This window comes from Chenopodium album, chromosome 18 (assembly GCF_948465745.1).
Source record: "Chenopodium album chromosome 18, dcCheAlbu1.1, whole genome shotgun sequence".
In the NCBI taxonomy this organism is placed as follows: Eukaryota; Viridiplantae; Streptophyta; class Magnoliopsida; order Caryophyllales; family Amaranthaceae; genus Chenopodium; species Chenopodium album.
The window spans coordinates 35,800,396-35,861,343 of record NC_137851.1 but is presented as its reverse complement, the minus strand read 5'-3'; the positions used below and the strand labels follow the sequence as shown (position 1 = coordinate 35,861,343).

General features: G+C 35.7%; 1 protein-coding gene and 1 pseudogene across 1 annotated transcript; both read right to left on the bottom strand.

Annotated features, from left to right (window-relative positions):
• Window positions 1-3,545: 3,545 nt before the first annotated feature.
• Window positions 3,546-22,682, bottom strand: LOC145590814 (uncharacterized protein At4g19900-like). The gene is made up of 6 exons (XM_081647206.1): window positions 22,360-22,682; window positions 17,640-18,544; window positions 16,329-16,478; window positions 8,767-8,901; window positions 6,578-6,772; window positions 3,546-3,813 (listed from the first exon to the last, which is right to left on the bottom strand). Exons 1-6 carry the CDS (start codon window positions 22,630-22,632, stop codon window positions 3,627-3,629), a joined length of 1,845 nt encoding a protein of 614 aa, XP_081503332.1. The 5' UTR covers window positions 22,633-22,682; the 3' UTR covers window positions 3,546-3,626.
• Window positions 22,683-39,060: 16,378 nt separating this feature from the next.
• LOC145593281 (small nucleolar RNA R71) lies at window positions 39,061-39,158 on the bottom strand (annotated as a pseudogene).
• Window positions 39,159-60,948: the final 21,790 nt, after the last annotated feature.

The following is a 60,948-nucleotide window of genomic DNA, read 5'->3' as shown; positions in this document are numbered from 1 at the left end:
TCACAATACTCGAGTGACTTATTAATTCCTTTAGGATTAATTCGTCGCGTCGTATCATTAGTTGCTTGGGTGTGACCCGAAGGGTTCAGTCAAGATTAAGCTGTAATATTAATTACTCATTAATATTACTGATCGGAAGCGGCCTCCACCCAGGCATTCCGATCACTTGACCTCACTGTATAATTAGCTTTCTAATAATTTCGAACCCTCTATCGGAATAATACACTTGTTCGAAGGACACCATTCCTATCAATGGCATCACGATAACCGGTTTTGGACGCCGATTACCATGGTCAACTAATGCTAGAAACCAATAACCATCCCGGGTGACCGGTTTTGCACGCCAGTTGTGCTAGTTGCCAGATTTAAAGGGAAAACACCACCTTCTTGCCAATGAGGGAAGGTTCTAGGTCTTTTTTTAAATGGTTGTTGTTGTTGGTTTGTTCGAGATTTTGGTAACACAAAAAAATTTGGTACCTCTTGGTGGTTGTGGGCAGAGATGGTGGATATTGGTGGTTGTGGTCGTGGTGGCATGTGTGGTGGTTGTGGTGGCGTGAGTGGTTGTGGCACTGGTGGTTGCTTTAGTGGTGATTGTTGATTGAGTTTGAGGCTTGAAGCACTTATGGGAGAGACGAAAGCAAAATGAGGATGTGTAAGAGGAATTTAATCCCTTCATCACTTTGGAGAGAGACGAAAGAAAAATGAAGATGAGTAAGGGCAATCCAATATTGTTTTGGTTACAATATTCAATTAGTTTTTGGGCCCGGGTAATGTCCGAGTTTTTGCATGAAATTGATTATTTATATACATTGTAATTTATGACTTAATTTTCTTGTAAATAGGGCAACTAATGCGCGTGATGCACGCGCCATACCTAGCCATATCTAGAATCTCTTTTGGTTGACCTTTGTTCACAAATTTAGTTATTGGCAGTATAATAGAAGAAAATATGTAAACAAATATTTTTAGGGGTATAAATGTCCACGCATTAAAAAAAAAAAAAAAAAAGGTAATTATCATTAACGAGGAATAAGTAATTAAACACTTTATATGGTATATTTGTCCTAACACTATATTCATTTTAAAAACTTGTATATATTAATGAGGGTATATAAGTAATTACGCATTTTAAAGGGTATAATTGACATAACATTATTCATAAGAGTAATCTTGTACTTTATTTTTATATGGTATAGGGATTAAATTTGTTGTTCATATTGTCATTTGCTTTATACTAATATTTTTGTTTTTAAATAATTGCATACAAAATTACATAGCTTGGTCGTAAAATACTTAGTTCTAAAGTTAGAGGTTGCGTGTTCAAATCTTGTGGAGAACTTTTTTTAAAAAAAAAATTTAAGTGCATGACATTCAATGCAAAACAAATGGATGGGAGATCCACATGGCATAATGAATAGTTGTGTGGGTGACGTGGCGTAGTGAGGGGGTCTACGTGACACATGAGCGTTCTTAGGAACGCCTTTTGATATAGAAGTATAGGTTAGTATAGAATATAGATTATATTATCCCTAATTAGAATATTCAAAATATGTGTATATAATTCGTTTTTATGAAAATATTAAATGGATAATTAATCTTATCCAAAATCCAAAGTAATAATTGAGTTTGAGAATATTTTATTTCAACTTATTACATCCATCCTCAAATCTTGTTGTACAAAGTTGTTAATCATCCAATTCCTTTTTTTTCCAAACATCTACAAACCTCAATAGGATTGTCATCATGCCAATCGCTTTCTCAATCCCATTTTTTTAAAGGTCATTTTGACTTCTCCCTTTTGAATCATTCGCATAAACTCCTGATTAACCATATCATGAGAGACACTTGTATCACCAACATCTTAGGTTCGATTGCCATTGAATAGCTTATCAAAGTAAGATCTCCATCCTTCATGTATCTCCTTGTCTCTAACAAGAACTTTTTGGTCTATATCCTTTATACTTGACTTTTTCCAGTATCTTGCATCTTTCGATCTCTAATACAAGCAAGTTAATAAATGAATATTTTCCCTTAGCTTCCTTCATATCAAAGCTTGCATAAAGGTTTCTATTCACCTTTGCTCTCACATCTCGTACATCCTTCTTTGTTTTTCTTCAGTTTTTGTATACTTAATTAAGTTATTAGAATTCTCATCACTCCTGCATTTTCCCAACATTTTATAACATTGCTCTTTATTGGTTGTCGCACTTCTTCATTCCATATAGATTTCACTCAAATGAACCATACATTTTGAAATGACTTTGTACAAGGTGTTACAGAGTGCTGCCAATTGGCTTGAATTGCTAGCATTTGCATTCTCCTCCTTAGGGATAAGACAGATTAAAATATTGTGGTAGCATTTGCATTCCCTTTGTTTTTTTAAATTTCAACACTTCCTTAAATAGAATACCTCACACAATTTCTTTTATCTCTCACCTCACATAATCCCTACTTTACCTCACTCACACATTTAATAATATTCCTCTCACATCCATTATTTTTAACATAAATTATTCATGCAATAATTTTTACATCAATTGCTAATTCCCCAACCAGTTAGACAATTCATTAAACATTAATTTTGTGCTAGTCAAAGTGTTTTTATTTTTTAAAATTTTTTTTAAAAGCTGCTAGTCAAAGTGTTGCAATAAAAAAATAAGGTTATTTTGACTTTTACTACCTGTAAAAAATGAAAAATTTGTTTTTACCACCTCCATAAAAAAAAGTTTTATTTTACCACCACATAAAAAATTAAAGTTGACTTTTACCACCAATCACCGCCAACTAACGGATTCCGTCCATAAATCCGTTAGGTCCATAAATCCGTTAGTGAGGCCTACCATATCCACATGTCACCATTTTATTGGGTTTTGTTTTTTTTTAAATTTTTACCCAATAATACGGTGACATGTGGACATGGTAGACCCCACTAACGGATTTATGGACGGAATCCGTTAGTTGGCGGTGATTGGTGGTAAAAGCCAATTTTCATTTTTTTTATGTTGTGGTAAAATAAAACTTTTTTTTATGGAGGTGGTAAAAGCAATTAAGTCGTTTTTTAAAGGTAGTAAAAATCAAAATTTCCAAAAATAAACACAAAACAAATGAAAAGTTACCAATTATCGGAGAGATGCATTTGAAAATAACACCCATAAATAATGTGTGTGTTTAAAAAAAAAAAAAAAAAAAAAAAAAAAAGGAATAAGAATTTACGAGCTAGTGCAAGGGTAGCCAAAAATTCAAAATGCTACAAGTAAATACTCCTTCCATGACTTTTTTTTCACTATTTATACATTAACATGACTACAGTTTTTTTTTTTTTTTTTTTTTTTTTTTTTTTTTTTAAATATAACAACACACGGTAAAATATGTTGTTTTAGGGTATTGATATAAAGTTTCATTATATAACCTTTTTTGGTATAATTTTCATTCATTTTATTTATTTATTTATTTTTTTTTTTTTACGAGATTTTTCATTCACATTACTTTTGTAAAAATAAGGTCAAATTAATGTATCGACATGTGTGCAAATTTATCTCTTTTGACAATTATGTATCTTTGTGGGCACATGAGATTTGAGGTTTAAAACTCAAAATTGTATTAAGCTCAAAAGGAGCAATGAATTTTCATAGCATATCCAAGCAGTGTATACAAAACTTGTTCATTATCTTTGCTACCATACTATATGGTTCCGGAACTAGACCAGAAGTTAAGCTGTTCCAGAAATGGAAAGTATATGACTCATTGAGGATCTTTCTAAGCAGAGCATGCTGATGAGCCTTTTCATCATCCGTCACTGGAGCAATGAAGTATCTGTAAAGAGGCAAAGTAGTTTCAGAAAGATGCAACAAAGAACACTGCAGATAATCATACATAATCATCAGTATTCGAAGTAAAGATGTAGAAGTAACCAGTGCCGTATCTTACAATTCAGAAGTGTGGGTTCAAAATCATTAAAAAAAATAAGATATAGGTCCTCCGTTTGTTTAAATGCAACGTTTGATTATTTCATGTTTACCAATGCACATTATATAACCTAAATATGTTAGGATCAATTTTGTAAAAATTTTAAATACTTGATATCATAAAAATATTTTTCGAGATGAATCTGACTAATTATCCCACTTGATTATATTATTTATATATATTTTTTCCAACGTATGAATCACAAAAAAAAAAAAAAAAAAAAAAAAAAAAGAAAAAAGAAAAATCAAAGGATTGTATGCATAAATATTGTAAAATTATAAACGTTGCAATTAAAAAAGAACGTCGAAAGTATAAATTAGATTTTAATAGATATTTTCGAATTCCGGATTACAACGTTTTTTTTTTTTTTTATTATTTTTTTTAAAAAAAAAAATTTCAGAAAAATCAGTGGGTTCAATGAATCCACTTGAACCCACTGTGGATCCGCCATTGGAAGTAACAACATCCTAAAATTATTAGCATTAGCATAGCTGCATATGTGTGTAATGAAATGGGATGTTGAAGATAAATATAAAGAATCAATGATCAGACGCTAATATATCCGTCAAGTTCCCTCTAGGTTTTCTCCTTAGGAGGGTTTTTTTTGTTTCCTTTAGGGTTTCTCCCTTGGAAGTAACATCCTAAAATTATTAGCATTAGCATAGCTGCATAAGTGTGTAATGAAATGGGATGTTGAAGATAAATATAAAGAATCAATGATCAGACGCTAATATATCCGTCAAGTTCCCTCTAGATTTTCTCCTTAAGAGGTTTTTTTTTGTTCTCTTTAGGGTTTCTCCCTTGGTAGGGTTTTCTTAGCTTCCATTAGTAGGTTTTTTCAATTTTTTTTAAAGGTTTTCCTTCTCTCTTTTTCCTTTTCTCTCCATCTCTACCATCTCTTTCCTCTTGGTCTCAGTTGTGAATTTTTGTAGGGGCTTCCACTGGTGTTCTTACCGGTGGTAAGCCTCAAATACCTTTTTATTGCTTTTAATCTCACTCTCATCCTAAAGATTATGATTTTTATGTTAATTTTTTTTTTTTTTTTTATGTTTGTATGGCTGGAATTGAGTTTCTAGGGTTTGATAATCTCTATAAGAATACGGAGGATCACATGAGTATTTTCACTCAAACGATTACAAATCAATGGATTTCAAGCCAAATCAATGCGAACGCACAGATTGTATTGCTTCAGATAATGTTTTTTATTTAGGCGATTGATAATCAACTCTACGATGTATGTAGTTTTAAGGTGTGTATTTGTGTTGGAATTTTTTATTTCTTAGGAATTATACGTAAATGTCGTTTGGCTATAATTTATTAATGAAACCCCTTTTCTTCTTGTAAAAAAAGAATCAATGATCGGATAAATCTGATTCAATCCCTCGAGATTTTGAATGGCATGGCTTGACAAACCAAAAAAAATACAAAAAATGGCATGAACAAACTTGGCACAAACTAATAATAATTACTACGTATATGTTAAGATGTGAAAACTGTCCAGCAGGCAGCCACGACATCGGCATAGTCACACGGTTCCTTCCCAGCATAGCAAGAACTTTTGAGCCATCTTCCATGGGCACAATATTACCACCGTTAGGTTGTGTAGAAAACTACAGCTGGGATGTTAACTACAGCTGGGATGTTAAATCCACGGACCACGAAGCAAATATGTAGCCCAATATCTTCTTTATGATTAAATTTCCCTAAATTAATATTTGAGCCTTCAGCTTTAGTAATCATCATTTGGGTTCTAATTTTGTTTTTGGCTCCCTTATAAATAGCAAATTTGTTTGAGGACATAAATAACTTTTAAAGAATATATGAAAATTGAGATTCTTCTCCATCATGCCCTTACAAACCTTTCCTACATCAATAAATTTTAGTTGTTGATAGTAATTATCAACTAGGTGTTTTTATAATGCTTTGAGATGAACCCTGTTTGATACCAATCATTTTATTGCTCTAATCTTGGTGTTTGAATTTTGAAGCTTAGCTTTTATTTTAAAAAAGTTTGTGTTACGCATCAAGTTGCTTAAACAACCTGAAATACAAAACCATTAAAGACTTGAGAACAAAAAAAAATTGGGTCTTATATAAGATTTGTGACATTCCTTAATTATGGATTAGCGTGTGCTTCTTGGCTTAGGTTATAAGTTGATAAAGCTAGTGTCAGAGATTTACTACAATGTCATAAGCAACATCATGCTTAAGATCCATCATGCTTTCAAAGAAGCAAAAGGAACTAATCATCGGGTTACAAGGCAGAGACATACAACTCGTACCTTTTCCAACTTTAATATTTCTGACTTTTGTAGATAAATTTACTTTTATATAAATTGTACAAAGTATAAGCCGCTAAGGTTAGGTCTTGAGAGAATTACCTACTAACATACTTTTAATATTTTTCATTGTGTACATTAAAATTAAATTTGATTTTTTCTTGAAATGCAGGTTTCTAATGCTAGATTGTATACATGAAAACAATCATTTACGGGTTCTACATGCATGCCAGCCTTAATTCTCAACAAATATCCAACTTGAGCATATTGAAAAAATGAAAATTAGATATAATGCGAAGACTATTATGAGAAGTTTTAAGTTTGTAATATACCTCTGAATATCATGTGAACTAATAGGAAAGAAGTTCGATGCTAACTGCACTTGCAGCATCTGCTTTTTCTTCAAATTATCTGCTTTGAGAGAGAAATTTCCAGCCACTCTAGCTAATAAATCAGCACCATTCCATCTCAACAAGGTGTCATCATATGAAGAAAAGAACTCCAACATGCACTGCCTGATAAATAAACTGCAAGCAAACAAGATACAGATTAAACAAAGAAATTTCGAGGGGGGAAGGTGTGTTCCAACACAAGTAAATTAGAAATAGGTGATTGCTCCAAGTTCATCAGAATAATCAGGTATTTTAGGCAATACAGCCATCAGGGCAACGGCAAGACCATCATGGCTGCACATGCACGACAAAAGATATTTGGTCTCACATGAATTATTAACATAATGTTGGGGGTGATGATACCTAGGAGGATGAAATGATGCCAATTATACATCTATCCCTCCTCTCTTCCTTGCACTATCAATACTTTTTAACTCTCTACCACCACCTCTACCAATCTCCATTCCACATATATTGTCTCCTATTACGCCCTTTATATTATTACCCCAATAGGTACAATTCAAAAACAAAACCCCACTCTATATCTTGGAATAATGTAGAAGGATGACCATAACTATGGAGAATTCACCAGTTCCTTTCAGCTGTATACTGTAGACAAAATCACAAAAGATACATCCTTAACCTCACTATCAAAAGAAGAGGAGGTAAAACTACTCAGAGAGATCGAAAGGTTTCAACAAATCTGCTAAAATAGGGACAGTGTAATAAAAGATGACCATAGGTTGCTGCATGTTAAAGCATCACAGTACACAAAAAATTGAAAGTTAGCCATACGGGTCTTTGTTTATGTTGTTACAAAATTTTGACTAGTGACTTGTTACTGATATTTACAATATACTAGTCACACCCAAACTTTTTTCCTAAGACTTTATTCCACTTCAATAATTAAGTTTTTTGTCTTTAAAAAAAACAGGAATGACATCCTTATTAGCACTTTTCCAGTTATCTGCATACTGACATAGTGACATTATAAATAAGAAATCTGCAAAAAATCAATTGAATGGTGTTAGTTGTTCCAACAGCATAGCCATAAATATGTCTGTTGTCTCCAGGTAGGTCTTACCAAACTTAATTAATTCAAAATGTAAGTGAGAGAGATTGAGACATGGAAAAAAAAAAGTAAATACTAGAACAGGGGAATTAGGGTCCTTAGCTTAAGAGCAGATGAAGGAAGAAGAGGAGAACAAGGCCCACATCAAGCAGAGAAAAATGCAGATGAAAATTACATGTCATTCTGCTATCATATACTCTGCCAAACAAGTTATCTTTCATTTATTTTATTTTATTTTTTATTTTATTTTATTTTATTTTATTTTATTTATTTATTTATTTTTTTTTGATGAAAGAAGCTAATAATCAATGAAAAATATCTATAGATTGTTACCTTTTCTAACATACATGGAAACCAAACTCATATAAGAAAGTAGTCGTATACTGGACTGAAAAAACTTGAAACGTGTATATATTTTTATCTAAAGTAAGCTGCAAAATCATCCTCAAGGTCCATATGTCTCTTCCTTCAATAGTTGAAATAAGTGTCTAGAGCAGCAAAGCTTATGCTAATGTAAAAAATAAACCTAAAATAAAAAGGAGAGAGAGGGAGAGGGGGCGAGAGACAGAGACATAAATAAAGCTTGTAGTTGTTGGCTTTTTTTTTTTTAATGCTGATTGATAGTGCACAGATTTATAATTCTTTGGAATGAGATTACAAGATTTACAACAAATGACCTACATGCACAACTTAAGGCATCATATACAACTCGCTCTATTCATAAAACAAGGCCCCTGCACATTTCGATGTTAAATTTTGTACCTTACATCACCAATTCCCTTCAATTTATGCACATAAAAAAAAACATATAGTAGTCATTTAAAAAAACACAAAAAAATGTTTCATGCTCTTATTTTCCACAATATTTTACTGACATGGATATTGAGAAAAATAAAATGTTTGAGTTTGTCCTTAATTAAGAAACTTGGATGTCTTGTAACATGAAATGCAAGTAATACGATTCCTAGTGACAAATAAATTGGATCAAACAAACACCAACAAAGAATTACTGATGGAAGCGCAAACAAAATGTAACAACGTAAATCAATTAGAATACCTGTGCTTATTAAAAGCCATGATAGCACCATTCAGAGGACTCCCAGGAGTCAGCTCTTCCATTCCAACCGAATTCCTAAACCCAGATATTGGCTTGAGTACTACAATGTCACAATCCAGATATATACCCCCATACCTGTAAGCCAGAGAGACATTTAAAGCTGAATATACATGCATGTGAAGCCATCAAGACTTGGATTAGAAAAGACAACAAACTTGCATTGTCTCTCTTTCCGTTATCTTATATATCAACATTGAATCAACAGAATATCAATTTGCCAACAAAAAACAAGATGAGCTATCAAATGCAAATCTTCATAATTTCCAAAAGCTTACAGAAAAGTTATTGAATGATGTTAAGACATTATTTTCTCATGTAAACTGCAGTTGTCTTACACTCTTACAATCCTACTTTTTTAAGAATAAGAATAACCATGCAAAATAGTGGGAAGCAAAGAAAATTAGCAAATTAACACTCTAAGTCTGAAGCTCAAGCTTTTGCAAAAGAAAAAGTAGGTTAACATTGATAAGACTATTAATTTATGTATAATATTACCATGACCAGCATCCCATATCCCAAAAATTAGAGTTTGTCACACCCCTATATTCGGCCCTTCTTCAAAACCAATTATGGCAATGGTGCACCCAACAGCATCACCTGTCTCATCAGTTGTTTGTAATTTTATTGTTATACCAATTTTTTAGAGGAACTAAATTTGTAAATTTAAAATCATCTTTGAATTTTACTTGTTCATTAAGTGTTTGTGCCTTTAATTTTAAAGGAATTCGCCCCAATCTTTCCTTATGCAACATTTCTCCTTGAAAAAAATTGGCACAATTAGAGAAGGCCTTAGCCCTACTCAAAAAGTATGCACATATTAGGGTTATTTTAAATTTGGTCTAAATGAACTCTTTTCCATGAAACATCTTAGTTTTAGCAAACTTAATTTGCAATAATATCTTTGTCAACTCTTCCCTTAGAAAAAAATTAAAAATATATAAAGTACCTACCATTACCCACCTTGAAACTACGATCTCTTAACCCCAAACCACCATCATATATACTGAAATTACCATCTCCTAGCCCAAAACCACTCTCACCAACCCGAGAAAAACCCCCAGCTAGCCTGAAAATAGCCTTACCGACCTGAAAACCAACTACTCAAAAATTCAAACCTATAATTTTTGGGAAAAAATAAAAATCAATAGAAAAACGGCATTGATTTCTCAACAATTACAGCTTTTGATGGACAAATTCGACTGGGAAAACTTATGTTCAAATTCGACCTTATAATTCTAATAGATGACCATTAAAGGTGGTTAAACATTAAGTGGAGATCAAAGGCGAGAAAAGCAATGTGAAGGGATGGCGGCATGGAGAGGGTGGCATGGCAACATGGAGGGGGACAACAATGGCGACATGGAGGGGGGTGGCAACGATGTGGAGGGGGTGGCAAAAAACCTTAAGGGTGGTGATGGAGGAAGTGATGGAGAATGGGTGAGAAGAGTTAGAAGATAATAATGCGATCCAAAGTCCAGACAACATGTTATATCAATCCATATTACTTTCCTTTCCTTCTCTATCACTTTTTTATTCCATTCCCTTTACCGCGTGTGAACCAAACACCTGTTTAAAGTTCTGTTTCTAGAATATTTTTGAGTAACGGAGGAATCCTAGCTATTCAAAGGTTTCTTAATTTTGAGTAACGGATGAGTCCTAGCTATTCAAAGGTTTCTTAATTTTGTATGACTTGAGCGAGATGGAAAAAATAAACTTGGAAGAGCACTTGTGAATCTATGATCCCCATTCTTTACATGACGCTCAATTGTGTTTATCTCTTCTTTCCAAATCTTCAAAACCTTGATCCCAGGTGTGCAAATACTTAATAGGTAGAACAAAGTTGGGTTTGGACTTTGGAAAAGCAAGCTTTTCAAGAGATTGCTTGGCTCAAGAATCCTTTACTTCTAACAGGCAAAAATCATATGCCAGAGAGGACCTACAGTCTTAAGGAATCACTCAAATATTACACCATCTTACAACAATCCATGAAAGATCCTCCAAATATCACAAAAGTGAAACCCAAAAGGCTCAGGGCCGGTTTTGGGCCTGTGCAAGCAGACCTGCTGCACAGGGCCCCAAAACCAAAGGTGCCCAATTTTTTTATTTATTTATTTTATTTTAAGTGTTAAAATCGATACTCACGGCACTTCCTCTCTTGCATAGTTGCATTAAATCATTAATGGCATTCAAGAAATCACGGCACTTTCCTCAAAAAAAGTAACAGCTCCTAGTTTACTCGTAAAAACAAATCTCTATTTAACTTCCTGGTTTTTAACAAAAAGATTTAATTATCCATATTATAATTCATTAACTTCCTTTAATTTCCGAATAAAAAAACCCCTCTAATTACTCTCTGATTGCTGCAATTGCCACAAAAAATCTGAACCTTCCATAATCTTTCTTTTATTTTCTGTAAATTTACATCATAATTGTCAATGCATGGAGCAATTTAAATCCCTTTTTTCCTCATTTCAACAGTTATAATTTTACAACCAATATATATACTCCTACCAAATTTTCAATCATTTCATACAAAAAATATTGATTGAATAATTTGTTGTTGAGGGAAAAAAATTAGATTGATTTGCCACTAAAAATCTGAACCATCAAACTTATATTGTTGTTTGATCTGAAATATTGATACGGAGTATATTTTAATTGTTGGTGAGGATTAATGGACACTTCTATGTTCAACCACTGGAAATCCTAACGACATTATATGTAAAGATGTTTTTTTTTTTTTTTTGATATTATGGTGAAAAAAGATTTTTAATTAGGAAAAATTGACTAGAATAATCCCAACTTTGCCTCATTCGCCCAAAATAATCCCAACTTTCGATTATTTTTTAGTAATCCGAACTTTGATATCAATTTGCTTCCAATAGTCCCAGTCAGTCACCCAACTTGTTATAACAAGTCATGGGACACGTGTCAACTTAAGATTGGGCTAAAAAAATTTATAACAAAAAAAATCAAACCAAAAAAAAAAAGAAAAACCGGCAGCCCCTGCTACCTTCGGCAGCGGCTACCCCTCCCTTTTCCGGCAAGCAGAAGCTTCACCATTCCCTTCCTTGCTTTAATTCACCTTCACCATTAACTGCCCTGATTCCGGCCACCCCTCCCTTTCCCTCCCCGATTTCGGCCATCCCCTCCTTTCTCCTCCTCAAATCCGGTTAAAATAGATGATGAAGTTCTATGTAATTGCAGTGAATATTATACCTTCAATTCGCATCAAAATCGAACAAGAAAACTTGCATAGGAAAAGAGATGAATGAGGCAATTGAGTCGAGAATGGGATTGCCTCAATTATCAGCCAAATAGTTCAAGGGTCGAGAATTGCCTCAATAACCAGCCACATAATTCGTTATTCGAATTTCAATCCAGAACAAGACAAAAGTGCTGCAAGTTTTAAGCGGCTGGTGGCCGGGGTTATTGTGGGTAGGGTCGCCGGGATGGTGGGGTTCGGCGGGGTTGGGGTTAGCTGGCGGGGGAGGGGTGGCTGCGGCTGGCGGATAGGGTGCTGACTGGCTCGGCTGCCAATTTTTTTTTGTTTCAATATTTTTCTTTTTTTTTTTTTGGTTTTTTTTTTAATTTTTAATTTATAATTTATTTTTATACCAATCACGTGGTGACACGTGTGCAAATATTCCTAAGTCACAAATATTTACCTATTTAGCCGATTTCAGGTCACTAGGGATTGTTTAAACTTAATGGAGTATAAAGTTGGGATTATTAAAAAATAATCGAAAGTTGAGATTATTTTGGGAGAATGAGGCAAAGTTGGGATTATTCTAGTCAATTTTTCCTTTTAATTATTAAAATTACATTTTCTCTCAGTTTGTTTTAAAATTAAAAGATTAGGGCCCATTTTATAAATTAGATTAGCGCCTCAAAAATGTTTAAGACGGCCCTGAAAAGGCTTACTCTTATTATCACCTAAACGATACTGAAAATCAAACCAGCAAATAAAATTTCAACTATTTTTTACCTTCCAGAAAAGGGCAAGGATCTTATACACCGCCAGAACATTCGTTGCACCCAACAAAACTCAAACAGTTATCAGGTCAAAACCATTCAAAAGCACACATTGGGCCATTAATTATGCAGTATGTCGTAATTGTTAAGATTCTTGGAACAAATAACCAATTAACCTTTCCCCTTTTGTGGGACCTCTAACATTAAAATAAGACACTAGACTACCAATATCAAAGGATATAAAGGCAGTATAAAGATTTTTACAGGAGGGAAATTTACCAAAGACTTCTAGACCACTCTCTAATCTAAGTAACTCACTAAACAGCAAGTCCACCAACACAACCAGCAATTGTAATATTTCCTGCTTTATACTATGGTTTCCCTAACAGGAAATCCCATGTAAAATAAAAAAATAAAAAAAATAAAAAATAAAAAAAGGAAAGAATCCAATAATTAGACAGTATGTAACTTAGAAAGATGAGAATGATGCAAACTAACAGTGAAGATTGGATGTTTCCTTGCCATTGTTCTACCTAAAAACCAATCCTAACTCCTTTTGACCTTTCCTCATGTCCATAATTCAGTCACATATAATCACTTTTATTTACTTGTGGCTTTAAATGTGACAATACCTTACCCAAGAAAGTATGAGGTTCAAGTCATTTGGGGTCCTCCATAAACATCTTTACTCTTACCCACCATATCATCTGACACATTATATTGAGACAACTTTGTCCCAATTTGTGACCTTTAGCAATTTGCACTTATTTAATTCACTAGGTTAAGTCCCGTGCCATGCACGATTATAATTAAACTTTACAACAAAAATTATAAAGAATGGTTTTTATTGTTGTTATTGTTTTTTTTTTATTTTTTTTTTTTTTTTTTTTTTGAGGGGAATAAAGAATGGTTGTTAATTTAACAATAATTTATCCAAAAATAAAATATTTGTGACAAAATAACTTTTTTTTTTTTTTTTGAGGGGAATAAAGAATGGTTGTTAATTTAACAATAATTTATCCAAAAATAAAATATTTGTGACAAAATAACTTTTTTTTTTTTTTTGAGGGGAATAAAGAATGGTTGTTAATTTAACAATAATTTATCCAAAAATAAAATATTTGTGACAAAATAACTTTTTTTTTTTTTTTTGAGGGAAATAAAGAATGGTTGTTAATTTAACAATAATTTATCCAAAAATAAAATATTTGTGACAAAATAACTTTTTTTTTTTTTTTGAGGGAAATAAAGAATGGTTGTTAATTTAACAATAATTTATCCAAAAATAAAATATTTGTGACAAAATAACTTCTTTTTTTTTTTTTTTGAGGGAAATAAAGAATGGTTGTTAATTTAACAATAATTTATCCAAAAATAAAATATTTGTGACAAAATAACTTTTTTTTTTTTTTTGAGGGGAATAAAGAATGGTTGTTAATTTAACAATAATTTATCCAAAAATAAAATATTTGTGACAAAATAACTTGAATTTTTAATTTATACCAAATGCGTAAAGGTTATTATTTTGAATTTTATAAAAAAATAATTTAGTAATAGAAATTTAGAAGCTATTAGGTTTTATATAAAGCTTAGGTTAGTACCCGTATATGTCTTCAAAAAAAAAAAAAAAGAAAAAAGAAAAAGGTTATCCGTATACGAACTCATATACATTTGTCCTTATATTTTTGTTGACACACTTTAACCGGCATTAAATGAAAATTTAGTTGATTTTATATTACTTTAGGATAATTAGTATTCCGTAATCAACTTTTTTAAAATATATTTATAGTGAGTAGTAGCGGTCTTTATTTTAATTTTAATAATCACATTGCATAAAATGTGTAGAGTAATTATATTGAAGTTTTCAATATATGTTGAGTTAAAATATTTTACACTATTCATGTGTCATCATTTACTTAATTTATTTTACCAATATACAATATAAATATGATTATATATATGTCGTTGGATTTTTCATATTGTCTGCTTTTATACATCAAAAAAATCATAATTTTTAATAATCTCTAATTAAAGATGTTGATAATTAAAGTTGTGTCTCGACAAGTGCAAATCCAACTCCAGCCTGTAAAAACGGAGGGAGTATAATATAATAAAATAATTTTGTTCAGTTGTGTATAATTTTAAGATTCATACAAATTACGCTACCAAAATGATTTTTCTATTTTTAATTAAAATAAATTTTATTGTCGAATGATTAATGTTGGAGGAAAAAATTGATACTCCTTAATATTATAATAATCTTGGACAATGATATATTTCAATACCTTATTTTTAATCTATGTTAGTATATTTGTAACTAAAAGATTAATAGTATATAGAATATATGTTAAAAAAATTAATTGAGTATGATTGGATTAGATATGTTGTCAAAATAGAAGTAAGTATTATTGTAGCTTATAAAATGGAAGTCATTAAAATTTGGCAAAAAAAAAAAAAAAAAAAAAAAGGAAAGTGCAAAAAGGAGGGAAAATTATTAATGCCATCGTGACAAGTGTCATTTTAGGTTCGCCTTTAGTATAGGTTAATTGATTGATTTCATCCTACCTAGTATGATTATACTCTCGTAACTTCTTTTATTTCTGCAACTGCTAAGGTATTGACCAGTAATATGTAATTTTCCTTGTTGATTTCCTTGGTAGTGCTTAAGTGTTAAGTTAATGACTAACTTGTCCAAATACTTGGGATTTTTTTTTTGGGACAAATAAAGAAAATTTTATTGCCAAAATGAGAGGAAAAAAATACAGACCCAAACACCAAAACATAAAAACCATCGGCATGCATCAGGATTATATTTCCTATCTTCTAGGAAGGGTGAAAACAAACCCCTAAAACTACTTCCTAATAATTAAACCTTTAAGCTGCACAATCTGAACTTCTGACTTGTGAGATTGTCGCTTAAGTTAACTAGTTCCTAATAATTAATGTTGCTGAGTCTAAAAAGCTTGTTTTAAATTATTAGTTAGGTAGGCGATATTCCAAGAGGTTAGTTGGTTCATTGCAGGAAACAGAAATTTCCAACACTAGTTTATGTTCATTGGGTAACATTAAGGTGTAAGCATTACATGTTTAGTGCGATGATCAATTGATATTGTAATGCTACAATACTTCTCGATCCTTATTCCAATAGATTACTTAGTTTCTTAGTTTTATTATTAAGTATTATAATATTTAGTAAAATAGTTCGCAAATACATAAAATAGAGGTTTCTAACTTACATAAGATGTAATTTGATAAATCAAATTCTGGGTGAGATCAACCTTAGCTTTCACTACTACATCTTCAGGGGGTTAGAGTTTGGTTATTCTAGCTAAATGAGCGACTTTCTTACCATCATCACAGCCATAACACTAGTTTTCATTAAGTCAGGACTATTAAGAGCAGGCTTCTCTAAAAACAAAATGAGTGGAGCTCTATTATGAGTAACACGAATTTAAAAAAAAATTAGAAAAAAAAAAAAAAAGAAAGAAAGATAACAAAGATATAAACATTAAAGTTATATAGCTTACTTGTACAGTGCAGCAAGTCTAATGAGTTCACTGTAATGAGTAGAATAAAATTTTGTAGTCCTCCATTCATGCCAAACAGAAGCAAATATGCTTGTAGGTGTATCTTTCAGAAGTTCTTCCAAGTTTGGCATAGTTACCGCGATTTTGAAACTACTTTCAAAAAGAAATCATTTAGTAACACGATTAACAATAATAAACAGATAGAGAACAAAAATACTCAAAATTACACCATAAAAACACGAAAGCAATAATTTGATACACCAACCAAGAGCAAGTATACACCAACAATACCATACAGAATATGCAAGACATGGTTGTCGGCTAAGGAGAAAGGTTGGAGGTTTTTATGAAGTGTTCTCGCCTTCAAACCTTGATTTAACACAAGCTAATTTTATGATGTACCAAGAGCATATATAGAGGACATGGGCTTGCAAACAATACTTTTTTTGGGTTTCAAAAAAATTAAAAAAAATAAAAAAAAAATAAATTGGAATACTTAGATTTATTGATTAGTATAATAAAGAGATAAAAGATAGGTGGATCAACATAGAGAGTCATATGAAAGTACTAATGAAAGAAAATAGAGTGATGATTGCATTGGACATCCTCAAACCAGTTATAAACATAAAATAGAATCTAGGAAAACTCAATACCACATAAACTACCAACCAGATCTCTTTAGAAGATCCTTTCATATACCTTTCATGGAAGAAACCCATTCATCTAAAGGATGGTAATTTATGTACAATACCATAGTGATTTCCTCCAATTAATATTCAAAAATAAAGTATAGCATAGAAGTTTTCAAGGCATCAAGACATATTTAACATTTAAAGAACAAAAAGTTGCTAATTTAAACCATGAGATTTTATCACTATGTAGTCTATTATCAAAAGTCAACTTTATGAAAGTATTTTCTAAAATAACAAATAGCTTTATTTTCATGTATTAAGGGATAGTGTTTTTTTTTTTTTTCTTCCTGAAATTAAGGTAATACTTTTGAATTTTCAAGGATGTTGCATCATACCAATACTCGTGCATTTTGTAGTGAATCTCAATAGCAGAATTAATAGAGCTTATCAAACTAGATGCTCATGTTTAGGGAAAACCACAATCAGGGAAAATGTTTCATCAAAGATGTTCCATAAACATGAGAAGGGAAATAGGGTGACGATAGACCAAAAGGTTTCTAGCCATGGGTTTGGGTTAATCAAGTTCAGAAGATCTATGACCATTTATCATTCGTCATAATATTGGTATAGAACGATCTATTACGGAATATAAAAATAGAACAATACTTTGTAAACATACCCATCTTTCAGAAACTCTTTGAAGAAATCAAGTTCAATTGTCTCTGAAAATACAACAATACAGGCATCTGGATGGTGAAAAAGCACACTTTCAAGGCCTCTCTGGTGTCTTACAGTATACATCCAAGGGGGCGAATTCCACACCATAAACACCCTGATAGAACACTTAGATTTTCTGAAAAAGGAATCCATAAAATTTGAAAAGGATAGATTTGGATGCAGTCCGGGAAAATATCCCCATCTTCTGCCACCAGAAAACATGGAGCCTGAAGACTCATTCTCATTAAGTGTTGCAGCTTTATGGGCTTCTCCTTCACCATCTTTACCCAAAGAAGAATCATAATCTTCTGCATTTTTTCTCAAGGATCGGTCATATACTCCTTTCATAGCATGATCACCTAACCCAATTTCATTATTACCCAGAGTTCTAAATTCATATTTCCTTACTTCAAGATTTTTTTCAACACCTAATCTCTCTCCTTTAATACCTCCGTCCAAACTTTCACGATTCATACTACTATGTTCCTTGGCCTGATAGTCAATAGCCTCATCGGACCTAACATCTGAAAATCCAAAGGACTTCTTTATAAGTATGGGAGCTTTCTTTATCGCCTGAAACAACCCTTTTTTCACAATCTTATCTCCTCTTGTAAGTCCAGTAACTCCAAACCCATCTGGATCCTGAAGAAGTGGATTGCTCATTGTATTTAACACTTCCAACCTGGATTTTATCTTATCTTTCCTCAAAAAGTCACTCTTTGCATCAAACCAACCTCCCCAACCATCCCTTAGGGGCGAAGACTTGGACCCTAGTTTTAATAAAAGAGCATCTTCAATGCCATTTGCTTTAATCAACTCCCTTCTAAACTCCTCATCCACAGGCACATCATCTGAACCAAATGCAACCTAGTCAAACAATCCTTCTAATCAACAAAACAAAAACAAAAGAAGAAAAATATATATGAAAATGACATGGACAGCAATTTAAGGGGTGACGCAATAAAAAAAAATAAAATAAAAAAATTAAAAAAAAAAAGAATAAGAATGAAAGTAAATGTTAAGTAATACATACAATTCATTACCAAGTTTGTTAGACGAATTATAATTTAAACAATACAAATCATTCACAAAATAAATAGCTAACCCTAAAAGGCTGCAAGAAGATATTGCCACTCATTTAAATTGCATTCTATATTTTAAAACAAAATAGGAAACATGGTAACAATAATTTCCTTTTAGTTAATACTTTGTGATTTTTTTTTTATTATTATGAATATGGAACAGGGTGAGGAGGTGGGATTATACTTACAACATTAAGAAAATATCAGAAAAATATTTATCAAAGCTATTCTATGTTTAGGAAAAAAAATAATAATAGTATGAGATAGTGCTCTGTTCCCCTCCCACTCTCCTCTCTCCCCTCTATCTCCCTCCTTATCCCCTTTATTTGGAAAACAAACACTAAACATTAAATGATAAAGATTTTAATGAATTGCAATATACTACCTCCGATTTTTTTTAGTTGCAACTTTAGAATATTTTATATCTCTCAAATAATACCCCAAATTTACAACTACAAAAAATCGGAGGTAGTAAATAGTATTATATTTGTCAATGTCAAACTCAATTTCAATTAGCAAATTTGTGTGATGCTTCTATCTTAAAAGGGGATCGACTCAATATGCAATAATTAACTCATTCGTTAATTAAGCTTAATTTATTTGGTCAATTTGTTTGTTAATGTGACTCTGTAATAGTTTTGGTCTCCTAAATTTGTAATCCTGGATCCACCTTGCCTTTCTCTCTTCCGAAATCCCTCTCCATATGTCTCTCATATAAGTGGTCTTTTAGGCCACTTATATAATTCATTAACCTCGTAATTTAGGCCTTTATCTCGCATTATCGTCCCCTTTTCTTGAAGATTTGGCCTTTGGACTTTACTCTCTTCATTTTGTAGTACTTTAGTTAGAATTTCATGATTTTAGATATCCATTTTCTCTCTTATATTGATCCCCTTCCCTTTTGTTGACGAGTTTGCATGAAACCTTGTCTTAGGATGCTCGGGAACCTCATCATCATGATCGAGGAACGTCGCTTGAAGCCCAAATTCCTTTAAAAGTGAAGGAAGAATTGAAGAAGGAGCAAAATCAGAAGGCTAAGAGGAGTCACTTTAGCATTAGGAGTGGTCGAAGATTGCTCAATTGAATCTTTTGAAGCCACCTCCAAAAATCTTGCCAATTCGCAATTAGGACAAGTGAATCTTTTGTAGCAGCCAATTCGCAATGTGGAGTGACCACTCATTTCAAAGGAGTGAATGCTTAAGTTGAGTGGAGATTATGGATCAGCGACACCGAAGACCACTCTTAATGAGCAGGTTGACTAATCTAGTCTAAGGAGCGACCTCTCCAATCCTTGGGTATCAATCACCCGATTTAAAACTCTTTTAAGTTGACTTTTAGGGGATTTCAGGGGGAGTATTTATTCTTTTAAATCATGTAATTACAGCTTTTTATCAAATTCAAGATCACAAATCAGAGATTAGCTTAGTTTTTACAGAGAAGTAGATAGAGAGCAAATTTCCATTGTTAAACCTTCATAATATCAAGCATTTCAATCCAAGTTCTTCATTTGTTTAGTAATTCTTCTTTCCTTCTCTCATTTACTTGCTTTCTCCAGAATAAAGATTTATGTTTATTTTGTGTTTGGTTATTTTAATTACTTATTAATCTTTGTTTAAATCTTAATCATTTTTGTTACTCATGCTTAGCCTTACTATGTTTGTGATTAGTGTCTCCATGCTTCTCATGTCTTTACTTCCTATTTTAGGGTAGGGGAATGAAGGTAATGGTGATGAACTTGTTTGATTTATTAAGCCTAATCTATGATTGATTGCTCAGATTATGAATGTGGATGATTCTCATAGGTGTTTAAGGTCATTCTAGCAAATCAGGATATGCTCTTCGCACGAGAGTGACTTGATTGAGAGTAGTAATTCATCTAGGTTTAGACTAGGTTGATTGTAGGGCAGTAAATTAATCTAGTTGGAGTATTTTCGCGATTGTATGCTTAGAATTGATTTTAATATGTTAGTTCCCCTAATTAAGCCCATAATCATTTAAGCACAATTGATTGTTTGAATTTATCACTATGTCCTAGATTCCCTTCCCATAGTGTTTTTATCACTTGATATTCTCCTCGGTCTAATTAGTTTTCTTGTGTGTGTGTGTTTTCTTTATAATTCAAATTGGTTGTGTGGTGATATAACCCTACTTGCCAATGTATTTGTAATTTGGTAGTTAGGTAATTTGATAGGGCGGTATAATTAATGACATATTCTAGGCTTATCACCATCTCCCTCAATCAAAGTACTTCTACAATTGCGAAAGAACAAGGAGTTAGTGAAATACTTTTGTATCTATTTGGATGCTTTTTAGATAACAAATGCACAAAGACAAGCATCAGGTTGATTTGTTTTATATTTCTCTTCAAAACTATAAACTTAAACTCATTTGTGAGCATATATCACATATTTTTGTCATCTCTTTTCCTCTTTATTTACTAAACTTATTTGTGGGCATACATCACATATTCTTATCATAATTTTTCCTCCTGACCAAAATTTTGACGATGGCCCCATGCCTTATAACTTTTCAAATTACCATATCAATCTCTTAGACTAGGACCTATACAATCAATACACAATTCAAGTGGCATAGGTAATACTAAGTGACAATCATTGAAAGGTTTGTTGTATAGGCCTTGCTCTATGCTAGATTGAGCTAGTTCTAGTTTGCTTTATGCTCAAATTTCCAATCAAATCCATATTCCCTTGTCTATGAGGATAAACTTTTTCTTATTAGACAAACCAATTTCAAGTTACAGCAAAAGAAAAGATACAAGAGAAGGCCCAAGTCCACTGGAAATCAAAGCCAAAACTTTCTAATCTCACAGTACATCAAAGAAGGGCATGTTCGGGAGTGCCCCATGAATACTTCTGCAAATCAGCTCATGGACACGAGCTCATTCTTTTATCACAATGGCAACTTCTTTTACATGTAAAAATCTATTCTTTCGGCGCATAATGAACACACTTTGCACCCTTGTCCATAGTCTAAGTGTTGACTCACTTCCATAATAATAACCCAATAAGACTCCATACTACCAAAATTTCGCCAATTTTCTCCAACCAAAGCACCGAGATGATGGAAAACAAAGATGACCACCCTGCCAAAGCAAATTCTCTTCAAAATCCCACTTTTGAATTCACAAAGTTCTACACTAAGCCTAAAAAATCTTCCATTGCCCCCACACAGCCAAACATACTTGACAAATAATGATGTTGACTTTCGAGAACTCAGAAGAATGACAAAAGATGATTGATCAACTCATATTGGATAATTTTGTGAAATTGCCAAGTTATAAGCCTTTTTACCATCAATACAAATACACAACCAAATAAATGAATAACCCTAATTTCTTAATTTTTAGCAAGAATGATAAAATACCAATTATGAAGAAATTATACACATAAATTAATAAATTGATACAGAACTAACCATGCTTGCATGAGTATCATAAGCAAAGCCACCATCAATACAAATACACAAACAAACAATTGAAAAACCCAATTTCTTAATTTATAGCAAGATTGATAAAATCAACAAATGATGAAAAAATCATTCATACAAATAAATAAATTAAGAAATTGATACAGAACTAACCATGGTTCCCTGAGTATCATAAGCCAACCCACCATCAAATGGCCTCGCATAATCGCTCCACCGATTAATATCATCAACGGATCCTGGGTCTAACGATCGACGAACAACAGAAGAAGCATGATCAAAATAATTACTGGAAGAAGAAGAAATGATAGATCGATCATGGTCAATCTCTTGGATCTCATCTTCTGAGTCAACAATGTCGGATGAAGTTGGATAAAGTGATGAGAGAAGCAGCAGCAATGTTGCTGCTGTTATAGAGTATGTGTTCATCGTCGTCTGGGTTGTATCTGCAACATCTTTGATTTTTCACTTCAAAATTATAGTCATGGACGGAGAAAGTCCATATCAGCGTATAGCGACTATGGGTTAAAGAAAGCAGGGAGGGTAGTAGTGTAATTTACCAAGCTTCATAAAAAAAACAAATTTGTACTTCCTCCGTTTCTTTATAATTGCAACACATATTATCACGGTATTTAAGAAAAGAGAACCTCACATAATATAATATACTTAAAATGGGGTTAATATGTCATTTAGAGTATAATCAAGTAGACCATGTGATTTTAATAAAGGTAATAATACAATTTTCTTCATATAACCTTTCTTTTATGGTGTGTTGCAACCATTGTGGCATTTCCATTTTAGGGAAGTGTTGCAACTATAAAGAAACGGAGGAAGTATAATACTTTCATTTGGTCAGAAACACTTTCTCTCTCCTTCTTTCTCCTCTCTATAGCTACTTTCCTCTGTTCCATCGAAGATGACGACGGTGGTTCCTGCTAGAGCAACAAAAACAGAAGTTTGGTGCGGTGGAGCCGTGCGAAATCGAAGGTAGCTGGTTCGGGTGATTGAAGGTCACAAAACCCTTGTACGATTATGCTTTAAACAATTTTTTTGTTAATTAAGAAATTCATGTGTTTTTCTTCAATATGAGAATGTTGGTTGTTTTTATGATGGATTAGTTTATGAAATTTAGGGTTATCCACCGAATATAGCAAATTAGGGTTTGTATAACTTGTAAATTGTTCGTATAACTTAATATTTAATTGGAATGAGTTTAAGTGGTGGTGTTCGTATAAATTGTTAATAGGTTTGGCGATGGGTCGAGTTGTTGTATTTGAATTATGATTAATTTACTAATTTTGGGTTGCGGTGGTTGGATTATTGAGTATATAAGTATGATTGTTGTACATGTTATTGGCTTTGTTAAATTATCAAAGTATGAGTGTTGTGTACATGAATAAATCTATACTAATATTTAATTACAGGAACTTTTGCAAACAATATACGATGCCACGTGTCCCATTCTTATTGGTACACTTTTATTTTTATTTTTTTCTTTTAATTTTTTATTCTTTCATTTGTTGTATGTCATTTCACTAAAGAGTTACTTTTATTTTGTAATTATCTTCTTCAACTAATGAAGTTAGTTTCTTTTAAAAGTAATTGTTCACTCGCATCTCTTGGTTGGTTCTATCAACTTCTTATATAGAGTAGGATATAGTTAATTCTTATTATGTATCTCTTCATGTATCTTTTTTACGTGAAAAAAATGTAAAATTGAAAATATGAAACAACATCATTATTTTACTACTATATACCACTTTTGTATTCATAAACATTTTAGTTTAATTCCAACTAAAGAGCATTCTCAATGTACAATTGAATCCGTACTAATAAGCATTTTAGCAAAAAATTTAACCCGTGCATATCACAGGCTAAATACTAGTTGTATTTTAAGAGTGAAAAAATTATATATGAAGAGTTAAGGGTTGGTTGAAATGGTTTTTTGTAGTTGGAAAATCTCATTTATGTAGGGTTCATTTTAACTTGGCTGGAGGAAATAATGGCGAGGAAGAAGAAGGGATTATAATTGGTGAGTTATTGTTAGCTGAAATTAAAAGATTGTGTGTGTTGGTTAGTGATGGTAGTGTGGTGTAGTTGATTTATGTTGTAAAATGTTTGTATGTGTGTAGGCGAGGTCCAAACCCGTAATGAGTGGGGTGAATGAGGCGCCTAAAAAGAAAGTTGTTACTAAAGGCAAGAAGAAAGTGAAACCTGATTTTGAGGATGCTGGTTCTGATGATTCTGGTTCTGATGAATTTGGTTCTAATTATGGTGATTCTGAAGATGGTGATTATGAGGTAGAGGAGGATGTGCAGGAGGGGTGAAGATAGTGAGGTAGAACCTGAACTAAACAAAGATGGTTACCTAGATCTCTTGATCAAGTTATTACGGGAAAAAGTTGAAAAAGGGAAGCGCAAGCGAGGTATTAGTGCTGAGAAACAAACAGGAAAGAGGGCCAAGCAAAAGGTATGGCATGTTAGATGCAAATGATAAAAGCTATTTACTGTGTAATATTTGGATGGATAAATTACATGTATAATGTTTTGTGTAGGTCGATAAGATAAAGGGAGAAGAGGTGAAGGATAATTGGGTTGTCGTTAAAACCCAATCAAGAAATACACAAAAGGTACTCTCTCAACCTTTTTTGTGGTGGGATTTGACATGGAAATGTTTGTATGTGGTTGGTCCTTTGTTTAGGTAGTTGGGAAAATCTGCATAAATATGCACATAAAGATATTGACAGTTTTATAAAATAGATTCATTGTAAATTATATATAGTTCAGTTATAAGTTAAGTATGAATATAGTGAATCCTTAATTGGTTGTGAAAGTTTAAAACCCCTTATAAAATATTCACAAGTGTAATGGGAATGTATTAATTAGTATTGTTTGTTTAGCTGGTTTGTTTAGGTAATGAACAAATAAAGTCATGAACATGTTGAAAATGGTGTAAAACAGAAAAAATTGGAAATTTAGTTGGTAATGAAAATAGTGGAGTTATTGCAGTAAGTTAGTCAAAATGAAGAATTCGAGTAACATACAAGGATTATAATCGGTTCATGGTCTTATTTTGTAAGCTTAATCCATTGAAGTTTGTGTCCTTTGAATGTAATGTTGTAGGCCCCTAATTTTCATGGTGTGAAGGCTTTCGCAACAGCGGTGAAGAAGTTTGATGACTCTAGGAAGAAGCTGGTCACAGAAATAGGTTTTGGAGGGTTGTTATTCTTGTTAAGTATACCCCTAACTTCTTTACTCCGGAAATTTGTGTACTGGCTATTGACAAGGGTGATTGGTGATGGTTCATTAACTTTTGGAGATGAGTATGTGCTTCATTTGAGTCATGTTCAGGTTAAGTGTGTACTTGGGATTTCCATGGGGTCGAAGGCATTGCCGTCTACGATTCTTGAGGCTAAGCTGGCATAGCACACTAAATTATTTTAAAAAGTACGGTAAGGGAGAAACCATTTAATTAGCAACTACTTTTGGGGCACTGATTCGAACGGATGAGGAAGATAATGTGTTGCCGCTGTCGGATGACGAGAAGGCTGATTTCAAGATAGTCTTTCTCATAATAGCTCTGGGGTACATATTGTGTGCTATGACAAATACAAGCTATCTTTGAGTGAAGCTTGTACCGACGTTATTGGTTTACGATGAAACTGAGGAGTATGACTGGTGCACATTTGTATTTAACTGGATGGTTGTAGCAGCTAGGAGTTTCCAAAAGAAATTTGCTCGTGGTGGATATGTTGTAGCATTTGGGGGTTGTATCCTTTTTTTTTTTATGAGTAAAATTGGAGTTGTAATCCAAATGTGTATTGTTAATCCTAATGAATTTTGCAGATTTGTCGTTAGTAATGGTTAGTTGAACTAAATCATCCTATGCATTTTGTGTAGATTTTTTTTTATCTAGATCACCTTGGTCACGTCCCAATGAGTTGGGGTGTGACACCGAGGTTGGAGGCATGGTCTTAAGAAAAAATCAATGAAGCTGTTGCCAATGATAAAAAAGAATCCGATGATTTTGAAAAATCACTACTAGAAAACAGGCAAATAACGACGGAATTTTTCCGTCAGAAACACCCTGTTTTCCGACGGAAATTCCTTCAGAAAACCTATTTTCGACGGAAATTCCGTCGGAACTGGTTGTCGCAAAACCTTTTGTAGGAAAAATGGCCTTTTCCGACGGAAACACTATTCCGACGGAACTTCCAATGGAAATCAGTCCGTTGGAAGTGATTTTTAGGCCCGGAAATTCCGTCGGAAATTTCCGACGGACTGTATTCCGTCGGAAATTTTCGACGGAAATTCTTGAAAAAAAAACAAAAAAAAAAGGGTCTGCCCCACCACCACCCGTATTACCTTCCCTCCTATGCCACCTTCTAAACTCACCTTAACACCACCGCAATTCACCCTACCCTCCACCGATACCACCACCGTAATTCACCCCACCCACCACCGCAATTCCCCAACACCCCTGACTTACAAAGATCCACCACCACAACCCATAACCAACCCAGATCCACCCACCTAACCCTAACCCAAACCCCAACCCAAATCCACCCACCTGACCCTAAACCCAAACCTCAACCTAGATTCACCAACCTAACCCAAACCCTAACCCACCCACCTAACCTAAACCCTAACCCAGATCTACCCAACTAAACCAAAACCTGATGGAACCCTAACCAAAATATCACAAAAATTCCGACTAAAAAAAACACACAAAACATAAAAAAAAATCCCTATAAATTTTCAAAAAAACCCTAAAACCCAAACTTCAACAGTCACCACCATAGATTTTCAAAAAAATCCGAAAAAGGACAACTATAATAAAAATTAAGAAAAAGAAAGATACGTACCTGAATTTGACCACACAAAACCTCGGAATTGGGTTTATAAGGCCAAATTCGACCAAATAGAGTTTTCATGGTCGAATTTGACCTTAAAACCTTTGTTTTGCACCGTTGTTGTTAATGTCTGTGTTGGTGTTGTTCACGACGGTGTTGTGGCATCTGGTGGTTGTTAGTGTTGGCGGTGGTAGTGGATGGCGGTGTGGTAAATAGAAAGAGGGGGGAAAGAAGATAAGGAAGATGAGAGAAGAGAAAGGCAAGAAGAAGGAGAAGAGGAAAGAGAAGGAGAATAGGAGGAAAGAGAAAGAGGATTAAAGGAGAACGAGAAGAAGGAGAACGTGAAGAAGAAGAGGAGGAAAAGAGAAAGAGGAATGAAGGAGAACGAGAAAAAGAAGAGAGGAGAGAGATGGAGAAGTGAAAAGAGAAAGAGAAAGGGGAAAGAGAAAAAAAGAGGCGGAAAAAAAGGTAGGGTTAGGGTTTTGTGAAAAGTATTTTTTTTTAATTATATTCCGACGGAAATTCCGTCGGAAAGTTCCGACAGATTTTATTCCGCCGGAAATGGTACTTTCCGACGGAAAATCGGAAAAGTACATATATTCCAACGGATTTATTTTCCGTCGGAAATTTCCGACGGATTTCCGACGGAATTCTTAAATTCGATAGAAATATCCGACAGAATAAAAATTCGTCGGAAATTTCGACTTTTCCGACGGAATAATGGATCCATCGGAAGCAATCCGTCGCTATTTCCCTGTTTTCTAGTAGTGAATTGCCGGTTAGTGTTAGTTTGACTTTCATTTGATCTGAATACTACAAAAGTTGTTGTGTTTAGGTTCTTATTTTGTTTCATTGTTTTTGCAGTCTTTGAATATAGCTTATAGGGAGGACCATCCGTTGACTCCTCGGGAGGTTCCAAAGCAAAGGTGGAAAGAGTAGACGTGTAACAAATTACACATGATGTAGACGTGGAAAATATTATGCAATAGGTATATTGCAAATGAATGAATGTTTAGATGTAGCTTTGTAATTTATTAAATTAAGTAATATGGCCTTTGCCACTGGTTAATAGTTTGTATTTATGCTTACCTGAAGGTGGTTGATAGAACTAGAACAAAGTTGATATCTGTTATAGACTTCAAATTAGGTGATGTTATGAAATCAATGTATTAGTTGATGTCACAGTGTGTTGACGTAGCTAATGCCTAGAGAGTGATTAGGTGTAAGCCAATGGAGAAGCAAGTTGTTGTGCATGAGAACTTGTCATGGTGCAGTGAAGGATGTGGCCAGTTGTTTGTTCGAAAAGGAACAACTGGAACAAGGTGGGAAAGGAGTTGGTGATGATCCTTTATCAAGTAATGAAGTGGATAAGGTGCAGGTTGTTGACATAGTTGTGGACGCTGATCAGCCACAAAACAAGGTGCACGAGGGTGACTTTGCAGAACTAGGTGTAGATCTAGTGTCTGACACTGTTATCTCTGATGTTAGGGCTATCATTGTTGTTGTTGAAGCACAGGTGGTGCATGATGATGAGATGAACGAGGGCAGGTTGTTTTGGGATTGGTAGGCACAAGGGGGTCGACTATCTTGGTGGATAGGTCTGATGAGACTGATCAATCATCATCTGATGGGTAACAAGACCCAAAGGAAATTACTTGGGAAGATACTGCGGCTAAGAGGATTGTTAAACTGAACCCACTACAGCAGCTTGTTCGTCAATGTACTCCAAGGCATCAGACACCCGAAGGCATACAACATTTGAGACAATGATTCTTCAGTATGTGTGATGATGGAGGGAGCTTAATGATCCTCTATTGTAAGTAAAGTCCTAACTTAAGTGTCATTTACTAATAATATTCATAATGTACCACTACAGGGTAATGGTACATCCCACCTTAGTTTTTGCGGTATGAAGTGGTTTACTCTATACCATTTGCCTTTGCGTTGTAGGATCTGCTGTTGTTGAAAGAGGTGAAGGAATTATGTCTTCGTTAAGTGCAATTACTAGATATATCAAAGATCACTATTATAGAGATAATAAGTTCATTCTTTTGGGTCGTCATTGTCTGTTGCTAGATATGATAAATGATATTTGGGCTAGTCAAATAGTCCAAAGCCTAATAGAATGGATCCTATGAGGTCACACAACAAGAGTATTGGGTTAAACAAGTAAGAGGCCCATTAATGGGCCTTATGAGGATATGATAGACCATGAATGGTGTTGGGCTAGAGTAGTTAGATTAGAGTTAGGAATTTGGGCTTGACATGGACTCTTATTTCTAGATATGATTTATAAATAAAGGCCATTACTAAGGTTAAATTAAGTCACAATTAACAATCAGTAAATTGTGAAACAAGCCAACCGATTCCCAAAAACCCTAAGCTCTTTCTATCCTCTTTCACGCATGCCCTCCCCTCTCTCTCACCCCACTAGTAGAGTCGACCACCACACCTTGGTGGCGTGTGGTGCTCGTGGTGGTGGTTGTTGATTGGTTTGTTCCTCTCCTCTCCGTAGAAGGTTTATTGAAAAGGTTCAATCACGACTAACTAGCATTAGTGGAGGTTTAATCTGTGCCCATGGACCAAGTAGAGGAATCATGCTAAGGTTCTTTGTCTCCCATAGTTCTTGCTCGATCGCACATGGAATCACGCTTCAAAGGTATTATTATTTGTTCTTTATGTGTTATGCATTGATCTTAGTGTTTAGATGCTTATGAATGTGATTCATGCAATTCCGCTTAGAGTATCTATAGACATCTACTTTTGGCCTCCTGTCCCAACAGGAAGTGCTATGACGATAAATAAAACCATCTTTGTGTTGGATCAACGTGAAAAACGCCTATGGACAACTAATTGAGCCATAAGAATGCAAATTGACTAGCCTAACCCAAAACAAAATGAATTAAGGTCCAAATAACTAAGCCCGATCATGATTAAGCTTAAGCTCGAGGTTAAAACCTAATTATGACGGATTTAGAGACGCCTAGGTTAAAAACCAATGCTGCTGCAGAAAAATCCGCGCATCTCAATGTGTTGCGCTGGTCTGGCGCACGTAACTTGCAAGGTTACGTGTGACACCCAACGCAACCTCTAGTGATGCGCTTGCGGAAGATTCAGAATTTCATAAAAATATAAAATCGAATCTAAATCACTTGCGCTGGGTTGTCGCACACAACCCATTCTGATGCGCATGACACTTGCTGCGGCAGAATACACAAAACCCTAAATGCATCCATTCCCTATAAATAGAGGCTTAATACGAGGCTTAAAGAGACATAAATTAACCCGAAACTCTGGCAGAAACTTTGTGAACTTGTGTACTCTTAACCCTCTTGTCCTAAACACTCACCCCCTCAATACTTGTTACTACGGTGGAGGTTCCCGAACAAGGAGTCCATAAGTGTTCTAAATGAAGATCTAGCAAGGAGAAGTGGTAAATTCCCGAGCACTTAGATCAATCACCTTTGTTTTCTTGTTTAAATAACTTTTAATTAATTAATTACTGTTGTTCGATCACTTTAAACGAACTTTTAATTAATTAATTCCACATAGTATCTTGTGTTAAATAAAGAGTAGAATTGAATAATTAATTGTTGATTGATCACCTAAGTCAAGGCGAATCTTGTTTATTTATTGTTCTTTTCACGAATATTGATTAAATAAGAATAACGAACTTTGCAATGTAATTCCTACATGATTGATGCTTGTAATAAAAACGACTAACTTAGTTTTTAGGTATCACGTTGCACATATTGTTTGGTGATGAAATTGTGAAAAAAGAAGAGCTAGTAGAGGCCGTACTAGGGCTAGGATAGCGATTCTCCCCTAAAGGGAACATTATTTTAGCACCCTCGCTCCCGAACTCATTTCTGGTACACATAGACCAATTTGGGCATGGGCAAACTTACGATTTGTGCTAAATATCCATTGAACTCTACTTGGGAGAAAGGCATGAACGAGGTTTATGATTTTTCCTAAAACTCATTGGCGACTCCTACTTGTTTCTTACAAAAAAGAGTAATGATATAATCAATTCTAATTCAAGGTCCCCCAAACAGTCAGGAATTCAAATCCTAATACATCTTAACAAGTGTAAAGTCCTAGGCTTTTAAAGGGCCATGGGCATTTAAGGAGAAGGATCCCCTACGATGGGCACACCCTCCTTACAGTGGTGACTCCACTGGAGACTTAGAGGTTACAAGATTAATTTTTAGTTATGGTCCAAGGTTTCCAATACTAGGTTGCCTATGGGTTGTGACGGGAATTACCTTGGATAATCTTTAGTTAGAGAGCGAGACTTAAACGCATAATATCTTCATTTTTCACAAAAGTAAAAGCCAAACAAGCAACATTGCATCATGCATAAATCATAGCACACATAACCTTTGGGGATTGGCTCATAACACTAGGCTTCTATCCCGAAATCAATAACAATTATCCTACCCATATCGCCAACAAAATGTTGGGAGGGCTATGTCATGAGTCAATACGTTAAGTGATTGATTTGTGCATCGTTCCTTAAGATATGATACCTTTGGACACCCAAGCTTTTGACCTTAGAAAGGCATTATGTGAATCTTGGCTTATGGTATACTTATGTGATTATATGACTATATGCGACGTGTTTAGGATAGCTTTTTTAGTTTGGCTAGATTCCCAATTACGAAGTTGTCCCTTCGTAATTTTTAGTCACATTTGAAGGGTATCATAAAAAAAATCGTTAAAAAAAAAGAAGACACAAACATAAAAAATAAAAAAAATAAAAAAAATTAAAAAATTGCACGAGCAGGTGGCGCGCGCAACCCATGAAATTGCGCGACCACGACCAGTGCCAGAGCCAGGGATGCGCGCGTTTTCCGTGCGCAACCTGGTTACTTGCGCGCCTATACTGTTACGAAGATCCTTTTGATTCCTTAAGGACAATTGACTCGTACAAACAATATCATTATTAATGAATTGTTTAAAGGCGATGTTATCCATTTGAATGTATGTTGCGCCTTTTTGCTTTTTTCCTTTTTTCTTTTTTCTTCTAAACAAGCGTATCAATTTCTTTAACCTTTCGTACTTCCTTTAGGGTCGGTTTCCAAGCTTGGGAAAGAAGACTCTCGGGCGCTCGCATTATACGTTTACCATCAAACAATTCACCCCTTTCAAACCATTTTCCCTTAACAACTTACTCTAGTCCAACAACGACGTCAACCATAGAGAAACTCCAAGAAGAGATTATTCGTTTGAGAGAAGAAAAGGATCAAGAGGACGAGGAGAGAAGAATTAAGAAACTAGAAAAAGCTGAAAAAAAAAATGTCGAAGCTTTGGCCTTGCAACAAAAGATGGATGAACTATCCATAAAAGAGAAGTCGTTAGAGAAGCTTGTTCTTCGTTCCACAATAGGGAACAAATACTTTGACGTAGAAAAGTTTGCTCCTCCTACAGGACTCACTTTACCAGAAAAGTTCGTAGCTACGGACTTGCCAATATTGAAGGTGACTAATAATCCAAAAAATCATTTAATGAGTTTTACTGGCACCATGGCTTTAAAGGGAGTTGATCCTAAGCTTTATGCTTTGACTTTCCCTTTATCTCTAGACCCAGCCGCGAGAGAGTGGTAATATGAGCTAGATGTTAAGTTCAAGACATCATGGGAAGATGTAGTTTCGGCTTTCATCACCTAATATGAGAGTAACGTAGAGTTCAAATTAACTTTGCGTGAACTTGAAATGCTTAAGATAGGCAACGATGAAGGTTTCCTTGTTTTCTATGGTAGATGGCGAGAAAAGGCGGCCCACCTTGACCAAAGGCCACCTGAACTCGAGTTGGTACAAAAGTTCATTGATAATTGTCATGAAAAATACAACAAACATCTACACTACCTTGGTTTAGACACTTTTCAAAAGGTCTATTATGTGGCTACATACTAGGATTGAAGATGATCTTGCTAAAGAAAAGGCAAACAAGCCTCATCATCATCAACCTAAGAACAACTACAAAAAGGGGAATGATAACACTTCATCCTCTATTGATGTATTTGTGACTTCCATGCAATATAATAGCACAATGCGTTATAATGACCCTCGGAGAATATGGACAAAAGAAAGAAGGTTTACACAATTTCCTGTGAGCTATAAAGAATTACTAGAAAAACTTAATGAAAAAGGATTTCTTGCACCAACAGGGCCAACGCCACCCACTCCTCCAGAAAAAAGAAACTCTCAATGGGATGGAAATGCCTATTGTTCTTATCATAGAGGTATTAGACATGATACTGAACGTTATTTTGTCCCAAAGCATAAAATACAAGATCTAGTAGACGATGGGAGAATTCCCACGCCTAAACCCAACAACAATGTATCCCCATTGGGGACATTTCACATCGATGAGGATCATATGGGAAGCGATACGTTCAATCCTTTGAATTATATCACTCCCATAGGGAAGCCTATAACCACAACACTCGTAGGGGCAACTAATGAAGTGTGTGGGTTATGGGACGACGACTTTCAAGACTTATATGTCTCTAGGTATGCCGCCGTCCCACCTCCACCTTGTCTAAAAAGCGAAACAAGTGGAGCGCTTGATTGGGATCATTTCTTGGGGAAATCACAAGATCTATCAAATCTCTCTTTCGATGAACAATGGCTTCAAGCATAACTAATGGAGCATCTTGAAATGGAGGCACATTCAAAGCCTTTAGAAGAAAGTTGGTTCATTAGTCCTACAACTAACCCAAACGAGATTGATCATCTAACTCGTTCTGGGCGAGTTTATCAAACACAACCAAATGGATCTTCAACCACTCAAAATCAAGTTCAAAATCCAGTACTACCTCCACCTGAGGTGGAAGATCCATTGGTCAAACAACTTCGCCAATCTAAGGCGAATGTTACCATTTGGGAACTCCTAAGTACTTCTAAAGAACATAGGAATTCTCTTATGAATGCTCTAACGGCTTTGTCTATAAGTAAGGACACAACACCGCAGGATCTCATTAGCTTGCTTACTAGCGAAAAATCCGACAAATCAATCACCTTTACTAATGATGATTTTCCCTCAAAAGACACTACCCACAACAATGCATTATACCTAAACGTGGGGTGCAAGGGATACAACGTCCCTCTTACTTTAGTTGAAAATTGGTCTGCCGTAAATGTATGCCCATTACGAACTGCGAAATATTTAGGCCTTAATCCAGAAAAAGATTTTCAATCAACAACACAAAGCATTAGGGCCTATGACAATTCAAGGAGATCGGTGTGTGGGACTATTAAGCTACCAATTACCACAGGCCCAATATAAAAGATGGTTGAATTCCATGTCATGGACATTAAACCTACATTAAACCTTCTTCTTGACGTCCTTGGATACATGAGCTTGGAGCAATACCATCCTCGCTCCATCAAATGATTAGGTTGAACTATCAAGGTCTTCTTATGACTATACATGCTTCTCCTCTTAAAATAGCAATAAATGATCAATCACTTCTTGAAATAAACCATGATAATGATGAAGAGGACATGTGGGGATTCGCCGCGGAGGCAATTTGCACACTAGAAATGGAGAAAAGCCTTGAAGAACCATTCAAGCTTGATCCATATTCCACCCCAATAGTAAACAACATCTTATTCAAGAGTAGTTACTTTCCTGGGATGCCTTTGGGAATAGGAATATAGAAATCTCTTTTACTTCCTATCCCAAAGAAAAGCTTCTCTTTTAGATTGGGATATAAGCCAACCAAAGAAGAACTCGAGTCTCACGATGCTAAGATCAAAGCACGTAGAGACAATAATAAGAAAGGGATAATCTCTTTACTCCCATCCTACAATCAAACCCTCAACGGACAATTCGTTAGGGAGGGAGAAGATTACCCTTGGTATGACTTTCCAGAACCACTAGTTCTAGAAGGTATTAAGAAGCCTGGATTCAAAATATTCCACGATTGCTACTTCTTTAATGACGATTTCGAAATCGTTCTCTCAAAACACCCAACTCCAGGGTGTTGTGATAGGCAAGCATTTAACTTGCTATTTGGACTAGAGCAAAACCATGTTGCTAAAATGACTAATCAAAATGCCATCCAAGATGAATCTTCTGACCCAACCTCATTGATCACCCCTTTCAACAAAACCTTTGAGCATGGATGGAGAAAGACTTTCAAATGGATTAACCATAAAGGTGACAAGCTGGAGATCACCACAGGCGAAGGGGAGATGTTCGAAGAATCTGACGATGAGTCTAGTCTAGATTTTAAGGAAGCTAAAAATTTAGGCCTTATGGCCAAGACTGAGTCTTTATTTTCTAGCTCTAAGGATGAGGATGCCAAAAAGGATTCTCCTCTCAATGTACTTTCTTTTGATTTCAATAACATGAGCTCTATTTTCGAGTATATGCCTTCTCTTGAATCTTTTAAATGCTATAATAATCAATCTAATGAAGATGATAATAATAACAAACTGGTTGAATTAATGAATGAACGAGAACAAAAGAATTCTATAATTGAAGAAGCCGAAACAGTCAATATAGGAACTAATGAAAATAAGAAAGAAGTCAAAATTGGCTTAACATTAAATCCAGAAGAGCGATTGACCCTCTTTTTGATGCTTAAAGAATTCGAAGACGTATGGTGCTCGTGGTGGTGGTGCTCATGGTGGTGGTTGTTCATTGTTCGTTCCTCTCCTCTCCGTAGAAGGTTGATTGAAAAGGTTCAATCACAACTAACTAGAATTAGTGGAAGTTTAATCTATGCCTGTGGACCAAGTAGAGGAATCACGCTAAAGGTTTTTTGTCTCTATAGACACCTACTTTTGGCCTCCTGTCCCGACAGGAAGGGTGATGATGTTACAAAAACCCGTTCTTCATGCTAGATCAAAGTTGAAGAGTTTATGGACTATGAAATACATTATGAAGTAAGTTAAAACCCATATTTGAGACTAAGTTATTTTAGAACCTTTTCCGATTACTAATTAGGCCTAAAACATGCTCATACATGTTTAAACTTGATTAATCACGGAACCAAATGCGCCAAATGCAATGATTGGATCCAATGGATCTTACATTGATGAAAACCGAGCCAAACAGATAATCTAACCATAAAATTTTCATGTAAATCCTATATTGATGGATAGAAATTTCAAAGATCTTTCCAACGGTATATTATAAGCCCAATTTCTAGTTAAAACGAAGAAGTTATGATCAAAACACTAAACCAGGCCCTAAAAGCACTCCAACGGCTCTATCTTTTGATCCATAACAGATTGTAACCTAATTATAACGACATTGGAAAGTAGAAATTTAGATCTTTCCAATGATATCTCACATGCCTTAATCTAACTTTGCAATCAAAAGTTATGGAAGTTTTAAAAACGCGTTTTCGTATAAGGCAAACCGCACCGAGCACAACTTTGTGGCGCGCGCAAGTCATTGAGATGCGCATGGCACCCTGCACGACTCCTAGAGTTGCGCGCGCCACCTGACGCCGTGGCTCTAAAACCCTAAACCTAGATTCCTATGCCTATAAATAGGGGTCTTCGTTCAACCTTAAAGAGGGGAGAAAAATCAGAATTCTAAACCTTGAATTATGAAATCCCTAATCTCTCAAACCCTCTTACTATCATACTACTTTTCCTATCTCTTCCCAACTACTCTTCAACCCTAATCCATCCATTGAAGCCCTTGGAGGTACTAAGAAGAAAGAAGGTCCATAAACATCTAAGACGGAGATCTAAGCATGCAAAGAAGAACGGTTAATTTCCTAAGCACTTAGATAAATCACATTTCTTTTATTGTTTTAATAACTTTAATTGATTAATTAGTGTTGTTTGATCACTTTAAACAAACTTTAATTAAATAATTTCACATAGTATTCTTGCGTTAAATAAAGACTAGAATTGAATAATTAATTGATTGTATCACCTAAGTCAAGGTGAATCTTGTTTATTTTTGTTCTTTCACGAATGTTGATTAAATAAAAATAATTACTTTTGCAATGTAATTCCTACGTGATTAATGCGTGTAAATAAAATCAACTAACTTAGTTTTAGGTATCACGTTGCATACATTGTTCGGTGATGAAATTGTGAAAAAAGAAGAGCTAGTAGAGGCCGCACTAGGGCTAGAATAGCGGTTCCTTCCTAAAAGGAACTTTATTTTTGTACCCTCACTCCCGAACTCATTTCTAGTACACGTAGAACAATTTGGGCATGGGGTAAACTTATGATTCATGCTAAATATCCCTTGAATCCTACTTGGAAGAAAGGCATGAACGAGGTTTATGAGTTTTCCTAAACCTCATTGGCGACTCCTTACTAATTTCTTACAAAAAAGCATAATGATAGGATCAACTCTAATTCAAAGGTCTCCCAAATAGTTAGGAATTCAAATCCTAAAACACCCTAAAAAGTGTAAAGTCCTAGGCTTCAAAGGTATTATTATTTGTTCTTTATGTATTATGCATTGATCTTGGTGTGTAGATGCTTATAAATATGATTCATGCAATTCCGCTTAGAGTATCCAAACTTCTACAGGAGGAGGGCAGGAAGAACATGTGGCTAGGAAGAATGGGAAAGTTTTTTTAAGCTACAATTTGAATGAAATAAAATAGTAAGTTGTGATGAGGGTAGTGTAATTTGAGCATGAACAAACCTTTTTTCTTAATTTATTTTTGTACTCAACTGGTGGTTTCCATGTCCAACACGTGCATGATGCAAGTATTCATACCGGTTTTGATAGTACCTCCAAAATCTCCTGATGATGCGCATTAGTTTTGCCTAACCATGAATTTGAAGAGGAGGAAATTGTGCATGATTGATTCGTTGTACCCTGATCCGTTTGAGCAACATGTACATATAGTTGATATAATGGTATGATTTTGAATTGCATAATAATAAACTGCTGCTAGCACCTTTTCATACTGTGTGTGGGGTGAATGTTTGACATGATTTGACATGATTTATCTGTTTTCAGTTAAGTGGCATTGATGTACTTTTCAAGCTCAATGATCGTAACTGGAAAAAGGGGCTCATAAATAAATGGACGTGATCTATAATTAAGGTTATAGGACATACTGATCCATGAGTATTCAATTTATGGTGTTTATGTCAAAATTATGCATCTTAATGAAATTAAAACCTGGAATTTAAGCATGTATAGAAATATGCACTTGATTTTTCGTCCTATTGCAGGGTTTTCATGCTTACGGCTATCAAGTACTGTGCAAGGAGATTTATTTCTCGGTTTAGTGCAGTGAAGAAAATGGTTGTTCATTTTTTCTTGGTAAAATGTCAGCTGCTTGTATAGTGGATGACTTTGTACATTCCATTTTGCAGGGAAAGATCATAAATGCAAGAGCAAATTTGTTTCTCGAAGATGCACAATGCAATGCGAACGAGTTGAAAGACAAGGTGGAGGGTATCATTCCATTGGTCAGGAAGACAAATCGTAAGCATTAGGTATCATATAGATGATGTTACAATTATCTCCTGTACAAAATCTTTAAAAGTCTATAGACTAATGTAGCTTAGCAATTACAACTTTGGTAATCCGAGAGTAGCATGGATGCTAATCTTAGAGTAGCATTAGCAATTATAACTTTGGTTATCTTAGAAGAAGAACGAGAAAGCATGGGTGCTAATCCGAGAGTAACATTAAAGGATTTGGGGACTTCGGGAGAATATAGGTTCAAGATCGGGATTGCTCCCCCTACAACTCTGGCAAACAATTTCGAGATTAGACCGGCGATGATTACATTGATAGAGAGGCAACAATTTAGTTGAGCCAAGCATGAGAGTCCTGTCAATCATCTTAAGGAATTTGAGAAATATTGCAATACCATTAAGGTGAATGGGGTTACTCAAGAATTCATCCGCATTTAGCTTTTCCCTTTTTCTCTCATTGGGCGTGCCTTGGAGTGATTGGACAAGGAGGTGAAACCAAACTCCTTAAGGACGTGGGATGAAGTGACAAAAGAGTTTCTATCTCATTTCTACCCACATAAGAAGACGGCCGAAGCAAGGACACTCATCCAAAGCTTCAAGCAAAAGGGGAATGAGAGCTTATGTGAGGCATGGGAAAGGTATAAGGAGTATCAAAGAGAGTTCCCACATCATGGGATTCCCACCTATCAAATAATCCAAATTTTCTATGGCGGTCTAAGCCCACAAGGAAAATCTTGCCTTGATGCGGGAGCCGGAGGACCTATCATGAACAAGACGGAAGAGGAGGTGGTGGACATAATTGAAGATGTAGTAAGGCATTACATGGATTGGCAAGAAGGTGAGAGGGAATCAACAAGCAAAAGCGGTTCTACGGTGTATTCGATAGACCAACTTAATGCCATCAACAACTTGTCCTCACAAGTATCAAATTTGGGGAAGGAGATAACCTCAATCAAAGAAAATCTTAAGAGTGCTTTGTCACAAGCACCAATTCTTTTCTCCCACAATAAGGGGAGAGGAACATCCTCTAACTCTACTCCTCTTTCATCTTCAAATAATTTGCCCAATGGTTGTCTATTTTGTGATATTTGTGGGTCATATGAACATGATGCTTCCAATTGTCCTCATGCTTTTGTTAATAATTGTGATGATGTTGATAATAATGAGAGTGAACATGTGAATTTTGTTTCAAACAACAACAATGGGCCAAGATTTGATGGCCAAAGGAAGAATGGGAATAGGAACTTTCACCAACAAGGGAACTATGACAACTATAACCAAAATGGAGGTAACTATAACAATCAAGATTATAGTGGTCAAAGTCAAGGTCAAGGGTATGGGAACAAAAACCCAAATCAAGGTTATGGTAACCATCACAAAAACTATGGCCAAAATCAAGGCCGGGGTAATTAGAACAACCAAAATAGGGGCAATTTTCAAAACAACAATCAAAGGGGACTCCCACCCGGTTTTGCTCCAAGAACTCAAGGCAATGGTGATAATTCCTATGCCCAACCTTCATATTCTAGATCTAACTTGGAGGAAATCATTGAAAATCAAATAAAAAATCTTGAACACATACATGACAGTAAGTGACAAAAAGTTCAATGAGATGATGACACATAGCAAGATGCTATAGACAAAAATCACTCAATTAGAAAACACCTTGAAGGAGAGTGCTAGTCCTTCCTCTCTACCCTCTCAAGGGATTGGTCCTATGAAATCGGTTTATTCAATCACAATTAGGAGTGGTTAGGTCCTTGAAGAAAGTATTTCTAGGAAAAGTGAGGAGGGTGAGAAGGTGAGTGATTCGTGTACGGAGGAAGAGCATGATGTATCAAGGAGAGAGAGTAAGGATGCCAAGCAGAAAGCGAAAATTGAAGAAAATAAGCAAGAGGATGTGATCAAACCCAAGTTTCCATACCCTTAAAAGTTCTTGAGGAGAAAAATTGATGATCAATTTGGGAGATTTCTACATATGCTTAAGAAGATTCATCTTCTCATCCCTTTTACTGATGCTTTGACACAAATGCCCAATTATTCAAAGTTTCTTAAGGAGATATTGAGTGGAAAAAGTGTTGGGTTTCGTGATGTCCAACACAACGCAGAAACAAAACCCGACCCCAAGACCCGCACATAAATAAATGCAACTAAACATAAGCATATTAATTAACATAATTAATAACATGATTAACAAAGAAAAGGAAAGACGATTTTACCCTTCTAGCATGCTTCGCTTCTTCAAGAGCTCGTACTTGAAAAGCTACTCCAGTTTCGCAAATGTGAGAACCACCTGCGAAGTCCACCCACAAGCACAACCCAAACGGCCCATACCCCGGAGCTTATCCGGGGCTAGACCAAAAGAACTTAGAGCATTATGAGCGAAAGTGTTCACCCTTTTGGTGATCCTTTCAAGCTCACAACTCAAAATGGGTTTTCTCAAATCCCAAAGCTTGGTATTTATAGATAAATCCTATGAAAATTCCTCTCTCCCATAAATGTGGGAGAATTAGTAAAATCCTCTTTTTCAATTTTAATTAAAATATAAAATCAAAAGAAAAAGGCAATGTCGCTATTAAGAATCAACAAGTGGCATAGAAGAGAGAAGGAGTAGGTGAGGACTACAAGGGGAGGGGACCAAATCCCTTGCTACACAAGCTTTCCTCCCAAACCGGCACCCAACAAGCACGGGCCTATCCCCGCATGCCAACTGGCGCGCCTGGTCTTGGGTGCCAAGGATGCCTCGTTGGCGGCCTGGCCCCTTGGCTGGGCTTGCCAGCTTGGCGCAAGGCTGCTGCCTCGGCCTAGTAAGCTTGCGCGCTTCCGAGCTGTTGGGCGTGAGGTGGTGCACGTATCGCTAGCCGCAGCTAGCAAGGCCTAGCATGCTGCTGGCATGCTAGCATGCGATTCCCCGTACCAGCCAGCGTTGCTAGCGGCCTCGGCTTAGTGCGGTACCCATGCTAGCAGCCATGCCCCTAGCTAGTCATTCCGATCACTTCACCTTAGTGAATAATTTGCTTTCTAATAACTCTGAACCCTCTATAGGAATAATACACTTGTTCGAAGGACACCATTTCTATCAATCTTCCACTTGTCCTTCCGGACAAGTGCGACTTTTGTGTATAGCCTATTTCCTATGTCACTTAATGTCTCTTTATGAACTATAAGGTAACATTATTCGTCATCCTTATTATATCCAAAAGTTTTTTTTCGATATCTGAGTTTGACTGTCAATAAGCAGATGATTTCTAAAATTCATCTGAGCACGGCCATGCATTTTCACAGTCTCGCTCATTGAAAGGTCGTTTAAATAACAAAGACATGTTCCCTATTTATTTAATAGGGGGACATTCCCAGTCTTATACTGTAAGCTTCTCTTACTAAGAGTACCTAGCCGTCCGAGTGTTGCCATTATAATCCCCATGTACGACAGACATTTGACAGACTCAAAACAGACTAGTACTCAAACAACAAAACTTGCAATACTCATGGTCGAGGAAAAAGGTTCTGATAGTCATAATTAGAAATTTACTTATGACGATTTTTAATCTTTTAAAGTATTCTCATAGGTCTATTGTAGGGAATATTTCAAGCATCCCACACTTGAGCCCCACTGTGAACATACACTTAAGGATGGTGGCGTCCAAAGGGAAGGAAGCTAGAGCAAAAGAGTCGCCAACAAGTTTCATGAACTTGTAAACCGTTAATAGGGTGAAGGTTACACCCCTTAACGATCCAGGAGATCGTTAACTCCAATAGGTCTGGAACCATGACTGGAAGTTCGGGGATGAAGGTACAAATCCAACCTAAAAAAGATTGAACTTGCCCTAAAAATAGACCTCTACTTTATTCTTCTCGTATTCATGTGCGCTTTTTGACTAACATACAATTAATAGGTTAACCTTAAACTTGTTTATCTATGTTGGTTGAATATAATGCACAAACAAGACTATTATTGGCGACCACTTGAATCATAATCATATTAGCCTAAACAAGATTATTAATTATCTTATTAAGCGTGATTATAAGTACAAATTCCCTTTAAACATGCATAAAAGGCGTGATCAAGCAATAACAATAAATAAATATAATATCAAGAAACATAATTAACAATCACCATAATAATATTCTCAATCTCAAAGCATAATAATATTAGCAAGATCCTAGGCATGATACTAACAAGATTAATAACAAACCCTAGCATGTCACTAAACATTAAAGATCAATTAGCCCTAACATGACACTAACATGATATTAGGAAAGAAATAGGAAGCATCGTAATAATATACATGATATCAAATCTTAGTTATTACCCTAAACATGATACTAGGAATCATAAAGACATCCTAACATGATACTAAGAATTAATAAAATAATCTAAGCATGATTTCTATATCAAAAGATCAATAATTAAAGTAATTAAATCACTTACTTGGATGCCTCGTATCTCTTTCTAATAACAAAATACACACGTTAGTAACTTCAAGGAAAATAATAAAACAAACAATTAATTTAAATAATTGAAATAGGAATTTGGGACCAAACCCTCAGAAATTATCAATCTTTCACGTCTAGGGCAAAGGCAACTTTGAACTTGGCTAGGTGTGTCTATAACTAATGTGTGAGGAATTTTGTAAGAGGGATGGTTTAGAAAGAGGGAGAAAGAATAAGCTTCTAGCTTTTTTAGAGAGAGAATAGAGAGAGATGATGGTTGTGAATGATTAAAAACGGGGAGATACGACCCCTATTTATAGGAAAAATACTACGGGATCAAAGCAATTCATATTCGGAATAAAATACCTCCTGTCGCCAACGACAGGAGTCAACGCCAGGCGACAGACCTGTCATTTGGCGCTGAGATAATTTTTTTGCGGATTTTTTTTTATCATATCTTTTGATCCAAAAGTCCAAATAAGTCATATAATATGTCGTTGGATAGATCTTGAAGTCTACTTTCCAACCTAATTAGAATCAGATTAAAATATTTTGTATATTAAAAGATATGGCCGAAATAGTGGAAGGGTGTCAGTTTTGGATAGAGTTTTGTATTCCTTTCATATCTTTTTCATTATAGCTCGGAATTAATATTATAATATATAATTGGAAAGATAATTTCAAGATCTATCCAAACATATAAGGTTTGGATAAAGATTATAAGGCACAAAAATAATATCTGACTGTCATTGAACATCTTTAAATTCGAATAGGATTAGGACTTAAAAAAGGAAAGTTTTATTCAATTTCAAATTCTTAGATTTTATCTTTTCAAAAAGGATAATTAAGATCTTTTAGAAACTCATAGAAGCTTCTAATAAATCCTAATTAGTTTAGGAATAAGATTAAACCTTTGGACCCTCCACATGATCATTGGGTCGTAGGTAAAATCCGGTTTGGACCCAGTTTAGTATTTTGGCCATAACTTCCTCATTATTCATCAGAATTGGGCTTAAAATATATCATTGGAAAGCTCTTTTCGAGCCCAACCCAACTACACTATTATTGGACCCTTATCATTGACCAAACTAAACGGGACTGGACGTTTTCATAAATAGAGTATAAGAAGAAATATTTTCAAAAACAGAAAGAGAAATATTTTAATAAAAACAACCATATCACTAGACTTTTCACACTTTCACTTCGTTCAATAATCAAATGACGTGAAAGGTATTCATCACTGGGTTTGGTTTTGGGGAGACACATTTGGGTGTCTACATCTATCTAGTATGGTTCTAAACCAATACCTGTGCAAATGATTTATGAAAATCATGTCCTTGTAGCACAAGAAACGGTGCTATAAATCATACTACACACTAATCTCAAGTGTTCATTAATCGTCCAACATTTAAATGACCTTGATTAGGGATAATTTTTTATTATAATATTCAACGTTCACTTAATAGGTGTTTCTTTATCCAAGACATTGTCTTGATACCCTATTTTGAATATTCTTAAAATCGAATAATGGACTCATTATTTAATTCTAAACCACAATTAAATAGAAATGGAGTGATAAAAATCACATAAAATTGAATTTCTCCGAAAGCTGAATGGTTCAACATAGTGTTTTACATTAAAATATCCGAAATTAATTAAAACACAAAACTAGGGAAATCAAAGCCAATCTCCAACTTGCCTGATTCCCATTGCCTCAACGTGCTTGTTGTGTTTCACTTGAGTCAAAGGTTTAGTGAGTGGATCGGCTACATTGTCGTCCGTTCCAATCTTACAAATTTTGATTTTACCTTCGGACTTCCATTCCCTTATCATGTAAAATCGCCTCTTGACATGTTTGACCTTCTGATGTTCCCTTGGCTCTTTAGCTTGAGCAATAGCTCCATTATTGTCATAATAGAAGTCTATTGGACCCTTGATAGAGGTTATAGCATCAAGTTCACCAACGACCTTGCGAATCCAAACTGCCTCCTTAGCAGCTTCAGAAGCTGCCAAGTATTCAGCTTCACTTATGGAATCTGCAGTCGTGCTTTGCTTAGAACTCTTCCAACTAAACGCTCCACTATTTAGACAGAATATGTATCCTGACTGCTACTTGAAGTCGTCTCTGTCTGTTTGGAAGCTTGCGTCGGTGTAACCTTCAACAACTAATTCATTAATTCCACCACAGATCAGGAATTTATCCTTATTCCTTTTCAGGTACTTTAGGATATTCTTTGCCGCAGTCCAATGCGCCTCTCCCGGGTCTGGTTGGTATCGGCTCGTAGCACTTAAAGCATATGATACATCTATCTTAGTAAATATCATGGCATACATAAAAGATCCAATAAGCGAAACATATGGAATCTGATTCATCCTTTCCCGCTCATCAGGTGTCTTTGGACTCTACTTCTTGCTTAGGGTAATGCCATGTGACATGGGTAGGTGACCTCTCTTGGCCTCTTGCATATTAAATCGTGCCAGTACCTTATCGATGTAGGTAATTTGGATCAATCTAATCATCTTTTTTGATCTATCCCTATAGATCTTGATGCCCAATATGTACTGTGCCTCTCCCAAGTCTTTTATTGAAAAACATTTTCCAAGCCAAGCCTTTACAGACTCTAGCACTAGAATGCTATTTCCAATGAGCAATATGTCATCGACATATAAGACGAGGAAGACGATGTCACTTCTACTGACCTTCTTGTAAACACAAGACTCATCTGGATTCTTAATAAAACTAAACTTGCTTATGGCTTCATCGAATCAAAGATTCCAACTTCTGCTTGCTTGCTTCAACCCATAAATGGATTTCTTAAGCTTGCATACCTTCCTAAAGTTGCTTAGATCAACAAAACCTTCAGGTTGTGACATGTACACAATTTCTTCCAAAATACCATTTAGGAAGGCGGTTTTGACGTCCATCTGCCATATTTCATAATCGTAATAGACATCGATTTCTAGGATAATTCGGACGAACTTAAGCATTGCAACTGGAGAAAAGGTTTCATCATAATCAACTCCGTGAATTTACCTGTAACCTTTTGCTACCAGTCTAGCTTTGTATATAAATAAATTTCTATTTTCATCTTGAAAATCCATTTGCAACCGATAGGCGTGTAACCTTTGGGCAAATCAACCAAGTCCCATACTTGATTTTCAAACATGGAGTTCATCTTAGATTTCATGGCTTCTTGCCATTTAGCAGAGTTGGGGCTCGTCATATCTTGCTTTTAGGTCGTAGGCTCATCTCCATCCATAACTAGGATGGCTTGATCCTCGGTTAATACAACACTGAGATATCTATCCGGCTGAGACCTTGGCCTTTGGGACCTACATAGGTCGTAGGGTAATGGACTGAGCATTTGCATTGTCGGTTTAACTTTGCATAGTTTGACCAACGTCAACAGATGTTGTTTGAGCACTTTGAATTTGTTGCTCGTCCTCTCGAGCTTCATCGAGTTCAATTTTCCTCCCACTTGTCGATTTGGAAAGGTGTTCCTTCTCCAAAATGACACCATCGTGAGAAACAAACACTATGTTCTCGAATTTGTTGTAGAAGTAATACCCCTTGGTTTCTTTTGGATATCCCACAAAGAAACACTTGTCAAATTTAGGGTGAAGTTTGACAGAAATTAATCTTTTGACATATGCTTCGCATCCCCAAATCTTGAGATAAGACAACCTTGGAGGTTTCTTCGTCCATAATTCATATAGAGTCTTTTCCAAAGCTTTTGACGGAGTATGCTTCAGTGTTAGTGTCACAGTTAGAAGTGCATGTCCCTAGAAAGAGATAGGAAGACCACTAAGACCCATAAATGATCGTACCATGTCTAGTAAGGTTTGATTTCTCCTTTCGAATACTCCTTTCCATTGTGGAGTTCCTAGAGGTGTCAATTCTGAAAGAATACCATGTTCTTTCAAGTGGTCATCGAATTCATGACTCAAATATTTGCCACCTCGATCCGATCGAAGGGCTTTGATATTCTTGCCAAGCTGGTTTTCAACTTCACTTTAAACTTCTTCGAATTTCTCAAATGATTCAGATTTGTTTGACATAAGGTAGACATATCCATATCTACTATAGTCGTCCATGAAGGTCATGAAATATCGATAACCATTCCTTGTGGGTGTGCTCATTGGTCTGCATACATCTAGAGCTGTCAATTCGGGTAAACAGGTCGGGTTTGGGTCGGGTAAGAGTGGGTCGGGTCAATTTGGGTTAATGCCGAAACCTATGTGAGTCGGTTTTGGGTTGGGTGAATAATAGGTCAGATTTAATTCGAGTTAAAACGGGTTAAAACGGGTTAGGGTAATTCTCGAGTTCAAGTCGGGTTCGGTTCAAGTCAATAATTTGCGGGTTAGAATCAGATCGGGTCATTCTCGGGTTTGATTCGGGTTCGGTTCAAGTCAATAATCTGCGGGTTATAATCAAGTCGGGTTATTTTCAAGTCGGGTCATTCTTGGGTTCAAGTCGTGTTCAGTTCAAGTCAATAATTTACGAGTTATAATCAGGTTGGGTCATTTCCAAGTCGGGTCATTCTCGGGTTCAAGTCAGATTATGTTCAAGTTAATAATTTGCGCGTTACAATCAAGTCGGGTCATTTCCAAGTCGGGTCATATTCGGGTTCAACTAACTATAGATAGATAATTATCATTTTTATCAAGATAATTATTTCCTTTGACTATAATATATATGGCAACATACTAGGGAACTATAGTCTATTATTTAGGAAGATAATTATCTCCTTTGACCATACAATAAATATATACTATATTTAACTCTTAAATTTGGGGATGATGCTCCTTTCTTTTGGTGGCATGGACCGACTTGGTCTCCCTTAACATGTTTTGCTCAACAATAATAAGGTGGTCTAAATTGAATTTAAGGTGATTTGAAATCAGGTCAGGAATAATTTGGGTTGAATTTAGGTCGGGTGAATAACAAGTCGTGTTGATTTCGAGTCGGGTTAGTAACATATCGAATTGAATTTTTTGGTCGGATTAGTAATAGGTCGGGTAAAATTCGAGTCGGGTCGATAACAAGTTGGGTTGAATTTGGGTCGGGTGGATAACCAGTCGGGTTGATTTCGGGTCGGGTTTGTAACAGGTTAGGTAAAATTCGGGTCGGGTTAGGAATGAGTCGGGTTGAATTCAGGTCGGGTTAGTAACAAGTCGGGTTAAATTCGGGTTCTGACGGGTTAAAACGGGTTTAGGTCAATTTTGGTTCAAGTCGGGTTCGATTTAGGTCAATAATTTACGGGTTACATTCGGGTCGGGTCATCTCCAAGTTGGTTCATGTTCGGGTTTGGGTTTCACATACTCAGGTCTAGGGTTGGTTTTTGGTCGGGTCAGGTTGGGTTTGGGTCACCAACTTTTCGGGTTCAGATGGGTCGGTTAATAATATCGTGTTCGGGTCGGTATTTCGGGTCGGGTCAGCTTTTGACAGCTCTACATACATCGGTGTACATTAGGCCGAATAAGTCACCTGCCCTTTCTCCCAACTTGGAGAATGGCTTATCATCTTGCCTAACAAGCATCCTTCGCAATTCTCAAATGATTGTAAATCAAATGAGTCAAGAATACCTTCATGTAGAAGTTTCTTGATGTGCTTGATGTTAATGTGGCGAAGACGACAATGCAACAAGTATGTCTTATTTGACACAACGGTCTTAGGTATTTTGGTGGTATCATTAACATTATAAACATGCTTGTCTAAAGAAAGCACATTTGGATAAACGTGTGAAGCTATAAAACATAAAAGCAAGACTTTCAAACACAATCACTTGTTATAGTCTTGTGATCAAACAACTCGACGTCCAATGTCAAAGGATCAAAATATGTTCAACAATAAAACTATAACAAGTTCTATTTTAGGACAAACTATGTGATTACAAGCTTGATGGAAAGATTGTCTTCTTCTTCCGCTTATAAATGCACATCCACTTGTGAAGCTCTTCTCACTTGGTTCTTGAAATAGGAGCATCTAGTGAGTCATTTATGGTATCTAATACCTTATGAATTGCTTATATTCAAGTGATAGTTTATAAATAAGATACCTGAGGTGAAAGCTACTTTTCCCTTCCCCTCATCTTCTATGTACTGATCGCTGCATTACCTTTTGTAATGGCCTTGCCTACTACAATAGATGCACCGCATCTTTACCTTGTATTTGAACTCTCTCTTCTTAGGCCTTAGAGAAAACCTAGTACCCTTACAAGAATCAGCTCTACGAAGATCTTGAACAACCTCCATCAATGAGAGCTTGTCTTGATTGGCCGTCAAATGCATTTTCAATGCACATAGCCTGAGTGGAGTGAGCTTAGTAGCATATGAGCCACTTGTTCATCCTCCAATGGATTCCCAATGAGCTCCAAGTGCTTGAATAGCCTTGTCATTCGAAGCACATGAGGTTGAAGAGGCATTTTGGGTCTAAGTTTAGCATTGTAGACCTTAGTCCACACTTCGAGCCTTTCGCTACCAAGGCAACCTTCCTCCGGGATCTCGATCTTCATGTTCATAAATGACTTGGTCAAGTTATGAACATTTAAGTCCCTTGTCTCAGAAGACATAGTGACATGCACCTTAAGACTATTAAGAAGCATGTCTGGAAGGTAAGAGGTGAATCTCCTCTTCCAATCCTCCGGAAGGGAATTCCTCATCAAATGTGTGACCTTGTCACAATATAAGGACCAAGTCTTGATCATGAGTCTCATCACTCATGATTCCCTTAGAAAAGAAGATTGGAATGGGAGTGTCAAGAATGTACTCCACGGAACAATTCCAAATAGTTTTTCAGAGTTCTTCTTCCTATTCCTTGAAATTGTTCAAATTTAGACAAAATGCCAATTTCCCTAGGAGTTCCGAGTACATATAGTTGTTGTCAGTATTAGTTGAAGACATGGATCTACAACTGAAAGAATTTTAAATGAAAAACCATTCATGAAATAACAAGTTTGATTTTTAAAGCAGTCATGCATTATTTCAAGCTTATTAAGTATTTTATCCACACATTAAAATTGTCCCCATTTGGCGAGAATAAAATGATTCCATGATCCAAATAATCAATGAGTCATTAAGCATGCTTTAGCCTGTCTTAACACTTATTATTCTAAGGTAAGCAACACCTTGCTAATAGCTCTAAGTTATTCTTGGTTCGATCATACGTCGCATCTAATGCTTTATGATGTTTGTCTCCATTGCCACGACATCTAAGGACTCCATACTGATATCGTTAAGTTTAACCAAAAATTAACATGTATACCCGGTATACCTTACGTTATGAGGAAAGTAGTGATGCCTCGCTTTGGCGTAGCCCATCACTATTGTCATTAGTTCGGTAAGTGTCATTTTCGGAATGGCAAGTTTGACTCAATATTTTAGGGACCTAAGGTTTCTATGTTGGTTAATTTAATTGAACTTAATTAATCATTGCAACATTCGAAATCCTAAACAAGAATCTAACAAATCATTCATATATAATTTAAACATAAATTTATATCGAAAACATAAGTAAAAGATGCATTTGGAAACTAGCATGACCCCTTGAATCTTCAAGTCTTCAACTAGCATAACGGATCGCAGTCCATATTTTTTATCCTAATCAAGCCCCACTAGTTTCCATTTTAATAAAACTTGTGAGAGAATATAAGTTTCATTCATCCATTCACTATATGTGAATGGCCCATGCATTTTACAAAGAAAACAAGTAACAATGAAACATTGGCATAAAGTAGTAACTAATTAAGGTGGTTAATCCAATTAATGCGCCTAATTAAAAATAGTCAAAGTTGTTAACCAATTATGTGAATAAACGCAATAAACAATGAAGCTCCCACTAAATTCCGCATCCATCTTAATTAATCCGATTAATTAAGCCAGTAAACTAATAATTTTACCAAATAAAATTTTGCAAATGCCGCTCATAACCCGAGGCCTAGCCTCTAATTTTAATTAAAATAATTTAACACAATTAAAATAATTAAACCTGCAAAATACGCAAAACACATAGCCCCTATGACGCCTAAGTGCTTAGCATCAAGCCCGAGGCTCGGTGTGCTAGGCACCAAGGCACGGCTGCCTTGCGTGGCGGCTGCCCTGCACAGCCCCTTGCGGCACGAATCACGTGGGAGTGGCTGACAGCACCGCTAGTGCATAATGCTGGCCACATCAGCGTGCTCGCGTGCTCGCAAGACTTGGCCTCATAAGGCCCAAGGCTGCACGAGGTTGTGTTAGCTGCTGCCACACATCGCATCACTCCACATAACGCGCCAATCGCATAATTGTAGCACTAAGCATGAGAATCGCACAATATTCTTGAGAATCGCCTAGTTGAGGCACCAGCCTGCAACCCTCGGCACCCACATGTGGGCTGGGCAAGTAGCCCAGCTGGCCGAGAGATTTGCGTGGGTGAGTGCTTCGGTTTACGTGCTCTTGCCTCAGGATTTTTATCCAGATTTTGTGTAACGTATATAATTAATTCTAAATTAATTTTAGAACTAATTATGGGAAAAAATAAAAAATAAAATAAGTCTTACTCAAATAAATTCAATTTCAAGTGCATAACCAAAATTAATTTTAAGAACTAATCTTTAAATTATGTTGGTTTAACTTGACGCCACAAAATTGAAAGGGCTAACCTCATAGTTAATTTAACCATACATAAATTAACAATGAGTTTTGTCAAAATTAAAATAAGTTGGAAATATGAACTCAAATATTCAACAAAAAATTCCAACATCAACTTGTGCATACTTGAAAAAATTACATTTTCCAATATGAAGATTAATTACATTTCATTCACAAGTTTAAAACTTTATGACTTTAATCAACTTGGATAAATGATTAAATCAAGAAATTTCAATGAACAATTATGGAATCCAGTATTATATAAAGTTCCCATCACTTAAAATAATTAAAGATTAGAACTTTAATACTTGAAAGCTTCAAACACAAACTTTTCACACACAAAGGAATCAATTTGCAATTTGTGAAAAATTAGCCAACTACTTGAGCACTAATTATAACTTAATAATAATTCTCAAAATAGGCTTATATATGCAGTAGTTTAATAATAATAACCATACATATAATAAACAAATAATATGCCATTAAACAAACAAGGTTTAAAGATTTGAAATTTTTCGATAAAACAAAAAAAGCCTTGAAAAGAGTGTTTCTAAGAAGAATTTGGCTTCTGGACAATTCTAAAAGGGCCAAAAGTGTCCCAGAATATCAATTCCACTCAAAATTCACTAGTCATGAGTCAAAATCTAGGTTATGGAGCCAAAATTCGATTTAAAATCGAGTTTAAAATAAACAAAACGAGCTTCTAATCTAATTAGCAAGCATGACCAGAAATTTAAAGCCATTTAAATCACCTTGAAAAAATAGTTACAAAAATTAAATGAGCGAGGCTCCGACACCGTTGTTGGGTTTTGTGATGTCAAACACCACGCGGAAACAGAACTCGACCCCAAGACCCGCACATAAATGAATGCAACTAAACATAAGCATATTAATTATCATAATTAATAACATAATTAACAAAGAAAAGGAAAGACAATTTTACCCTTGTAACGTGCTTCGCTCCTTATTGCTCCTTAAAGAGCTCGTACTTGAAAAGCTACTTGAGTTCCGCAAATGAGAGAACCTCCTACGAAGTCCACCCACAAGCATGACCCGTACGGCCCCTACCCCGGAGCTTAGGTGGGGCTAGACCAAAAGAACTTAGAGTATTACGAGCGAAAGTGTTCACGCTTTCGGTGATCCTTTCAAGCTTACAACTAAAAGTGCATTTTCTCAAATCCCAAAGCATGGTTTTTTTAGAGAAATCCTATGAACATTCCTCTCTCCCATCAATGTGGGAGAGTTGGTTAAATCCCCCTTTTCTATTTTGATTTAAAACAAAAATAAAAAAAGGCAATGCAATCAAGAATCAAGAAGTGGCATATCAAGAGAGAAGGAGTAGGTGAGGACCATAAGGGGAGGGGACCAAATCCCTTTCTCCCCAAGCTTCCCTCACAAACCGGCTCACAACAAGCACGGGCCTATCCCCGCGTGTTAGCTGGCGCGCCTGGCCTTGTGTGCCGAGGCTGCCTCGTTGGCGGCCTGATTCCTTGGCTGGGCCTGTCAGCTTGGCGTAGGGCTGCTGCCTCGGCCCAATAAGCCTTGCGTGCTTACAGGCTGCTGGGTGCGGGGTGGTGCACGTATCGCTAGCAATAGCTAGCAAGGCCTAGCATGCTGCTGGCTTGCTAGCGTGCTAGTGCTGCTAGCATGCTAGCTTCCTAAAAATGCTGGCGCGCTATCTTGCTAGCGATGTTGGCGCGCTAGCATGCGATGCCTTGCACCAGCCAGCGCTGCTAGCAGGCTCGGCTTGGTGCGGCGCCCATCCTAGCACTCGGTTTGCTCGGGGCATTCTGATGCTAGGGGTATTTATTACTTGTTATTTGCTTGATTTTTATCGTTGCGTCGTTTCATAAATCCGACTCGACTAGAGACGCTCGGTTTCGACGCTCCTAGCTCGATATCCGATGTCTATGCTCATAATACTCTAATGACTCATGAATTCCTTTCGGATTAATTTGTCGTCACGGACCGTTTACTTGATTGGGTGTGACCTGTAAGGTTCAGTCAAGATTAAGCTGTAATATTAATCATAAATTAATATTATTGATCGGAAGCGGCCTCTAACTAGGCATTCAGATCACTTGACCTCACTGAATAATTAGCTTTCTAATAATTCCGAACCCTATATAGGAATAATACACTTGTTCGAAGGACACCATTCCTATCAAAATAGTGTGGAATGAAGTGAAATCGATGGATGTTGGGGAGTGTTGTAGTGCCTTGATCCATAATGATTTACCCCTTAAGATGAAAGATCCCGGAAATTTCTCCATCCCTTGCAAAATCAATGGCAATCTTTTTCAAAATGCTCTCTGTGACCTTGGGGATAGTGTTTGCATTATGCCCTACTCCGTTTTCAAGAAACATAAGGTTGGAGAACTCCTTTAAACCAACATGACACTCCAATTAGCGGACCGCTCTATCAAGTTTCCCAAGGGGAGGATTAAAGATGTTCCCCTTAAGATAGGAGATTTCACTATCTTCGTTGATTTCATTGTTCTCGAAATAGCGGAAGATGACAATATACCTATCATTCTAGGGAGACCTTTCTTAGCTACTTCAGGTGCTTTGATTGATGTGAGGGGTGGTCTTATAACATTGCGTGTTGGTGATGATAAGTCGAGCTTTAAGCTTAAGTCCATGCATGAATCTTTGTCCTACGTGAAAGGCATTATGTGTTTCAATTCTCCTCTCTTGAATATAATGTTTGTATGGTTGTGTCCTCCTCTAATGATGTTTGTGTAGTTTGTGATGATGTTTCTGACAAAGTTGAAAGCAAGTTTGGTAGTCAAGATGTCAAGGAATCATCAAAGCTTGAAGATGAGGAAATTATCGAAATATCTTCATGGTTTGAGCTCTCATCAAAGGATGTTGAAGATGACTCTCTATGTGATGATAGTGAAACCGTCCAAGAAGAAAAAGAGAGCTCCCATGGAGAAGAAAAAGAAGTTGAAGAATAACAAGCTTGATTCGGTGTTTATCAAACAAGAAGATGTGTCTCATGAAGTGGATTTGCCAAAGATTGGCCTGAATTTAGATCTCTTAACCACTTTGAACAAGGTGGTTTTCTTTGACCCTCCACTATTTGGAGGAAGGGTCGAGCTTAGGACCTAAAGCAAGCGCTTTCCGGGAGGTAACCCAGACTTCTAACCTTTCTCTTTTCATTTTGTCTTTCTACATTTTTCTTTTATTTTCTTTCTTTACTTTCACTTGTTTTGTGTTTTTATTTGTAGGGTGTTTTCATGAGAATTGGACTCCTTTGTGCGAGCATAAGCATTATTTGGAGATGTTATGTGTTTCATGTTGAGAGCGTGCTCGATGTTTTTCGAATTTTGACTCGTGTGGGTAAGGAAATTGCAAAGGTAAGTGTTAAATCATTTGTCTAAGATATAAAAAGAGGTGCCTATAATGTGAAGGATGTTTGATCTCGGTGAGTTCATTATGGTGCTCTCATGAATTTGGGATGTTGAACCCACTGTCATGGTGTTTTAAATCTGGTACGCTTAGTGGGCACAATAATCTCGGGATTGTCTTGAAGCTCGAGTCCACCATTGAGCTCACCAAGGGAAAGCCCAGCTAGCGTGGGCGCGCGACCATCCTGTGCGGGCACGCACGAGCTGTGCCGTGCTACTTCTTCTTCTTTCTTTTCATTTTTCCCTCATTTCTCTACATCCTATTTCAGGAACACTCCCTCATCTCTCTTGATAAACACAAACCCTAACCCTCACATCTTCCATTTTTCAATCTAATTCACCAATTCCTCACAGAAATTCATCAAATTCCTATTAAATTAACCAATTTGCATACTACTTTCCTCCATTTCTTCTTCTCCAAACTTATTCCACCATTGAAGACAAATTTGGGGATTTTCAAATTGGGGTGAATTTGTGCACAAAACTTGATTAATCTTTCTCCTTGTATGGTATAATCATCTTCTCTACTCTTATTTTAGATTGTTTCATCAATTCTGGTTGAGAATTTGGTTATTTCATGATTGTGAATAGTAGTAGTATTATGTTTAGTTACTTTGATGATTAATTTGACAATGTTGATGCTTATAATTGTTGTTGGCTAATTCTTTTTGCTTAATATTTGTTGTTGTTGATTGTATAGCTTTGTTGTGCAATTTTGGTGGCAAATTAATGAAGTTAGAATTTGTGTTTTTGTTGTTGTAGTAGCTTTGTGGTGTTGGTTGTCGTGGTTTTATTGAAGTAGTGTGGTGTTGTGGTGTTGCTTATGTGTTTGTTTTTGATATATTGGTATTTGGTTGTCATCTTTGTGGTATCATCATGTCTAAAATCTTGAAATCCTTGACCTCAAAGATGGAACTGTTTTTCAACCGTCTGGGGTGTTGGAATCCAATTATACGTTCGATGTCCTTTTGCCCCATTGAGAGGAATTTTTGGAAGTGCATAATTTCAGAAAATAATCTAAGTTAGAACTTCACTCGGCCATCGGCTGATGTCTTTAGACACACGGTTCTCACAAGTTTGGCTTTTTCAGATTACTTAAGTCAGATGACTATGATTTAGCCAATTAGGCCAATCAATTTTAGGCGTTTGTATGTGTTTATAGAGCAATATTGTAATACCCCGTATTTTTATACGTATTTTCCTAATTAATTAATTAATTAATTATTATTTCATAAAAAGGGTATTTTAGTAAATTAATTTATTATTTGAATTTTGGAGCCAATAATGATATTTGAATTTTGGCGCCAAAAATACTTTAAAACCTAATCATTATTTTAATATTTTTTGGATAAGATTTATTATCCATTTATTTTATTTTAAAAACCGAATTATTTATATATTTCGGATATTTTAATTAAAGCAAAAATTATATTTTATTAATTAATTAAGAAGTCCGAAAATTCCCATTTATTTAGCTAAGAATTTCGGATTTTCTATGTATAGAAAAGCTGATTTTCTAAGTTATTTATTGGTGAATAATTGGTATTTAATTAATTAATTATTTAATTAATTATTCTATATTATTTACACAATTATTTTATTTCTTAAAACCGAGCAAAAATCTTCCTAAATATTACTAAGGAGGTCCGAAAATCTGAGCTATGGGAAGCTCAAGATTTGCAGCCCTCTTGGGTGATTTTAGGGGAAATTATTTTGGTAAATTGTATTTTTAATTATCCCCCAAAAATCCTTTATTTTCCTTAATTTCATTTTTCCATCTTCTTAATATTTGATCATCATATTTTCCTACCTTTTATTTCTCTTGACTATTCCCCAAGTATTCTTCCTTGCCATATTATTTTTCATGACAACATACCTTCCATACTTTTATTATGCACCATCACCTTAATATCAAAACTTTCCATATTTCTTTCATTCTCTTCTCCAAGTAATTCCTTAATTCTTTTTACCATAATTCTTCCCACATTCTCTTGCCATAATTCTTGCATGAGCTAGCCTATATATACCCCTTCATACCTCCCACATTCTTCACACCAATTCTCTTCTTCTCTTACTTATCTTCTCCTCTTTTCTAAAAAAAATCAGCCCGTACATCTTTGGAGCCAATTTTCGGGCACTTCTGTTCAGTTTTGGGATTTTGCTATTTCACGGAAAATTGTTCCTCTTGAAAAATCCTTGAGGTTAGGCTCAAGAATTACTCAATTCATAGTTATATCAATGGAGTTACAGCCTTTGCAAGTTCTGCCTATTCTTTCCAACGCAAATCCAATTCTTCTCTTTTCCTTGGTATTCTATCTTTTCTACTTCTCTTTTCTTATTTAATTAATTATAATTATTATGGAGGATTTATAAAAATTATTATAACTAGTTTTAATTAAATAAAATCATATTTTTAATGATGTTTATGAGAAAATAATTTAAAAGGTTCATGTACATATAGTTGGGGGTTTTTAATTTAATTGTTGTGATTATTTGTTAACCTTATATTAATTAAGGTTATATTTAATTGTAGGGTGTTTTCGATCAAGGTTCTTGAAGTGTTCTTTTGAGTGGTTTGCTAGCAAGGATCAAGGTACGTTTAAGTGGCTAGATACCTTGAAAGTGATTGGTTTGAATAACATATTTGATATGATTTTATTGGTGTTTGAATTAAATTATGAATTATGGAATAAAGCATGTTTAATTAATTGATTTTATTAAATAAATTGGAGTATTGATTTAACATCATGATTTGAATGATTTAAGTTAATTATCATGTTTTAAAGGTTTGATTTTAAAAGTATGTTGGATTTAATTGAAAAGAGTTTGAGGTATTTATTGGTATTATTGAATTGAAGAGGTTATTGGATATTTTAAAAAGCTTTACAAGCATTTTTATTTTATTAATCCCACTATGCGGATTTATTGAAGACTATAGACTTTGTATGACCTAGTCTTTCTCCAAGAATATCCTTAAAATAGTAGGAGACTAGTTTGGGGGGTGTGCACACTTAGAGAGGAGATTGAGTTAATTGAATGGTTATTGAGTTTTTGAAATAATTGATTTTATAAATCATTATTATTGAGTATTGAGTTATTTTGAATATTTTGAGAATGGAATTTGGAATCATAAATTGGAATTCATTGGATTATTATTGAAATTGGTTTTAAAAACAGGTTTGCTAATAAATTAAGTTTAATTGTCTTGCACTTATCGTACTTAGCATATTTTGCTAATCCGTATTTCTTATTTTGTTTTGGTTTGCCCTTTTTACCGTAATGGTAAGCAGTGTTGACTAATTTCAGGTGAAATCAATGATTGAGCATATGGAGTCTCGGGAATGGTTTCACCTAGATTAGAAATGTTGGTCTTTATATTTTATTTTGAGTACTCATGACAATAGTTACTATTTATGGTTTATTATTAATAAAGAAAGTGTATTGAAGTTTTCCGCTGCAAGTTGTTGGTTTTATTTTAGTAAGTTGAGTAGTCTTGCGTAATCATGTGGCGGTAATATGCCTAAGTCTATCTCTACAGTATAATTATGTGTATTATACTGGTATTTCCATAGAGGGTGATTTGGGGGTGTTACAAATGTGCCACCCAAATGAGAGATGCTCTCTACAATGAATTAACCCGGATGGGCGTCGCCGGACTCCATACTCATGTTGGAGCACACGGATTTATAAATTTGAGTATCATTCGGCCATTGGCCTCATGTTGTCTTTTTAAGAAGGTTGTTTAGCTACTAAGTTTTTAGACTTAGCTTATATTTGATATAAGAATAAGTCGTCTGCACATTGCACAGGCGGCGCTTGGGACATAATACGCATGTATATAAAGCAATAAATAACAAAATTGAAAATATAAATCAATTTTTCATTGATAGGCTTTACATTTACAAAAATTTACAAATGTTAGAAGTAGTATTTTTTGAGGTTGTCTACATTCTAAGTTCCAAGCGATAGGTGCCGCCTCTTACTTCTTCATAAATCCGATAGGGGGCTTCCCAATTAGGAGTTAACTTTCCTTGTTCATTGGCCCTATCGATTGCCTCCATGTTGCATAACACGAAGTCCCTAACGTTTAAGGGCCAATTTTGTACTTTCTTGTTGTAGGCTCTTCATTCTCAGACGGTAAATCTCATGACGCAAGGCGGCATTCCCCTTGGGCTCCGAGAGTGTTTCCAATGCTAGCTGCATGCCCTCCTAGTTTGTGTTTTCATCGTATAGCATGACTCGGAGAGTCGGATCATAATGCTCGATGGGCAAGATGGTTTCGGCACTGTATACCATAAGAAAAAGGGTTTCACCGGTTTCCCCTTTTTTAGTTGTCCGGATGGCCCATAGGACATGAATTAATTCCTCTGCCCATAAGCCACTAGACCTTTCTATTTTCTTTTTTATGCCGTCTGAGATGAGTTTGTTGAAGGCTTCAACTTGACCGTTTTCTTGGGGTTGGCCGACTGATGCAAAACAATCCCAACCAATTCTTGAGCTGAGCCTCAAACTGAGGGCCATTATAAAAACCATATACATAGGTACCCCAAACCGGGTGATAATATTCTTCCAAATGAAAGAGATGACATCCTTTGTCTTCATGTTTTTGACCGCCTCTGCCTCCACCCACTTGGTGAAGTAATCCACGGCCACGAGGATATATCGCTTCCCGCCTGGTGCAGGCGTATACAGACCCAGAATGTCCATGCCCTATTTTATAAGCGGAACCGGGCTGTGGATTGCCGTCAGGTCAGTGGGCGGACAATGAATTAGCTTGGCAAACCTTTGGCACTTGTCACATTTTTTAACAACCTCCATGGCGTCTGACTCAAGAGTGGACCAGAAATACCCTTGCCACTTGGCCTTGATTGCGAGTGATCTGCTGCCTATATGGGAGGCGTAGTATCCCGCATGCAATTCCTCTTGCCCCTTCTCTAGGGTAACACACTTCAATAGAGTCGTTAAGAAACCTTTCTTGAAGAGTTATCCATTTCATATCTCGAAGATTACAGCACGTTTTTTCATGACAACCGCTTCTTGGGGTGAATCAAGTAGCGTGCCGTCTTGCAAGTATGCCCGGATGCCATCCATCCAGGTAAAGCTTCGATCAAGTACTCCAATGGGCTCTTCTTCAATAATATTTCATTTTTCCATTACTTCCTAGAAGACCGACTGAGGCACATCATAGGAGGCTAATGATGCCAATTTGGACAAGGCATCCGCCTGATTGTTTTCAAGCCTGGGCACTTGACTCAGATGAAATTCTTCAAGTGTCCCAGCTTCAGTTTTAACTTCCTGAAGGTATTTAATCATTGCTGGATGGGTGGCCTCATAGTCACCATTGTAGTGGTTCACGACCAACTATAAATCAGAGCAGGCTCAATTTTGGTTGCCCTTGCCGCCTTACACATCCGAATACCGGCTAACAGGGCTTCATACTCTGCCTCATTATTTGAGGCTTAGAACTTGAACCGCAGTGCATATTCATACTTTCCCCCTTTAGGAGATTGACATATAATCCCTGCACCACAGCCATTCATGGTAGAGCTCCCGTCTACATACACTTTCCAAACCTGATCAGTATTCTCCGGTGCAACCGACTTTGTCATTTCGACAATGATGTCGGTGAACGCCTGACCCTTCACTGCCTTCCTTGGTTCGAAAGTGATTTCAAGACTTTGCATTTCAATAGTCCATTTGAGCATTCTATCGGATGACTTTAAGGTTGTCATTGGCCGCTTGAGAGGTTAGTTTGTGTAGACTACAACCAGATGTGCCAGGAAGTAAGGTTTCAACTTCTTGACAGCCATGTAAAGAGCAAGGGCAACTTTTTCAACCTTGGGGTACCATAGTTCAGCATTTCTAAGTACATTACTAATGAAATAGATCGGGAGCTGAATTTCGTCTATCTTAGCAAGGAGAACATCAGTGAGGGCATGATCTGAAATTGCTAAGTTCATGTAAAGCGTCTCTTTGGGTAGAGGGCTAACAA

What these genes read in the sequence shown, in the direction of transcription:
- LOC145590814 (XM_081647206.1), bottom strand. Translation starts at nt 22,632, where the DNA reads ATGAACACATACTCTATAACAGCAGCAACATTGCTGCTGCTTCTCTCA. An exon ending in ATGGCTTTTAATAAGCACAG is followed by an intron (nt 6,773 to 8,766) that starts GTATTCTAATTG and finishes GTTTGCTTGCAG; the next exon opens with TTTATTTATCAGGCAGTGCA. An exon ending in AGTTCACATGATATTCAGAG is followed by an intron (nt 3,814 to 6,577) that starts GTATATTACAAA and finishes GCCTCTTTACAG; the next exon opens with ATACTTCATTGCTCCAGTGA.